Below are 72,089 nucleotides of genomic sequence, written 5' to 3'. Positions count from 1 at the left end.
AATCAAACTTCAAAATATTTTTTGTCAGAATCCAAGGAGCCAGTGGAATTGCTATTTGGTATGAATTGTCTATATTTTGCTAAACTTTTATGCTGATCTGATGATGGCAAGAACAGCAGAACTAATTATAACATAGTAGCCTATTGAAAAACATGTAAACTGCTACACTTTTTAAACCATTTCACAGACTGGAGTAAATATTATGCATGGATTACAAATTGACAATATCATATTACTAAATAAATTTATAATTTGATGCTGATCTGAAATCCAAGATGGACATCACTACTGAACATACATATAGTTTAGCATAGGACCCTATCTAAAAAAAGCATGTAAATTACTTCTCCAAAACTCTTTTCACTAACTGGAGTAATAATATGCAACTACAAGTATATTATACATATAGTCCTGCACTAAATTGATGCTGATCTGAAATCCACGATGCTGCCACTGCAGAACTTATATGTACATGTACGCGAACACAGGACCCTATGGGGAAAACATGTCAACAGGAACTTCACTGACTTCAGGGACCAATCTTGAGGGTACAATGTGTCATCTATACATAATATGTGTGTTTATGATGCCCAGGTGAATAATAAAGGATCCTTGTAGGTTCCAGTTAACTACCCCAATTGAAAATGCAGATAATAAAAAAGGTTGAATTATGACCGACAGTAACAGGCATCTGGGTGGTCTGCCTACAGTTACATACAATAATAACAGGATAACCTTTTTAGAGATCAATCATTTAGGCTCGCCAACTGAGAAGAATAGGAGTTAACTCAAAATTAAAAAAAAAATGGTTTCATTTATTTATTTACATTATTGTTATCACTTTGCCTCCATCTTCCATCAATACTCTGTATAGAAATCTTCTTTGAAACTGCTTGGCAAACTGGAACAAAACTTGGTCTATCAACCATAATTTGTGTAGTTTCAAAATGTTTTTATGGCTTTACATAATAATCTGATTTTTAGTATAGTTGAGTTATGAGGAGTTATAAATATTCCTTTTGACCTAGTTACAAATGTGCAACCTTTGGACTTTTTCAAAAGTATATCTGTGATGTTGATGATATCTGAACAAACATGGCTGCTTCTACAATATATAGAGCAAAGGGTTAAAACGGGCAGAATCATAATCTCTTATGGCTATACATGTGCATGTAAATATTAATTAGCCCCATGCAGGTCCGGGTGTTAAAAGAATAGGCCTGCAGCAGCGCTAAGCTTGTTGTAAAAGGTGACTAAATAGTGCTCAGAAACCTAGCCGAGGGCTAGGCGCTCTCCTTGTATCCCATCCTTTTTTTTTCATTTCATCATCATTTCATGTTCATTTTATCATCCATTTCATGCTCATCGTCTAAATATAGCTGAAATATTGCTGCTAAGACGTTAAACCCCAACAAACAAACATAAATATTAATTAAAGTAGTTACAACCTGTCTGTTTGTTTTATTATGTCTATGATTGATTGATTGGTGTTTCACGCCCAAGCAGCAATATTTTCCCGATAAGCTATACCCAGGCGATGATCATGAAATGGATGATAAAATGAAAATGAAATGATTATGAAATAAAACAAAAATGGGATGGGATACAATGATAATAGTATTGCCACTGGAGATTGATAGAAGTGGGTAGAGTGAGGCAATTTAGCCTCCTGAAGTAAAGCAGAGGCTCCTACTCCTACCAAATACCACAGCAGGGTTCTTTAACATGGTGCACAATGATGGTTTGTGGTCAGGATTCCTGTAAAATGGCCTGATGACCTCACCATTTAGGATGCCAGGGTACCCATTTGGCCACGTGGGGCACACAACCCAGTTGCTCTGTGGGATTTTTTAGTTCTGTATATAGTGGATGTGCATCCCCCATCTGCATTTCCGTCTATACCAGTAATTGTATTTTAGTAAAACTTTCACAGAATCTTTATTTATTATTGCAATTGTGCACCTCCTGTTTTACCTTTTGAGTAGAATGGTTACTGTGGTTTCCCAAAACTAAAACATGGAATTTACCATTCCATATCATAGTTAAAATATGAGGTTTACGTCCCCATCTGCAACTCCTCTTTAACCAGTAAATGGATTTCGATGAAACTTGCATATGATCTTCATGATATAATACCATTGGGTACCTCATATTTAATTTTTTATCTGAATTTTTTCTGGGAATTTATATACCACAACATAGAGTGATCATGTTTTGGTAGAAGGAGCAGGGGTATTGGTTTGTGAGCTCTGACCACCCCTTTACCTTATGTATCAATAAATTTTATATAATGTGTTTACATGAAAGAACTAACAGCAGATATTAGATAGTAGGATTTTGTTTTATTTTAGAATAAAGCATTGTCGTACAAGATTTGGATTCTTTGGACACCATTTTGCTCATTCTCTTGGAAGAAATCTTTTCCCCTGTATTCTGTTGAAACATTTTGATGGACGTTTTATTGCTCACCAAAAACTACCTTTAAAACCATTTGAGATATATGTTGCTCCTTGTCGATATGTCAAGTACCAACCCCAGGTGGATATTTGTTTGGATGATCCTAGTTATGATGGTAGCATATGTTTAAATGTCATTGAAGAGGTGAGTACCTCATTTTATTTCATAAGTATACCCCTGTTCATTCTTCCTTTCGTACATCTGTCTGTCTATCCAGGACAATTTCTCTTCTAACAGTGAAGTTGTTTCAACAAATGTATCAAATATTTTTTTTAGATAATGTTATTGTGAACCTGATGATTTACTTTTAGATTAGATTTATTTCTGGTGTTTCCAATACCAAAACATAGATTTTGCAGTTTAATTTTTTAAGTAGTGGGCATCCACCATCAGCATCTCTTCCTATACCAGTAAATGTATTTTAGTGAGACCTTCATCTAATCTTAATGACATAATGCCATTGTGACCTCATATTTTACTTTTCAGTTGGAAGATTTTTGAAGTTTCCCATGCTAAAATAAAGTAGCACTCATTTCACCAGTTCTCTTATGCTCTTTGTAGGGGAGTGTTCAGTAGTTTTTAAAAAAAGGGGTTTTCTGAGGGTTCTATCGATAGAAATTAGTGTTTCAGCCTAATTATTGTTGCTTTTCTGAATCTGAAATTTTGCTTACCAAAGCCAAAGGGATCTGCCATTAATTCAGATATGCATGACAGGTAAAGTGCCTTTCTTATTTCTTTTGTAGTGTTATAAACCTGACCTTGAAGATAGCATACACCAAACAATGTTTTATACACTGAGTGCTGGAAGATCAACAACTCATTGTTATGTTATTCAAGTCGATCCTAGAGGAATTTTCCAGGTAAGGAGTTATTATTGTCATTTAAAGGTAAGCCAAATTTCTTGTGTAATGTCTTTATTATACAGTAAACATATTAATTTTCGCTATTACCATGGTACAAATATGTACTTGTAAAACCCTATAAAAATACTATCAGTGAAACAGTTTTCATAATACATAGCTTCGATATAATAATACCCTTGAAACATATCCTATTGTTATCTATGGGCCTTTTATAGCTTACCATACGGTGTGGGTTTATCTCGTTGATGACTTTATATTGACCTGTAGTTGTTTACATTTTTGTTGGATAATTCATTGACAATCATAACACATTCACACAACATACTAATACACAAAAATTAGGATCTGCGAAAATGATCAGTAGTATGTTTGCAGTATCAGTTTGTCTGTGAAGTAAAATTAAAGTTTTTTTACTTGCAATGCATACAACATAATAGAAAGATTTCCCACATGTTGTAGTTATGCATGTGCTATAATACAATTATTTGAGGAATTTTCCCCCATTTTTCCAGACTAGGGAAATAGTCATTTTTTGAATTTTTTAAAGATGATGCTAATTTGGTTGTGTCCAACTCAAAATGCAGTTTTCAATTCAGTTTCTGGAAATTGTGTGGAAAGACTGCACATTTAATAATGATGTGTACGGTCCATGTAACACTTCACAATTCAATTTTTAATTAAAAATTAAGGAAGACCTTAAAATGTGAAAAACTTTATCATGATTGCGCTTGCTAGATTTTTAGCGGGCTCTTTATGCGACACATCAAATGGCTGCTCTGGAAAATCATGAAGATGCCATCTGGTTTATGGTCGAGCAGCAAGGATATACTTGCGCAGAAGTGTCTAGCACACTAAAGGAGCATTTCCAAATAAAAAAGGTTTGCATTCAATAGATGTTTTATTTGCAGGAAAGCTGTACTTGCGAAAAGAAATGACCTGTTTTGAATTACAATAAAAAATAACATGTAAGTGCTATTATATGTAAGAATCAGGTAGTATGTAAATCATGGTGAAAAAAAACCAAGTCTTTCCACGATATCTTTTTAAAAGTTATCTGAACTTTAGAAGTGGCATTCATTTCTCTTTTAAGTGTTGGTAATTCGAGTTGTAAAGTATTTGAAATACATTGCAATATCACACTTTTAAGACAAACGAACTGTCAATTCATCTTTCATGATCATTTAATTTTTTTAAATTTTGCCTGATTCTTACAGGTTCCAGCACTTAATAATTATACAATCAACAGATTGTAGATCTGAAAATTGTCATAAGCATGGACAACTGGCACAGACCATTTGATTTTCTCTGTAGGACTGTGATTTGTATGTTGGTCAGATAAGTTTACTATATGGATCAATAATGAAAATTTCTTAGAATGTTTTTTTTCAATGGGTAAAATGTTGGTCAAAACATCTTTTTCACTGAAAATGTTGGCCAGATTGTTTTTTTTTGTAGAGAGAGGACAAAAATCAGGGTCTTCATCGACAATCAAATGTCCACACCTTTTTTATAAAATCTTTTTAATTTGGACAGGATGCATACTATTGTTTCAGTGTCAGATGTCCATCTAAATTACCTCATTTTCATTGTTAAAATAATCTAATCTATGAATACATCGCAGGGCCGGATCCATGAATTTTGAAAAGGAGGAGTGTAAGAAAAAAAATGGGGCTCCATGCTACTATTTGCCTTTTTTTGCCAACATTTTGCATGAATTTAACAAACTTTTTTCCAACAAAAGGTGTGTATACCCGAAACTCCACCCCTGGATCCATCACTGCTTTGTAGACAGGTGTTACCTGTCCTTGACCCCATTCAGTTTCACAACAACTATTGAGGCAATTAGTCATCTTTTATCTGTATTATAGCAGGTTAGATAGGAAGGCAGATGAAACAGTGTGTCCAGTCTTGAATCATAAATTTTGAATTATATTATTAGTATTAGTAAAAATTTCAGCTGCCTATTCGCGTTGATTTAATATTCAGAATGTTTATTCAAATGATTTTGATTTTCTAATTTTTGATATACACATTTTTAGTGTCTCTTAAATCACATTGATTGTTTTGCTGCTGTACCGTATAGCTGGAAATTTTTGTGAGCTTTTAATTTTCGCTGTATTCAAGAGGTTTGGGGAATGGCGAAAATAAAGGCTTCCGAAATTTTAGTCCAGACATGTTACTTATAACTTTCATTTCACTAAATCTGTCAATGCCAAAAATAAAAACTGTGAAAATTTAAAACTTTTATTCATTGAGCAAAATCGCAAATTTGCACCCACGAAGATTGTCTGCCACATACGGTATATTTTATCTGTAAAATCAATAGGTGACACTTTAATAGATTATTATTATTTTATCATTACATTCCCTTTTAATAGGTTCAAGTCAGTCAAGCATATACAAATTCTGTCAGGGAAAAATATCCACAAATATGATTACGGGAGATTGTCAAAAAAAATTTGAATGTTTTAACGACTGGTTGGCCATCGATATGGGGTAAAATAGATAAAGAGCCGACCTTTGCACATTGACTGTTCTATCCTGAAAACCTTTGTGAAACATCCAGGCCAAAAATTCAAAGTGATAGAGATGCCGAAAAGGGTTTAGTTGCTCTGTCCAAACACCAGCTAACCCACTTATTCTAGGCCGAATCATAAGATTTCTGATACCCATGACCCCAGGAGTTAAGGAGAAATTTTTAACCTTATCTGATATTCCATTGTTAGACAGGATCTCCTGTTCTCAATCAGGGGATGCTGATTTCCCAGAGGAGACTGTAGAATTTCTGGGCAGTAAAATGGGGTCTTGAGAATTGTTGTTGATTTTTCTTCTTGAGACATAGTGCAGATAGGTAAAAGAGATAGTGCAGATAGGTAAAAGAGATAGTGCAGTTAGGTAAAATGGATGGAAAGTATACCCCTTGAGATTATTCCAATGCTACACATTAAATGCAACAGCCCCTGGGTCTGGTAACCAACTCATGTAAATCGAACATTGGTTCTGTCTGCAAGTATATCTATTTTTCTTTTTTTTGTCTGGTCTACCAATGACTTGAGAATCAGTGGGTGAAGTTTGTAATTGCTTGAGTCAGCATGACGCCGGAACTTCCAGACTGCGACCACGTTCTCCCGACCTGGGATGAAATCTGACTTGATCACTACATTTCTTTATAGACACCTTCCAGAAAGTTAGTGCAGTCTTGTTGCACACATTGGAAACAGTGTCACCTTTCCTGTTCAAGTAAGTGAAAGTCATTTTGTTGTCTGTTTGAACGTGAATATGTACATTGTTTTTGTCTTTCAGAAAGGATTTTACACCATGTTTTACTGCCATAGTTCTTTGGCATTTATATGGAGAGACTTCTCTGTTTCTAACCAAAGGCCCAATCTGTACTTTGTCTGATACTGCGTCCACCCTTGATTCCCAATTTTTGAGAATAGAATTCTTTTATTCCTCTATAGGTAGATACATAAATTGTCTGTCTGAATTGGAAGAAGTTCTTAATCTGTAACATGCACCTGTTTGTTTTCTAATTTTGGCACCATGTCTTTTGAAATTCTTTTGGTTTCTGCCTCTGTCTCTGTCTCTGCCCTTGACCCAAATTGGTCCATGTTTGGGGGCTCAGCCCCCAAAAAACTGGGTCTGGTCATGACTTTGGCTGCTGTGTCCAACACCTCGACCACCACTGAAATGATATTATTTATAGTTTTTGTTGTTGCGTTTGTTACCAGAACTGCCGGGCAATAGACTGTAAAGCTCTTCTCTGTCAGAAGTTTACGGGACTTAAAAGCTCCATAGAACTTTTAAATAGAGCTTTTTTATCATCTTATGGGGATTTCCAAGGTAAGGTAAAGCTCTTTGGACAATGTCTATAATGTCATTTTTTATTGAAACCTTGCTTGTGTTTTTTCCGCCTTGTTTGCCTCTGCCCATAAAATAACTAACGGACTCGTAGCGTCCAAAATTCGATTATGAGAATTATCATATTTCTTTCTTTTTTTAGCATTCATGAACTTACCAAACTTTTAAAAAAAAGAACTTTTTCATAAATCTGTCGGTTTCTCTAGAGGCCAACTTGTCAATAGCAGGAATGTTACAATATTTAGTCACTTCTTATCTGACCTTTTTACTGATGCCCAGATTGGCGTATTTTCCATATACCAAGTAATTTTACATGGAACCTTAGTTCCCTTTTTTCATTTTCTCAGACGGGACAAACAGCTTATTATCGTGACTGTCAGTATCAGAATTCAGTGAGGCTCTGACTTGGAAATTTCACCCTCTTCATGGTCAATTTTTCACCATGGTCATTTTTTCTCTTTTTACATGAAACCTTGGAATTACGAAATGGTTCTTATCTAACGTTCCTATCCAAAACCGAGTTTGGCGGACTTTGATCGGACTCGTCAGACTCATCCTCGTCGGAAATATGTCTTGTATTGACGCTGTCTTGAATTGCATTTCTCTGCCCTGGTTGGTATTTTTACCGTGATATTTATTACTTTCGCTCTGACTGGCATCTATATTACTCTTCTTGGTATGTGTTTCATCGGCCTAATTGGCGTCTTTGAACTGCCCTTTTTCCTGGCTAGACATTTCAGATATATAGTCTATATCATCAACTAAATTATGCGTAGGGGTATGTTTCCCATTAGAACTCGGAGCCAAAAGCAACCTTTGAGCCATAATACAACTTAAACATGCATTCTCGACGAGCTGAAATTGAAAGCAGTTGTAATATCATACCTTCGTGTTACATGTATATACCTGTGGTCACTCAGGTGTTCAGTTGTTTTTGTTCACACTCGAGTGATTCTTTAAACAGCAGATTTATTCTCGCAATTAAGTAATTTGAAGGCAATTAAAATGTTGTATCTTTTGAGTTTTTAGATATATAATTTTATCTATGTGTTTGTCAATGAGTTTATTCATACTTTCATTCTAATCAATTGTCTATTAAAAAAAAAAACAATTTATGCTATTATGTCAGTCTTTTCCAATTTTAAAAATCCTTACGAAGTTTTTTGGTACAATATAATTTAAGGATTCTGGCATACCCGTTTCAGATTAACAGTCTAAAAGAGTCTTAAATAGTGTGTTTACTGCTTTTAAGGTAAAGCATTTATTTTTAATCATATATACAATATAGGTGTGTAGTTGCACTTTTTAGTTCGTTTGGCCGAAAGGGCCAGTGTGAAGTTCGTCTATAATATTTTTTAAAAAAATCTCACAAGGCCAATTAAAACCAAATGTGACCACAATCACCCATAAGGTGGATTTTTTTAAAATAAAAAATTATATCAACATGGGCACTGTTACTATAAATAGAACGTTGGGATAAAACTGGCGAAACAGTGATCTTTTATGGCTTTACATGTGAATATTTAGCTGTGAATGTTTAGTATATAGTTGTTAAGTGAGTAATTACATCTTATGTATCAGTTTTATTCTAGTTGACATACTTTTGACCTAATTATGACCCTTGGACCTGAAAATCTCATGATATATACATAGTTTGTTCTTAAGTTTCAATCCCTCCTTGCATATATTGAGTTGATACTTGTTGTTTTTAAATAAAAGCAGAGGACGCTTACCCTATCGGTGCATCTGGTCCATGCTCCTGTTTTTAGTGTTGTCCGCGTTGTTTCTTTACTTTTTTTTTACTTCGGACGTATTAATATAGTTATTTTATGTTCTTTATTGTGTATGTCTGTTTTCCCTGTCTGGTCTTCGTCCCTGATTTACATTTCATAGATTTCCGCTAGAATCTTGGTTCTCTTGATTGTTGTTTTGTAATTGGAATATAAGGATTACATGATTAGTTACAAATGGTATATTAGATTTGTTAAAGTTGACCTTAATCTTACCCTTGGACAAAAAAAAAACGAAATTGTACATTGGTGCAAGGTGAACTTTACAGGTTCATTTGATCCTTTATTTCATTAATATTCCCGACATATTTGAGGTTTATTGGATGGTTTCTTCAAGTTTTTCCCCTTTGAATTCCTCATAAAAATTCCTATCGGTTTTTTAAATCAGGTTTGTTACTGGTGTTATGGTTCCTGACATAAAAAGGGCTCATTTTTTAATTTCGAAGAAATTCAATTTTGCCCCTCCGCATAGCGATAGCGGCAGTATATTCAAATGCAGTACGTCTGTACGTGTGTACACACGTACGGATGTATGTAATGTTTAATGTCCAGCTAAATCTAACAAAAAGTCAAAGATAGAAACCTTAAAGGAGAAGACCATGTTATTATGCAAGTCATAAATATCGAAAATAATCTGTTAAATATTCATGAAAATTAAATCGAAACAAAATAATTTGCTTTTTTGAATTAATTAATCGAGATTTATTATTAGGCAATTTGAATTTCCCGCTCCTATGGGTGTCACCATGATCGGTTGAACTGTGACGTCACGAAGTTGGTTTGTAGAGTAAAAGTAAATAGGTAATTGACTACGATGTCCGAAGAAATCGCAAATTTGGGACTTTCCCCTATAAATTCAGCCCAAAATAAATAGAAGAAGAGGTTCAGGCAAAACATGTAAGCAAATGTCAGACATCATTGACGAGCAACGGGATTTGCAGCCAGATGGCTGGTTTTTGTAAAGGAAATCTTATGGCTACTTCCATGACTTCCGAAGAATGTTCGTGTTGCTGGTACAAAAAAAAAAAAAAAAAAAAGAAAAAAAAAAAAACAAAAAAAAAAAAAAAAAAAACTTTTAGAACATTTCTCTTTTCTCATTCGTGCAATCGTAAGCTTGACAAGTCATGTTTTGGTGATTACATAGACAGGATCGTAGAAATATTTACGGAATATTCTTTGTTTACATATTATTTGCAGTACTTGTATCAGTACCAAACCGACTTACTGACGTCCCGAGTCAATCGTAAGCTATCGGTAAAAATCAATAAAGTCTGACTATGATCTTCCTTCAGATAAGAGTTCTGCAAGGTGGCTACCCACTTATATTTCAAAGACTTCGAACTTGGCATTGCCTTGAACATTTTATAAAAGCGCACTTTACATTAAAGGTTATTCATTTTTGTTTTCGTGGGTATGATTTATCATAAGAGCCTAACTTAATACAAAGGTGGTCTTTCCCTTTAAATTTGGCAGCAAATAAGAGTTTGTGCACCTCTTGGAAATTTCAGCTACACATCTAACGGCAAAACTTTTGACGAGATTCGAATTTTGAGATATTTAATAAATGATGAAATCTCCTAAACTATATTCGGTAGGGAGTTGAAACTTGAATCAGGAGTCACATTATATATGTCGAGTTCTCCAATGGTATCAGAATTTTGATATATCATATGGTCGTTGATGATCCAAATATCATAAAACTTAGTGCGTTGACCAAAAACCGAATTTACGCAATATGAAGAATATTTATTTTTAATCCAGTTTGGATGGATTATTTTTTCATTGAATTCCTCTGTACTCGCTTTCATGAAAAAACCCCATAATATAGGTAGTCTTCTGACTATTCTGAGATTAAAGTGGCCAAAACTGGTGAAAAATCGTATTGCAATTTCATATGGTTTGTAAAATTTATTTTTTATTCAACAAATAACTTTTTTAGGCTGAGTTCTTTGTCCACACTTGCTTTTAATGTTACTCCTTTTAATGATTTGCCATCAAAACTATCTTTGGCTCTATACTGAGTTGATTGCCAGTTTTAAGTAAATGTTTTGAATAGAACAAATATTGACAGTGTCTTCCTCTGATTTAGATTTAATAACTCGACAGAAATTAAGTTTTGTGTGTTATGACTTCATTTCTTCTGTGTTCTTCCCTTTGTACATAGCAATATATTATCCATTGTTACAGCTGTATGTTGGACAGATAGAGTGGCCAGTTGAAATGCATCAAGTGATGAGGATTTGTGGGAGCAAAGTTACGAAGGAACTAGGATTTAATCACCAGAAACACTCCAGACCTATAATGGCAAAGTATGCTCACCTTGGAGATACTTCTCTTGCTGATGATGATTGCCCTGTTGTACCGTTGTTTCTTAAAACAGTTGATATTCTCTCCAAATCCGACAGAAGCACCTTTCTTCATATTACTGATGACATGATGGAAATTATTGAAATGAGGAAGAATACCAGGAAGCATGTTTCAGGTTGTATATTCGATGAGTTAAATGTTTGTAATGAAAAATTTTATCAGTGTTCATCAAGAGAAGATAGCGCAGAAAGGTATTTAGCAGATTAGTTAAAAGAATGGTTAAAAATAGTCATTGGATGAATCCAATGATTACTAATAATTAAGCTATTTATACAATTTCTTTCTTGAAAACGGCCATTTACGGAAGAGATAGGATATCACGTCCAAAAAACGATGACAAACTATCTACGAAATCTTCACATAGAAGAAGGATTGAATTCTAACTATATACTCTGGAAAGCGAAGCGATTTATGGTTCACAAATATAGGTTATCCATAGGTGAACTCACGGTATAATTCGATTTATTTGAAGACCGAAAATGACCTATTCTGATGGCCGAAATTAAAACTGATTAAATATGAAGTTGTAGCGACCATAACTTTTCTGAAAAAAGACTATTTCTTCGTGTACTTGATGAAACGTCATAACGAGCAGCGACAATATGCCAAGCACATACCAGTAATGGCATCAACTGAGAAATACACTTATTGACAATATGCTGCTGCTGATGTAATGTTTTACAAGGGGAGGAAGTGGTGTTGTTGACACTCATTGCTCATTTCCAGAAACTTGTGTAGAAAAAAAACAACAAACAAACCCGACTTTGCTGTGTTAATAGTATGTTAACTTCAAGTTAAGTGAACATATATGATAAAAACAATGAGAAACCACTAACGCATTCATAAAATAATAAGAAAGTCATCTGTAACTAGCAGGGTCAATGGTTGAACGAAAAGAATAAAATGCCTAATAGGGTGAATGAATATGTACAGAATTTGTAAAATAAACTATTACAAAATATTAGCCACTCGACATAATATAAATCGTTATTCTACGATTTCACTGTGTGAAAAACCCGATTTTTTTTATAGAAATGGGGGTAAATGTACGAGACAATATGATGTCATGTCAATATCTAAAACGGATACATCTGAATCTTACGTTTAATGCTAACATGTTATCTATGCCAATTTTTAAGTTATTTTTCATACATAGATGAATACTATTTGTTTACTACTAGGTGAACTTAATTTAATTTTTACAGATCCTAGCCAAAAATAAATAATAAAATGTTTTACATTGTTATATGCGCTATTTACATTGAAATATGGAAAATGAACAATGTAGGAGTATGCGTTCTCCATGCAAGATCGTTTCAAGAACATAATTTGTCACTTCTCCCAATTTTGATTTAACAATAACTCATAACTATCATATAAACGTAAAGGATATTGAGTAAATGAACACGAGACAATGTCCCATGATAAATTACTCATGATCTTAAGGTCACTGTTTAGCTTGGCATTTAGTTTTGGCTTTAGACAGACACGAAGAAACGTGGCTTGGCTAAACTGTTTAGTTTACGAGAAATGTATAGATATCAACATGCTGTTATTATCTTTGATCGTTGACATAGAACAGAATATAGGATTTTCAGTTGAGTCAGGATAAGGAAATTGAATTAAGTGCAATCATCTTTTTATAACATGTTTGCCATTTGCTACAGTTTGGTTAAGTGGTAAAGTGTAGAGATTCGTACATCTCAATCACCACAGTTGGCAAGGTCGTTCTTCAATAAATCGGTTTTTGCATGGTTTGTCGAATGATTCTTGTTTTTCAACGATGGTTTATCAGCAGATACACTACAAGATATACTGAAATATTATGGATTTATTGTAAGCATGAACGTGATTTTATTCGTTGTATAAATGTTTAAAAGAGTAATCAAGGGAACCAAGGTTATAGTGGTAATCAAAAGAATGTAATCCAGGGACAAAGACCAGACATGGAAAACAGACGTACACAACAAAGAACATAAAGTAACTAAAATCATACATACAAAGTAACAAAAGTAAATGAGCAACTCGGACTCCACTACAAACTGGGAGCATGGACCAGGTGCACCGGTAGGGTAAGCGTCCTCTGCTTTTCTAGAAACACCCGCCGAGTTGCTCATAAATAGTCAACACCGGGGTAGTAAACGAGGGAATGAAAACTATGACCCGTTGAATAAATCAATTTTCATGGTGCTGATGGATACACCATAACGATCCACGAGTTCATGATAACGACCATAAAACTTCTGTAGTGATGACTTCAATCTTGTAGCAACATAACCCTGTTCCAGAAGCCTATTAGAGTTCTAGCGCATTACAAAAAGTCTGCGTAGTTTCGGCAAGCTCTGGCATAACGTGATATGAACATTCCATACGCAGGAGCCGAAGGGATGTTGCTAGAGATGAAAGGAAAGTTGACAATTCTGAATGAAAAGTCATAACTTTTGTCGTAAAGTTTGGTGAATAGTTTTCCTTTACCATCGATTTCTAAATGTAGGTCAAGATATGAGGCTGACTTCACAGTGTCTGTAGTATCCTTTATCTCAAGTTCTTTTGGGTTAATGCGATGTATCAAATCCCCGAAATTAGGATTGTTTAAAGATAATACGTCATCTATATAGCGGAAACTGAGATTGAAGGATCTAGCCAAACGATATTCTTTCTTTCTGATCAGATCAGCTATAAAGTCAGCCTCATAAGAGTGAAGGAATAGATCAGCAAGTAAAGGAGCACAATTTGTTCCCATTGGAATGCCGTCCGTTTGTTGAAAAACACGTCCACCACACTGGACAGATATGTTGTCAATTAAAAATTCCAGCATTTTGTAAACATCTTCCTCTGTATATTTTGAAGACGATTTGGAATTATTTCTTACAAAGTATGAGGGATCTCTACCAATAACTATATATTTGTATCTAGGTGTACTATCTTTTTTTTTGGAAAAACAACGATGTATAATGTTTTTAAGTCGGCTAAAAGGACTAAAACGCCACGAATTCACAAATTCATTTACTGACTAACCGTACTTAATTAAAGTATTTTGATTGGAAATATATCATTATAAAAAAGACGTGTTATTTAGATTTACATTGTTCCTTTATTATTGTTGTTTTAGAGAAAAATCAAATTTAACTTATTATTTTTATACGATGTGTTTATGTGTATATATACAATTCCAATGGACTGAATTTTGAATAGTTAAGTATTTGTTGAAGCGCAATACTTGACTTCTAGAGATTCAATTATAAACACAAGAATAATATTGCTTCATTTAAAATAATTATGATATATTTTAACTGAATATTGCTGGACGTGTTTTTAATGATGCTTGTGTTCGAGTGAACAAGTTGTCAGTTGCTTTTGGATTTTGAAGTAACAAAAACGAGTACTTTGTCGAGGTAGATACAGTTTCTTGTCTTTTGTCCTATTTGTTAAAGTATTTGTGTTCAGTATTGATCTCAAGAGGTAAATTCGAAGTCAACAGATTTTTATAGTTCATTTTGTTGTATTTTTCTACCATTGTCCAAGGTTAGGGAGGGTTGAGCGCTCACAAACACGTTTAACCCCGCCACATGCTTTATATACCTGTCTTTCATGAATAGTTGCACTACATTTATATGAGGCCTTCTACAATTTTATGGAATGGGTTTTCCCCATCTTTTAAGACAGTGTGGTGACCTGCAGAAGATAAAGTGTTCGTTGTTTGAATTTTGTTGGGTGACTGTGCCAATCATACCACATCTCCTATTTTTATACTTTTACTTGTTTAATTTAGTATTTCATGTATTTTCTCACTTTACAATTCCTTCAAACAAATCAAGTAGGAAAAGTATATGGCACTGTTGTTTCTACTTGACAGCCACAAGTTTAATCGTCTTTTGTGCTAGCTTTATGGCTAATGTTTTCAAAAGACCGAACATCTATTATCCAGATCCGTAATTATCAGTTTTGGCTTTATAAATTCTTCAGAAAGAATAATCAAGGGAACCAAGATTCAAGCAGAAATAAAAAAAAAATGTCCAAGGATAAAGACTAGACAGAAAGAAATATACACAACAATTAAACTGAAATAACTAAAATAACACCCACCAAGAAACAAAGAAAATGAGCAACTCGGACTCCACTAAAAACTGGGAGCAAGGACCAGGTGCATCGGTACGGTAAGCGTCCTTGGCTTTTCGACAAACATCCGCCGAATTGTCCATTAAATGTTAAGTCCAAAGTATACGAAAGAGGAAAGGAAACCTATGACATCATGGGAAAAAAGTTTAGCATGGTACAAAAGTTCGAACAGTTTCGGCAAGCTCTCTTATAACGTACGAGTTTTGGTATGAAAACTCTATACCCAGGTGCTGAAGGGATGTCAAAGTTGAAAGGAAAGATAAAATAAGGAAAAGAAAGTCAATTCGTATAGTTTGATCATGAGTTTTTCTTCTCTTGACCTCTAAGAGTACATAAGGATATGAGACTAATTTCATATTGTCTGTAGTATCCTGTATCACAAGTTCTCTGAATCAAGATGCGATGTATAAAATCACCGAATTTAGAAATGTTTTAAGACAATACGTCATCTATATAGCAGAAACTAAGATGAGAATACCTGGTTAAAAGATGTTTGTTTCTTTTGTATCAGATCAGCTATTAAGTTAGCCTCACGAGAGTGAAAGGAATAAGTGCGAGTAGCGGAACACAATTTGTTCTTATTTCCAATGTGATGCTGACCATGCCACCGTTACTGGACAAAGATATCGTAGGTAAAACATTACAGCATTTTGATATTTTCTTCAGAATATTTAGAATATTTGGAATCGTTTTTTTACAAAATATTCAGACAAGTACTATCTTTTTGTATCTGGGCGTTCAAAAAAGGATCAAGTCAGCCTCATAACTTGATCTTCTCTCTTAGAAATAAATGGAAATAGAAAACTCATGCATGACAAACGCGTTGATTTCTCGTATGGTATCGTCTTTTTACCTTTCACATGTGACAAAATTCTTTCAGAATTTGCGATGGAGTATTAGTATCACAACCCAGAGCCAGATCTTGCCGAATTTACATCCTTTCCTTTTTACCGTGTCAAACATTTAACACTTAGGTTCCTGGAACAAGGTCATACTGCTACACGATTTAAAAGAGCAATCAAAGGAACTACGATTCTAGCGGAAATCAAAAGAATGTAATACAGGGATAACGACTAGGCATTGGAAACAGACACAACAAAGAACATAAAAAAACAAATTAATAAATGCGAAACAACAAAAGTAAATAAGCAGCTCGGACTCCATTAAAACTGGCAGCAAAAACCACGTGCACCGATACTGTAAACGTCCTCTGCTTATCTTGAAACATCAGTCAAGTTGCTCATAAAAGGCCAAGTTCAGGGTAGACCGAAGAGGAAAGGAAACCTTTCACGTTGAGCATATCAGTTTTCATGGTGCAGATGGATATACCGTGGCGATCCACGAGGTCATGATAACGACCGAAAAACTCCTGTAGTTATAAATTCAATCCTGTAGCAACATAATAGATACAAAAAAAATAATAATAAATAAAAATCTGCGTTGTTGCGGCAAGCTATGGTTTAACATATGAGTTTTGATATGAAACTCCATAAGCATATCTGAAGGGATATTGCCATAGGTGAAAGAATAATTAACAAACGGAATGGAATGTCATCGCGTTTGAAGTATTATTCCTTCCAAAATTTTATCAAGGTTCATTATGGTATATCCATCTCAACCATGAGAGCTAATTCGTTCAGGGTGCCATAGTTTTCTCCATATACCCCGTACGTGACATTTTAATGAGCAACTTTACGGATGAGTCTAGAAAATCGAAGGAAGTTTTTAGTGGATGATGGGTTGCTCATAAATTTTTGTACATATTTTTATATTGCCGACTGAAATCAATCCTTATAGAACTAAATGATGTATAACTTTGAAATATCAATAACTTTAAATATGAATTTACATGGTTGTGAACTTGCTTATACTTTTTCACATTAAATATTTGAAAATAAATGATCTATATTGATTCATGTAATATTGATGATATTGAGTAAAATATTAAGTACCAACAAGTGAACGTTGCAATCTCCAAGTTATGACCTAGACTTTCATGTTCTTTCGATGATGTAAGTTTCTGTCGTGAATACAAAAATACCAATCATAGATGAAAGATGATTCCTACAGTTCACACAATTGATTAAACATCAGGGTTTTTTTTTTATATCAGAAACTTCATTTATTTATTTGTTATCAATGCACTCTGACATTGAAAAAAAAATTTGTGCTTGCCATGTAATTGTTTACATTTTTGCAAATGTTTTAATTTTTAGCATTCATTTCCTACGAAAAAAACATACAGAGAAAGGAGAAATCTGTATGCCTATGTAATGATGATTTATTATTTTATTGTTTTACTTTAACAGTATAAGCATGCATCGATTTTGTCTGCTATTCACAGAAATTCTGGCATATCCAAGGAGCCTTTCGGTCCTAAAATAATGAAAGAATCAATTTAAATGTCGATAAACAAAACCGTACAAATATCCTTACATTTTCAAAACACATGTGCAGCAAGTAACCATGTATACACCGCTTTCTTACGATAATGTTGACGCAATTTTTATGAGCAATATTCATTGTGGATTATCCACAAAGGACTACGCATCTACACATTTTCTTTAAATCAATACCGACACGCCAAGTACAATGTGGTCACATTCGCTCGACTGGAAAATTCGAAATCTGGCGGCAAAATCACATTAACAGGAGGCAAAGAAAGTAAATCGGGCAGTTCACACCTGGTATCATTACTGCCCGCAAGCATAAGCAGTTATATAGGCGAAAATGTTTCCCCAGCTGTGTTTCAATGATATTAATAGGTCACATTTTTTTTCAAAAGGAAAAAAAATATGGTTAGAGAAATGCTTATCGTAGAAAATTTCTTAGAATTAAGGAGCATGTTGTAAAATGAAGTAGGATCAAACGTGAATTGATCCTAGAGACTCCCGTGTGTATGATTTTCATGTCTTGTATTTGTCCTTGGATTACACTCTTTTGATTACCGCTATAACCTTGGTTCCCCTGATATTTTTTTGATACATTTTTTTGCATTATTTCTAAACCTGATGTAAATCAGAATTTATTTCTCTACACGCTTAAATGAGGATTCTCTACAGTTACAGCCATACGTGAGATGCATGAGCCACACAAACAGTATATCATTTGTAGAAGGTATTTAGGTCAACAACTACATCAAGCTTCAAATCATACACATCTGTGGTTTCAATAGAGGTAGTCCCTATTAAGCCTTTGGAGTCAATCTGCTTTAAAACTTGGGGGTCCACTTATCATGATTTAAAGCCAATTTTAGATGACGCAGCTGCCCTCAAAATAGATTAATTGTAGACGACCTTAGAATAATTACCTTATAAATTTCAAAATATTTGCATGTTTGGTTCTTTGAAAACTGGCTAGTTTTGTCTCAGGGGTTAATAGTTTTGTATGATCAAACAAAACCGCAAGTTTTCGATAGAATGATCCTGTCAAATTAAGTAATTTATATTGATCTAGGGTTGCTCATGTTTTGACTATCACGCAAGTGGTTTCGAAACCTACGTTGATGTTCGGTGAGCTAAAAAGAGAAACTAAAATGTGAAAAGGAACACATTATACTTAAACATATTTCCTTACCATTAACACAAATACTAGGTTCTTCGTCTCCATTATTGACACATTCTTGACGACCATTGCAAAACCAATTATTATAGTTACACTGTTGACTTTCACCACATCTTGTCATTCCTGACGGACATGTTCTATCTTAAAGCAGGGCAAATTATAAATATGCAGGAACAAAAACCAAATGGTCACAAAACAATTCAAACATGTACATGCACATAAGTTACGTTAAAAAATGAGTCAAAAAGTAAATAGATCTAGAGGCAGAACAAATGGTTAGGTGTAGGATGACAGTCACAGAACAAACCAAAATATGTACACGCGTATATAAGTGAAAAAATGATTCAGAAAGTAAATAAATCTAGACTTTTCTTCATTTGGATTCAAAAGGTTCCATTCTCCGGAAGGACCATGTCTGATCTTTAACAGAAGCTTTTTGATCATGATCATTTGTTAAAAATCATTTTTGGTTACAGGAAAATAATTTATAGCTAACAATGCATTTCATTATATCTTAATTGCATGAGATTTACTACATTAACATTTTTCGTTCCTCTAAAGACGTTTTGATGAGAGAACTAATTTTATTTTCTCAGAATAAAATGATCTGATCTTTCTAAAAAGGGAGAAAAATTAATCATGTGATTATTTGAATTAAATGTCATCTACTATGACACATGCAATGACATGTAGGATTTGTTTTTATGAAAGGTGTGGATACTAATGAATTTACAGAAATTATTACATCACTTTCAGCAACTTGAAAAAAGAGTAAATAACAAATATGTTACGTGACTTCACTACAATTATTAGTATTCATCATGGTTGTATGTATGAAATATTTTCTTAATTAGGAAATCGACGTTCTTATTTGAGAATCTCAAGTGTTGATTTTAGTAATGTAAGATAATTTACTTTTTGTGCATAATTCTGGGTCTTCATCGGATTCGTCAGTACACTCTGGGTATCCATTACAACGAAAAAGCTCGTACATACACTGTTTATTGTCGTTACACTTGGCCATACCGTGTGGGCAAACTCTCTCTAAATAGAAATATTGTATAATATGTACGATGGTGATATTATTTTATTCATCATAGATATTAATGTTTGCGTTTAACAAAACAAAATTGAAGTTCCTACGGGAAAACTCTGGCATATGAAAACAATTGAACTAATTGTGCCCAACAATTTACTTTGTGACGGTTTCTATTATTTCTACAGTAAAGGTGTATTTTTTATGAATATCTATTCTTGTGTACAATATAGCGTATAATCAGGTACAAATCCAGAGGCTTTAGAGCAGTAAATTTTGACGCATATATAATACAATTGCAATTTGCTTAATACATTTCTAAATGCGTATTTCTTTAAAAATGATATGAAATGAAATACTATTATCATCAAAATACTCGATTTTGTTATAGCATATAAGACCAATAAGACGATTTCACACATAATAATTAAGAATACTATCCCTTCTCTGGCTTACCACTTGAACAAAATTTTTCATTTTCGTCTGATCCGTCTAAGCAGTTCACTTGGGAATCACAAAACTGAGAATTCATAATACATTGTAATCCGTCTGCACACTTCTGGAATCCAAATTCACATTCTGTCGCTAAAAAATCAACACGGTTGTACTTACTGCCTTTGATTGTAATCGACAATTTTTTTCCGACGCAGTCGGTATAGTTTTTCTTTTTACCCTTTGAAAAAATTGTATCGAAATTTTGAAATTGCATGCCATGTGATATTTTCTTGAAAGAAATGTAGAAACTTAAAAAAGAACAAAATTTTACTGCGTCGGCTATCTTTTTTTAAAAGATAGTATTTGTTTGTCAATATGATGACTCTAAGTAAAGGTTTTTGAATGTGAAAGTTAAAGAAATCTCATTTAGTTGTAGAAGCAAGTATATTGCATGAACTTAAGAAATACACACATCATGTTTATAAAATTATTTGAAGTAGTACTTCTATATTTCATATTAACATGTAATTACGGTTTTTTTTTTCGTATATATTGGAGGGGTTACCATTATACACATACTGCCTGTAGTAGAGGGTGGTACGCTAGAGTATCACACGAGGTAAATATATCACCCGAGACGAAGTCAAGTGTGATATATTTACAGAGTGTGATACAAAGCGTAACACCATGTACTTCAGGCAGTATGTGTTATACTATACTGAATACGTGAGTGTGATATATCGAGGGGAGAGAGGGTGATATATCGTTTACATATCATTGACTGAAATAAAATATAAATTATGTTTCAACAATTTAATAAAGTAACAACAAAAAAGTTAACAAATTTGAAAATTAGAAAGTTTATCTCGAATGAAAATGAAAAATCACATTACATTGTTGTACGAGACATATGACATCCCATTCCTGTTTGTGGATTCCAGAAAATTTTTAACTGCATCGGATTTAATTGATTAGGGATAACTTGGCGGGGCATTTGATTCGAAGGTGTCGCCATAACCTGATTTGGTGTTTGGTTTTGAATCCTCTGATCCATAGCATTGTCAAAGAGACTATTTTGTAAATTTTCATCATAGGAAATCTACTGCTCATTTAGTTTGTTTTGAATCTTTGTCAGCTAGAAGTTGCTGTATATCATCCTCATCAACGTCGGCGAACGTCGCCATTATTAAAAAATACGACAGACTGAATTTGACTGACTGACTGGTGTTTATGGAAGTGCAAAAATAATTTTAAAATCCAGAACACTTTCGGGCCCGAAACACTATTTCCGATGGAGAGGGTGATGTATCGAGAGGAGAGAGGGTGATATATCGTTGACTTCCGGGTGATATATCAAGCAGCCAATCAGTGTTCGGTGGGGGAGGGGCAAGTAATGATGTGAAGGGGTTAGACTAAAATTTCACATCACCCATTACCCAATCAGAATTCAAGATTTTTGTATGAAGTATAATATATAGAAAATAATACTGTTAGTTTTACCATTACAGAAACCATGATCTTCGTCAGATCCATCTCCACAGTCTTCTCTACCATCACAGAGAGTAAATATATCCGTGCAACGTTCTCCACTACGACATTTTACCGTGTAATCAGGACAAGTAAAATCTAGAACATATATTCTAATACCTCTTTAATCAAAGTCAAATGGGAGATTTTATATGTAAATATAACATACGCTATATCTTTTACTTTTATTTTGTTTTCGTTTATACATGTTAAATCAACATGATTTATAAGACTTCATGAAAAGTTCATGCTCACAATAAAAGAAAAACATATAAATCATGAGTCTATATACTCAAGTACATAAGACAATATATTAATTTGCTGCAAAAGTAATGACCAGTTTTTATTTATTTGTTTTACGCAGAGAATACTAAGAGAAACAGGATTTTGAAATCTGTACGACCTTTATTTTTAGCGAAAAACGTAAGCAACTTAAAGCCATATCTAACCAAGTTGATGCAGTATACATTTCTTCAATGAACATCTGAATATCAGTAATTTAGGTACTAGCACGTACCAGTTAGTACTCAAGGCAATGCCGAATCATAACTCAACAATTACAAATATACGGCTGGTGAATAGTATACAATTATTGCACTTAAACGAATACCTTATTTTATTATACATCATGTCAATTTTTTGTATTTTGATTGGTTTAATACAATGGTAATATTGTACCCTTTTACAGGTCTCAGAGGTGGATAGCTTTTATTGTCAAATACCCTCACACGAAGACCATTCGTTAGTTGATTCTGCTAACATTTAGTTTAATAACAGTACAATATATATCGGTTTTGTGTTTGAAGAAACACATATAAACATTGCTCATGTAAAATTCATTCAATTTTGAAACGCAAATTGTCTCTCTGGTGTGGGTCGGCAGTTATCAGTCTTCATTTCAATACATTTTTGCCCCTGACGAAACCCGTAAGCTGTCAATTTTAGCCTATATCCTATCTATTTTTTAAATTTATTTGTATTTTATTTGTATGAAGTTCAATTTTACCTTTTTAATGAGTGATCAAGGGAACCAAGGTTATAGCGGTAATCAACAGAATGCAATCCAGGGACAAAGACCAGACATGGAAAACAGACATACACAACACAGAACATAAATTAACTAAAATCATACATACAAAGTAACAAAAGTAAATGAGCAACTCGGGCTCCACTAAAAACTGGGATCATGACCAGGTGCACCGGAAGGGTAAGCGTCCTCTGCTTTTCTAGAAACACCCGCCGAGTTGCTCATAACAAGTCAAGTCCGGGATAGACAAACGAGGAAAGGAAAACTATGATCCATTGAATAAATCAGTTTTCATGGTGCAGATGGATATACCATAACAATCCACGAGTTCATGACGACCATAAAACTTATGTAGTGATAATCCTGTTCCAGAAGCATATTTGTTAGAGTTCTAGCACGATACAAAAAGTCTGCGTAGTTTCGGTAAGCTCTGGCATAACGTATGATATGAACACTCCATACGCAGGTGCTGAAGGGATGTTGCAACAGATGAAAGGAAAGATGACAATTCTGAATGAAAAGTCATCACGTTTGTCGTAAAGTTCGGTCAATAGTCTTCCTTTACCATTGATTTCTAAGTGTATGTCAAGATATGAGGCTGACTTCACAGTGTCTGTAGTATCCATTATCTCAAGTTCTAGATGCGATGTATCAATTACCCGAAATTAGGATTGTTTAAAGATAATACGTCATCTACATTGTATATAGCAAAAAACTGAGATTAAAGGATAATCTTTCTTTCTGATCAGATCAGCTATAAAGTCAGCCTCATAAGAGTGACGGAATAGGTCAGCAAGTAAAGGAGCACAATTTGTTCCCATTGGAATGCCGACCGTTTGTTGAAAAACACGTCCACAACACTGGACAAATATGTTGTCGATTAAAAATTCCAGCATTTTGTAAACATCTTCCTCTGTATATTTGGAAGATGATTTGGAATTATTTCTTACAAAGTATGAGGGATCTCTACCAAGAACTATATATTTGAATCTAGGTGTATCATCTTTATTGGAAAAAAAACGATGTATAATATTTTTAAGTCGGAATTTTTACTGATTATGGGGAATCGAAGTATACAGTGTTGGAAAATCATAGGTTTTAATGCTATTATATTCACATTATAATCTTCAACTGATTGTCTCCAAAAGATCTTTAGAATTTTTCAGGATTCACATTGAATTAGTACCACTACGGGAGTAACAAGTGTTGTGGTAGGACTGCAGACCTCTTTGACAATTGTAAGTATAGAAGTTAAAAGTTGGGAAAGATGTTTGGTAGTACATTTTGCAGATCCAGCTATGAAACGTTGTTTATATGGATTCTTGTGGAGTTTAGGAATCCAGTACATAGACGGTAAATCACAATCATCGTCCTTGGTAGAGAGACCAAAAGAGGATAACAGGTTTTCCACAATCTCTTCCTTGGAGAAGAGGTAGCAGTTTAGGTCTTATCACTGCTATTATTTTCTACGTCTACCTCTGATAATAAATATTTAATATAAAACGTTTTGCAGACAAAAACAAAGTTGTTTTGGGCTTTTTTTGCTGGTACGACAACATACTTGTCATGTATATTAGACAATGTTTTTGCTACATCGGGGTCTTTGAAAACTGATGTAGCTTTGGCACTCATTGACCTACTTAAAATTTTCATTCGTTTCAAAATTAAAAACCCCACGGCCTTTTACCACTCTGACAGAGAATCACGTAGCTATTGTTCACTTATTCATTGTTTAAATAACTGAAATTACAGTCATCAAAACAGCAGACACATAATTTACAAAATGTTTGCCGATATTAGCGAGGACGATATGAATGATCTGTTATCTTCTAAAGATTTAAAGAACGGACAGTAACACGTAATATAGATAGTTTAAAGAATTCTTAATTAAAGATTCGAAGATGAAACTCTTATAGAAATATTTCGACTTTCCTTTAATTGTCTACTTTAAATTGATGGAATGCTGTAAAAATTATCGCTTGCAAATATTTGAAACCATATCAGTATCGATGTAGTAAATAAAACAAAAGACATGTTATTCAAAATAAAACAATACAAAACTTATTGTTAGGATTTATTGTGAAAAAAAAGAAAATGGAGCATTCAGTATAATAAAGTAAATATCATACACCCAAGTGGATGAAAGAGGGTTTGTTACCCCTTGAAAATACATTGATACTCACCGCATGGGGTGACAATGATTTTCCCGGGATTACATTGTCCTCTTAGCTATATGTTATTTATATAGTACTAACCTATTATAATGCCTTTATAGTTTCATTTTGATACGAAAATCGGGTAAAATAGATAAATCATCAGCATCAACTTAAAAAGAAGTTCATACTGTTCATTGTTCACTGTGTGTTTTTTTTTGTTCAATGCGTTCATTTTTGTTATGTGTGCGCATGGTTGTTCGTTTATTTGATATTATCATGATGTTCCCGGAGTATTCCTTTTGTTATCCAACGTAAGGGTTACTTAGTGATATAACAACATTATTCACCGGCCTCTGCTAACCTGTGTTTTCGATGATGGCTATATAAGAATAGAAAATTGAGGAAATGAATATTAAAATAATTCACCCCGATATGCAAAAAATATGTTAACGTTAATCGAATACATTAAGTGCATTATTTATAATTATTTTCATTTGTTTCGGAATTACCTTTTAGTAAAGACACACAAAAAAAAAACTGGTATTAAAACAATGAATATACTTTACATACCCTCACAGAATGTATCATTTTGGTCACTTTTGTCTTTACATCCATATCTATTTCTGGCAGTACACACAATGATTTGTTCGACGCATTGTAGACCGTCTTTGCATTTCACAGAACCGACTGGGCATGCTATATCTTTAATATGTAATTTGAGTAAAATAAAACATGAAAACACAATTATATTATTGTTTAATTTCATGAAACTCAAGTTTCGATTATCAGCAACATTGCAATAAAAGATAGAAATAAATGCATGTATTCGTATGTAGGTTTATAGGTTTGATTATATCTACTGTAATTAATATTGATATAATACATTTAAATTAAAAAATGAAGTCTACCCAATTCCATTCTTTTGTTGTGTTCAATGCAACTTTTAGTTATTGTTTTATATGTAGGTGAATAAAACCTTATATCATAGAATTTAATAAGCAAAAATAATACTATTTGTCTTTTGAAAATAAATCTGCAACATGATTACGAAATAGCATTTTACCTCAGTAGGATTAGATCATTTCGAAGTTCACTGACAATAACAGAAACATTTCTATAAGATTTTATCCACATCTAATTTGTGGTAAAGGAGTAGTTATAAGAGTTATTATCAACTAAACGGACAAGTGAAAAGACAGAAGAATATACCGACAGAATGACAAATTGACTGACAAACTAAACATTTGAATCCTATATACCTTTCTTTGCATAGGAACACTAATTGTATGTTTCTAAAGTTGTTCTCTTATTAACATATGAAGATGTTACTATTGCTTTTTGAATAGGCTAAAATGTTACTATGAAATAATATGTCAATAATATACATTGTATTACTGAAATAATTAATATCATTACAAAAGAGACCATTCATCAAATAATAGATAGAGAGTAAACTCTTCGACGTTCATTTGAGACCGATGGTTGATATTTGGCTGAAATTTTCATTTCAGTGGGGTTGTCTCTTCAGCATCATACTTATTCTCATTTTATGTGAAATTTACTAAGTTTATGATCGCATAATTATGTGGGTGTTTGTGTCAATGGGTAATAAAGGGAATCAAAATTCAAGTATTAATTGAAATAAAATTAAACGATAAAAATAATATATCAAATAGTCTTATACTTTAGTAATACTTGCTTGTTTGTATGTCTTAGTTATTTGTTAACAACACTTTTGCATACATGTATATGCCTTGTATTTTTAGCACACGAAAAATTCGGTAAAACCACTCATAATTATTCTAAAGTAGTCGAAATCTTTACTATATTAGGATATTGTAAAAGTAAATGAGAAACCTGAATACTTATTATTGCATGTTTACGTTGAATTGTTCTCAGGTGTTTGGTACATTTCAACTGACAGCATAGGGTCATACCATTCATCATTTTCTCTTTCTGACTTCGACTTTGAAATGTATTTCGTATAGAAATGTTACTATGAGCCGATTGACAGTCAATACATTTTTCAATTCATAACAAATATTTAATTTAAAGTTTGTGCCTCCATCGAATTTTCATGGAATCGGTAGAATGTGATATACAATGTTTAATTCAAAATCCTATTTTCTGACTTATTTGATTAGGTTTCCTGTATGATTTTGTTTATGCGATTAGTAAACGATGACCTTTTACTTCCTTTTTTTACAAGTTCTACTTACTCTTACATATATCTGGGTCTTCATCAGATCCATCTCTACAATCCTGATATCCATTGCACATCTCAAACACAGAGAAGCACTGAAGGCCATTGCTGCATTTTTTCTCATTTAAAGGACATGTCATGTCTGAAATGAGTTTTGGTCAGGAATTAATATGGTCGATGAAGAACATTTCTAAATTGTAAACTGAAATATAACGTCAAGCCGTGTTCCTATGGTTTTATGATATTATGGTACAAACAGTTTAACATTTCTATGTTTTATGAGTGTCTTTCATCTGTTCGCGTAAAATACGGAACAGAAGTCGTCATTTAAACTTAAAAACGACAAAAAAAAATCTCAAGTATTTTCACAGATAAGCAAATTAAAAAAAGTGTATGTTCGGATAATATTTAAGCCATTATAATAAACTCGGTCAAATTAATTATTTTATTGAGTAACTTGTGCGAAAATTTGATTTCATTACATTTTTTTTGGCCACTCGCGTCACTTATTTACATACAAAAATGTATTCCAACCATGCAATGCAAAAGTATTGTAAAAAGGCAATTTTAGCCATGCTTCCAGTTTTGTAGTGGAGTCCTGGCTGCTTAATTACCTTTGCTTCTTGTACGTTTTATTTTGGGATAGCAATATGTGAATATAACCAATAAATCAGAGTCAAAGTCTCTTTTCAACATTTGAATTCTTATTGTTGAATTTATAATAACATTATGTTTGAAAAGGCATTACTTGTTTTCAGTTCCAATACAAACTGTTTTACATGGAAAGGATGAACTAGTTCTTATTAATACATACCTAAACATTTCTGCTCATCTTCATCTGATTTATCTTCGCATTGTGTATGTCCATCACAAATATCGTCTTGCGAAATACACTGTAAACCATCATCGCATTTCAAATGTCGGTTAGGGCAAGCCATTTCTGAAAGATTCACACTGACATTTAGACAAATATTGCAACGGTTTTGTTGAATTTTATTATCGATCATGATTTAAAAAATGATATCTGTCAACTCATTTGATGAAATGATTTTAGATACCGTGTAAAAGATGTATGTTTTTTGCCTGTTTGTGTTTGGCTGTTGATCAGATGTTCGCATCACAAACAATGGACAATTACTAATGGGAACATTACAGAGAATACTCCAATTAATAAAATAGTATTTTACAGAGAAAAAAAAAAACAAAAAAACAAAAACAAAAACAAAAACAAAAAAAAAAATAAATAAAAAAACAAAAACAAAAACAAAAAAAAAAAAAAAAAAAAAAAAAAAACAAAAAACAAAAAATACAACGTATTGTTACTACTAAAACAAGAACCATCATTTGCTTTTATAACCGGTCGGTGAATACAAATTATAAATACAGAGAATGACAAGTAAGTTCATTCAACTGTATCAATACAATTTTTGCCTTGCTTCCTGTTTTGTAATGAGTCCGGGTTGCTTATTTTCTTTTATTTCTTTGTGCGTGTTATTTTGTTTTCTAAAATCTTTTTGTTGTGTGTCTGTTTTCCCTGTCTATTTTTTATCCTTGGAATATGTTCGATTGATTTACGCTCGAATCTTGGTTTCCTTGATTACTCTTTGATAAACTCTTTTGACTGTCAATATGTTATGGTCAATATGTCCGGAGGGCAAAACTATGTGCAAATATCCCATTTCGAAAAGAAATTATTGAAAGATGTGTTGCAGCTATACTTCGTAACTTCATATTTGTTAGTTTATTTTTTTTCACTTGGTTAAGGCAAAGTTTTAACAAACAAATATTTTCACTGAATAAGTCCTTACATTGATAAGAACGAATATATACGTTTTTGAATGCTCAACTGCAATTTTAACAAAATATAATTACCTCTACACGTTGTCTCATCTTCATCTGATTTATCATTACAATCTTTATATCTATTACAAAGCTGATATGTGTATATACACTGCTTGCCATCGGAACATTTTGTTCTGTGTTCGCTACATTTATAATCTAGAAAATATACTTGTCTTAATTGATAATAGACAGTGAAAAATCAACTGTTTAAAGACATTGAAAATTGACCGAAATATGTATCAACTACTCATTTTCTCGTATAATCTGACCTAAAATGTTTTGAGGGACATCAAAGAAACACATATAAATACTTTTTGTCTTGACTTTGGTGGAAAAGCCTATTACCATTGCTAACTACATATATCAGTGTTTAATTAGGTCTGCAACATTAGGTTATTTTAGGTTTGAACAAGTGACTTTGTTCCCGAGTAGTAGGTTATTATGAATATCAACTAACAAACAGATTATTGAGTTTTAACGTGTTTATATTAATTTCGTTTAGCTTGAATTGAAAAGTGGCCTTTACGCCACCGAATATGATGTTATAATGACAATTATTGTTACAATAAAGATGTTTTGTTTGATTAATATTCATGTTATCTTAGCTAAATTTATTCAGTATCAAGTACAATCATATTTTTTGGAAATCAAAACTTATTTAACAAAGAGTGGAATATCTGAGGAAAAATCGGACGATACTTTGGATTTGTGAAACTTTTAATAGGACGGATTTTGTATATTTTTGCTTGAAGACTTTTAAAAGTTTAAAGCACTAATGGAATAGTAGAGGGGACTAGAGAGGGCCTGTACATTCTGTAAAAATAGTCGGAATATTTGATAGGTAGAGTGAAGCCTTGCCTTTAAATACAGTGAAACATTTAACTGAACCCTTTTGACTATAGCTTTTATAATGTTAAGGGTTGCGTTTAAGTTTCAAACGCACGTCAGGTTTAGACAGAGTGGTATATTATATAGGGTTCGGTTGAGACAGGTTATACAATTAAACAAAATATGATCACTTTTATAATACCGAAAGGATGAAGTGTATTGTTCCAAGCGCCAAATAACCTTTTAGTTGAAAAATACCAAGTTGCGATAAGTTCATGATAAAAAGGCTTAAGTTCGGCAGTTGATATGAACTGTGCCATAAATCTATCACCTGCTGAGGTTGTTGCTTTATACAACTTCAACGGTGCTATAAAGTTGTGATCGACAAAGAATCGGCTCGCAACCACACCAAAAAAAAAATGCATGAGTAACATTACGAAGACTGGAAAGAAAGATATCAATCTGTGTTTATAACCATTCTATCAGAATCAAAGTCTCTCTTCAACACTTGAATTCTTATTGTTGGATTTTTAGTAACATTATATTTGAAAACGTATAACTTGTTTTAAATTCCAACTAAAAATTGATTTACATGTACTTGCTATTGAAATGACGAGCCATTACTTATTAATACATACCTAAACATTTCTGCTCATCTTCATCTGATTTATCTTCGCATTGTGTATATCCATCACAAATATTATCTTCCGAAATACACTGTAAACCATCAGCACATTTCAAATATCGGTTAGGGCAAGCCATTTCTAAAAGAAAAAAAAACCCACTGAAATATAGGCAAACACTGCAACGGTTTCTTTGAATGTTATTTTCATTTGTAATTTAAAAAGTAACATATGTCTACATGATTTATGAAATGATTTTAGATACATTGTAATAGATGTAATTCTTCTGAATAAATGTAAAACTTTCACGAAAGGTCACGTTTATAACGACATCATAGTGTGCCGTTATTTCCTTGTTTTTGCTTCTTTGTATTTTGGCTGTTGGTAAGATTTACGCATCATACACAATGGACAATTACTTATGGCAACGTTACGGATTACTCCAATAAAAAGTATACAGTTTTTTTTCACAAGACAATGAACTGCTGTCATCGGGCGGAGAATAAAAATTAGCCGAAAGTGCAAACAAGTGAATTACTGGGAAAAAATAACACGGATAATTATAACACAAAAGAAAAAAAATATGTACATGCCGAAAAAAACGAACAGTCACAAATAACAGGGAATTAATTCGGGTGCTTCGAAAATTTAACATTTCCTGCTTCTAGGAAGACCTCAGTATTTTTTTTCCACAGTTAAGTCAAGTGAAATGGGGCAAAACCATCCTTGACAACTGACAATCAAGGGCACCAAGATTCTACAGGAAATCAAAGAATGTAATCCAGGGACAAAGACTAGACATAGAAAACAGACAAACACAACAAAGAACATATAATAAACATACAAATTAACAAAAGTAACTCGGATTCCAATCACTAATCACAAATAACACCTGAACAGTCCTCTATCTGATTTTTTTATTTCATTTGAAATAAAACCTGCACTTCGTTTACTTTGAATGGCAGTAATTTAGTAGTGTACTTTAATTACAATTGAAACAAATATCATAAGTGAACCCATTTCAAATTTTATCTCTATACATAATAATAGATAATATATATTTTGCCACTTTTGAAAGACGAAATAAATAAACCACTTACCTGAAGTTCAATCTATGTATGAGTTTCATTGAATAACACGATGGAAATATTTTGTCTAGTTAACGTTAACTTGATGGTTCCAATTATATTTTGTACATTCTATCTAATCAAAGTTTTGTTTCATTTGAGTTGAAAAATGAGTGATATAAACATGTTTAAAACAGTTTTTGACAATTGAACAACAATTTCGTGTTTTGTTTTAACCTTGACATGTTTTTGGGTCTTCGTCTGAACCATCATTACACGTTTTATGACCATTGCAGATTTCTCTATCACTAATACACTGAAATCCATCTGCACATTTTCGAAATTCGTCACTACAAGAAAAATCTGAAAGAATAATTCAAAATCCTATATACATTATTGCAGTTCCAAAACCCCTCAGCGTTGTGATTCATTTATGAAGTAAATATGGACTGATCTCTGACAGCTATTAAGGACAAATTTGTTGATTTTCTTATAAATCATTAAAAAATTGCGACAAAATGAATATTTCATTTGCAAGTTCATGTGCTGAATACCATTTAAATTTCCACATATGACGATAATGTTAATGGTGTTAATGTGAAATAGACAACAACCACACAGGGACGAAAATGTCAGCTTAATGCCATCCAATCAACACATAATGTAATTCTATAAAATAGTACATGTGTCATTTCATGTGAAAATCTGAAAAAGTATTATTTGTAACATTGTCAGATTATAAGCTCTTTCAAGGAGAAATGCATTATACCTTGACACGTTTCTGCTCTTTCATCTGATCCATCGGAGCAATCTTCGTTGCCGTTGCATTGATTGTATTCATGAAAACACTCTTTACCATTTTTACATTTTTTATACCCCTCGTCACAAGGTATGGCTGTTAAGGTATGCAAATAAGAAAAACAAACGATCAAAACAGTGTGAACTTGTCGTTTTACATTCTTTTTGGTAATTACGTTTTATAGGGAATTATACATTTAGTTTTGATGTTTATATTTCAAGTAGTTGATTTTAAATGTAAAATGCTGACTCACAAAAGTTAAACATTTAATAACAGATTAAAGTAGGACATTTAAAAACATATTAACTATACAGATTGTTAATTACATAACGGATGAAAAGTATCATCGGTAATTTTCTTCAAACTTCTACTTACTAATTGAGCTTGGATCCGCAAACTGACTCAATACAAGAAATTATCGGGTCAGTTTGAAAAAGGCATGCGCCAATTATATTATCTGAGTATGGATCCCTCCTGTTTAAGCCAATGAAATTTCGTTGAACTAAGACTTTGCGACGACCGTAAAATTGTGACTTGTAACCCTAACTAAACAAATACAAATGAAATGCGGCACATGTACAGCAATATCGCAAATCTCTTACAATTTATTCTGAAATAATGAATATCAATCAAATGGATTTTTGCCACAATGACGTATAAAAAATATCAGAAAAATACAAAATTATTTCAGTGTATTTTTACGACAAAAATATTAGTAAATGGAGATAAAAGGGTACTTGAATATCATATTTTGTTTAAAGAGTGGGGGGTAGCACGGGTGTTATCTCAGCCCACGTACTAGTTGACACATTGCTTCATCAACTGCTGCACTGACTGGAATGTATCACAAAAATGATAAATAGTCAACCGATAGAATAGTCCGCATTTAATAAATACGTCAACGATAAATCAGATAACGAATATCGTTTTCCTTTATACTTCGGACATAACACAAAAAATCACCTTTACAAAAGTCTTCGTCCTCATCACTTCTATCATTGCAGTGATCATAACCATTACACAACATAAATTTAGGAAAACATTGCAAACCATCCCGACATTTCACCCAACCATCAGTGCAGGTATGTTCTGAAGTAAAAACTGGATATAATCCTCATTTTATTTTTGTTGTTAAATTGTTACCATTTTTTCTGTAATTTTTTAGACTTAGGTGTAACTACCTCTTAATACAATTTTTTAATGATCTAAAATAATTATTCGAAACCAATGAAAGTAATCGATCCAAATGAAAGCATTACAGTAATACATGTGTGTATTATTTTGAACAAATTTAAGATAAAGAACATCGTTTTCTTTTATACATCGCGATAAAAGAAATACATAGCGTATCAAGATTGGTGATTAGTTAAGAGATACATAACACAACAATAACCACCTTTACAAAAGTCTTCGTCCTCATCACTTTTATCATTGCAGTCATCATAACCATCACACAAATCGTTTTTAGGTATACATTGCAAGCCATCCCCACATTTCACACTACCATCAGTGCAAATATAGTCTGTAATAGGAAGCTATTCGGATAATTTGACATAATCCTTATTTCAAATTAGTTGTTAAATTGCTACCATTTATTTCTGTAATTTCATTTCTTGATAATACTTAGATGTAACTACTATTCAACTTTATATAATTTTTCATTTAACGATGTAAAATAAGTATTCCATACAAATGAAAGTAATCGATCCAAATTAAAGCATTACAGAATATTAAGACTTTTTGCGAAAATAATACAAATATTAAGATATATGTTACCTTTACAAAATTCAGGGTCCTCATCACTTTCATCCCTACAGTCTGGTGAATAACGCCATGTATCACCATTGCACATTTTGTTCATATTCACACATTGCAAACCATCTTTGCATTTCATTTTACCGTCCGGGCAAGTAAAATCTAAAGTCGACAAGTAAGACAATTTCATCTGATACGTATTTGTACTTATATTTTCCTGTATATTATATTAGTTTGAATAAGCCAAGATCATGTTAAAAAAGCAATGTTGTTATGTCATTGGTGTAACTTATAAAAAAAACAACATTGCTTTCTTTCTTATTTTCGTGGCATATTATTTACTATACTGTAACTTCTCAAGAAAACATTCTTTACACTCACTCAAGGATTCTTCCTAATTGGTAATGTTTTAATATTAGTTCATCAATAAATAACTTCACCTACCTTTGCAAAAGTCTGGATCTTCATCTGAGCCATCTTTACATGAAACTTGCCCGTCGCATCTATTTTCTGGGTATACACATCCCACCTGATTTTTACATTTGATCTTACCACCCGAGCATTCTCGATCTAAAATGAATTAAATAAGTTAAAAGGTACTAAAAGAACTGCATAACAACTCCTTAGTTCACAAAAATCAATTGAATTTAATACGAGAAAAAAAAATACAAACCATGTTTCTCTTGTTCTTCTTTTTTCCCATTAAATATTAAAATTAAAAAAAGCGAATGCAAACAGCGTCAAAAACACTATAAAAAGCCTGTCTCTAACAAATATTGATCGGTTTCGGTAAAATACTATGAAAAAAAATCAATTTCTAAGAGAAATGAATGGTATTGTGATATTGCAAAAATGCACAACTCACCTTTACACATTGTAATGCTGTCATCTGAACCGTCTTTACATTCTGTATATTTGTCACAAAGAGAATACTCAGAAAAGCATTGTATTCCATCAAGACATTTTATTTGCCAAGATTGACATGGTAACTCTGAAAAAAAAAACCAAAAAACAAAAAGATATCTAAAAAAAGAATTGCAAAGCCACAAAAATAATTTGAAGCAAGCACAGTCTTTACAAAAAAAGAAAATGTATAATTGTTTAGACAAAGCATTTTTTTTCATTTGCTCTTTACCTACCTTTACAAAGCTCTTCCGTTTCATCTTCGCCATCTGTACAATCTTTTATTCCATTACAAAATGCCCATCTATACAAACATCGAGAACCATCGGTGCAATTTCGACAACCTTTGAATACGGGATCAGATCCTATAAAATAACATTGTATAAGAAAACTCACATTACAAACCACGAAAAGTGACAAAAAATGTCTTCCTTTTTTAAGCGAACAGTACAAATCCTAATTTTTATATTACATAATAAAACCTATGTAAAATTAAAAACATAGACTATACTTACCTGTACAAATAGAGTATGGCAATATGAAATAGAATGCGAATAAAACGTTTCTGAGACAAATATCATCCATAGTGGTATAGTCATTCAATTACAGACCGACTTATATAGTAGTTTTTTATGTAAATATCAAATTTAATTCAAAGGTTTAAAATTGCTAAAATTGCAAAATTACTAATGGTTAATTTACTTCTGACCATTTACGTATTTGTAAAAACGATTCTAAATATCAAAACTAATTCATTGGACGACATCTATTTAAGAATCGCCTCTCTAATGCTGCGAACACACCTGAAAGACCGATGACTTATTTACATTTTTTGAATGTTTTTGTTTTGTCTAGTACCACGCAGAGTTTATGTGATATGAAAATATAATATTTTTTGTTCCTGAATAGCAATATTGTCATGATAACAAAAGATTCGTTTTTCTCTAAAAAATGAAAAGCTTTCGACTGTATCATTGTATCTATTGATTGGAATGGTGCTCAGAACATATAGATAAGTACATGCAACGCAAAACCTATTCTTTTTACTCAAACTGAATAAAAAAATAATAATATGAAGTATATTACTTATACTTAATTCGATATTCAAAATGGTAGAACCACCTACCCAAATGGCAGAACCTCTCGGTGATGGATTTGGCTTCCTCTTTCTATAGTTTTTGTTTTGAGTACTTCTTGTATACAACTAATATCCTGATTATGATCTTCCTATATATTTGATTTTACTGCTGCTGATGAGAGGCTTCTTCTTTAAACACGTGTACCCTACCGGTGCACCTGGTCCATGCTCCTAGTTTTTAGTGGAGTCCGAGTTGCTCATTTACTTTTGTTACTTTGTACGTATGATTTTAGTTACTTTATGTTCTTTGTTGTGTGTGTCTGTTTTCCATTGTCCCTGGATTACATTCTTTTGATTACCGCTATAACCTTGGTTCCCTTGATTACTCTTTCTACAACATATAAAACTGGTACTTTTCCGACGCAGTAGGTATATATCTTTTTTTACCTTTTGACGTTAAAGCCGCTCTTTCATGGAATCGCAAGTCACCTGATCAAAATCCTGATTGGCCAAATACTGATAACATAATGGCGTTCGAAAAAAAAAACTGCATCGGAAATTGAAATTGCGTGCCATGTGTTTTTTCCTGATGAAAATTATAAGTAAAAAGAAGAAATTTTGCTGCGTCGGCTATTTTTTTCGTTAATATAGTACTTGTTTGTTTTCAATGAGTTTACAATTAAGTATTTTTCAAATTAGGACATATCTAGAAGATTGTTGTTTGCATTATAGTGTCCATCTGCCACACGCGTCCTCGCAAACTCATTAAATTTTAAACAACTGACTGCATACAAAAGGAAAAAAGGATCTGTTTCCTATCTTCACTGGATGAAAAAAAAAGTCCCCATTGGTTCTATACATTGTAGGGACATCTTAATTGTTTTTTTTTCTGAAAAAAAAATCAACAAATTTTGAATCACTAAGTTTAAACGAGTAAAGTTATTTAATTGGAGGAAAAAGGCGAAACGCTATTTACAAAAAGTTCACAATAGTATGAATACGTACTTATAGTTTGTACAACTGTATATGAACTTACAATTAGGCTTCTAGAACAAGATATCAGTCATCATTACAGGAGTTTTATGGCTGAAATCATGAACTCGTGGATCTTTATAGTGTATCAATCTGTATTATGAATAAATGATTTGTGTCATAGTTTTTCTTTCCTCTTCCGTCTACCTCGGACTTCAATTTTTTATGAGCAACTCGGCTGGTGTTTCTAGAAACGCTTACCTTTCCAATGCACTTGGTCCTTGCTCTGATGTTTTAGTGGAGTCGGAGTTGCTCATTTACATTTGTTACTTTGTATGTATTGTTTTGGTTATTTTATGCTCTTTGTTGTGTGTGTTTGTTTTCCATGTCTGGTCTTTGTCCCTGGATTAAGTTCTTTTGATTTCTGCTGAAATCTTGGTTCCCTTGATTACTATTACATATATAGATGATCCTGGTAAATGTTTATTACATAAGGTATTGTAAATAACTAAAAGCACAAAATAAAATTTCAATGAAAATGGGTTATTCCTAAAAGGGAGAATTCATGGGTAAAACACGTCCTTGAACATAAACAAGGACAAGCTACAACAAAACAAACACGGGCCCAGAGAAAAGAGCAAAAGAGGTCCAACTACAGAACGGAAGTAAACTCAGGTGATCTGAATCACAACGTGAAACACAATGAGAAGCATTTCCTGTAAAGAGAGTTTGTTTGTTTGTTTGTTGGGGTTTAACGTCCGAGCAGCAATATTTCAGCTATATTCAGACGATGAACATGAAATTGATGATAAAATGAACATGAAATAATGATGAAATGAAAAAGGGATGGGACACAAGGACAATAGGGTCGAAAAATTTTGATTGCCACTGGAAATAGGGAGAGGTGGGTAGGGTCGGGCAATTTAGCATCCTGTGGCGGAGCCCTATGGTTCCTACTCCGGGAGAATACCACAGTAGGGTTCTTTCACGGGCGAGGAACGTGGCATCTTTCCCAACACGGTGCACCACTATGGTTTGCGGTCAGGTTTTCCGTATTATAGCCTGACAACCCCAGCATGTAACACGCCAGGGGTACCCCATTACACCACCTGGGACACACATCCCAGTTGCTCTGTGGGCAGAGCGCCCTAGCCCCCGGCTATGTTTCTGAGCACCATTTAGTCGCCTTTTACGACAAGCTTAGCGCTGCTGCAGGCCTATTCTTTTAACACCCGGACCTGCACGGGGCTGTAAAGAGAGAGACAATATATTACATTTAGTCATTCTGGAACCAGATAGGGCATTTTAAATATTGATTATTTGTTTCTTGCGACGATTGATTGATTATGGTTCAACGTTAAATGACAGTTATGTCGGACATTTCAGGGCAAACACAATTGACCAATCGAACAGAATCTACTAGTCCGACACGCTGAACCGAATCTTTTTTTTTTACTATCTCCCAGAAGCAACCAACCACAGGAAGGCATTTCACACGCATCGGAACAAATTATTCTGATTCCGAGCCGACAAGCCATCCTTATATCCCCTTTAATACCACTTTGTTTGGAGAAGCAGTGACTATTAATTTGAACATCTATGCTTTCACTCGGCCGGGGATTATCCCCATGGGCTCCTGCATATGCTTAATTTTAAATAAAATTTATACAATTTTGCCGAAATATCCTATGATTTTGGTGAAATATCTTTAATATATTCAACGAAATATGCTCGATTTTGAATAAAACTTTTGACAAAACACGTTACAAATGTGTTAAAATATGTATAGTTTTAGTGAAATATCTTAAACATATTTAACAAAATAATTGTTATATTTATTACTCAAATTAATTGTAACTGACTTCCGTGAAGAATTATTAAAGTGAATAACGATATATTATTCATCTTCTTTTTACAATTATATATTAAAATGAAATTACACAGTGAAAACAAAATATATACACAGAAACAGACAAATATGACACCTATATTTGGAACAGACTATACAGTCTTATGGTCAGTAAACCCTTTTTCTGTTTTATTTATTTAACTAATTGATAATTGGTGTAATCAAACCAGGACTGAACCATTAATTTTTACATTCAGTATAAATATCGTTTGGCTAGATCCTTCAATCTCAGTTTCCGCTATATAGATGACGTATTATCTTTAACCAATCCTAATTTCGGGGATTTGATACATCGCATCTACCCAAAAGAACTTGAGATAAAGGATACTACAGACACTGTGAAGTCAGCCTCATATCTTGACCTACACTTAGAAATCGATGGCAAAGGAAAACTATTGACCAAACTTTACGACAAAAGTTATGACTTTTCATTCAGAATTGTCAACTTTCCTTTCATCTGTGGCTACATCCCTTCGGCTCCTGCGTATGGAGTGTTCATAACTCATACGTTATGCCAGACCTTGCCGAAACTACGCAGACTTTTTGTATCGCACTAGATCTCTAACAAATAGGCTTCTGGAGCAGGGTTATGTTGCTACAAGATTGAAGTCATCACTACAGAAGTTTTATGGTCGTTATCATGAACTCGTGGATCGTTATGGTGTATTCATCAGCACCATGAAAACTGATTTATTCAACGGGTCATAGTTTTCCTTCCCTCGTTTGTCTACCCCGGACTTGACATTTTATGAGCAACTCGGCGGGTGTTTCTAAAAAAGCAGAGGACGCTTACCCTACCGGTGCACCTGATCCATGCTCCCAGTTTTTAGTGGAGTCCGAGTTGCTCATTTACTTTTGTAACTTTGTATGTATGATTTTAGTTACTTTATGTTCTTTGTTGTGTATGTCTGTTTTCCATGTCTGGTCTTTGTTCCTGGATTACATTCTTTTGATTACCGCTATAACCTTGGTTCCCTTGATTATTCTTCCATAGACTCGTAAACAAGGCTAAGGAATGTCCATGAAATGGAGAATACTTTCGCCGCCCAAACACTTTGTTCCTTTTTTATCATCATTTTCTAATATTTTTTTACCGAGTACATAGATATTATCAATATCTTTCAGAATCCGTTCAGATTTTGATTCAAGGTGAAGTACTTTTTAAGATATCGCATTTGAAAGTGTCAAAAACCCTTCCGTGTTTTCAACATTCCGCGTTTTAGACCTTCCTCGGGTACGGGTTACACATTTCGGGTTATATCTCTCCCCTATTTTATAATACCCTGAAATGGCAGCTGGTGTCGAAGTGGGCGGACAAAAAAAATGGTATTTAAATGAGTGTCATTCTGATTGCAGACACGCACTAGTTATATAATTCTTGGGTCAGTGGGATGCCTTAAATATACATTGTTCAGAAAGGTGTCCATGTAGATTATTAAAGGTAATTGAAATGATCCAATCAGGACAAATCATACCAAACCCGGAACAGTATATCAAAGAACTGAGCTATGTTTACTGTTGGAATAGACCGTTATTTTTATTCATAAAATCTTGATGTTAGATAATTTTAGACTACGTCTTTAGTGGACCACCATTTTATATTTAAGGGGGGAGCTTGGAAGAATAATATGGGTTGATATATAAATTTACACTCTATGAAACGTTTGATTCCCATTTTAACTTACGTGCTTCATTTATTGTGCATTTGATGTTCATTTTTCATGCATTTTATTGCAGAATAAGTGCATAATAGAAGTGTTTGTTAAAACGCACGATAGAAGCACTCGTTGAAACAACATTTGATACAAGTTTCGTTTAAACGTTAGAAGCTTTTGTTTATTTTTGTAAACATTTATATTTTAACTATCACTTTTTAGTATTATTTATATAAAAATATTTGTCTTATATTCTTCTATACGCATTAACTGTTGAGACCTAGAACATGATTTATTAAACTACTTTTTCCCCTTTTGATGAAATGATCTGAAATAATTGAAGCAGACGCCCAGAAAACTATTGACCAAACTTTTACGACAAACGTGATGACTTTTCATTCAAAATTGTCAACTTTCCTTTCATCTGTGGCAACATCCCTTAAGCACCTGCGTATGGAGTGTTCATATCACAACTCATACGTTATGCCAGACCTTGCCGAAATTTATATATCAACCCATATTATTCTTCCAAGCTCCCCCCTTAAATATAAAATGGTGGTCCACTAAAGACGTAGTCTAAAATTATCTAACATCAAGATTTTATGAATAAAAATAACGGTCTATTCCAACAGTAAACATAGCTCAGTTCTTTGATATACTGTTCCGAGTTTGGTATGATTTGTCCTGATTGGATCATTTCAATTACCTTTAATAATCTACATGGACACCTTTCTGAACAATGTATATTTAAGGCATCCCACTGACCCAAGAATTATATAACTAGTGCGTGTCTGCAATCAGAATGACACTCATTTAAATACCATTTTTTTTGTCCGCCCACTTCGACACCAGCTGCCATTTCAGGGTATTATAAAATAGGGGAGAGATATAACCCGAAATGTGTAACCCGTACCCGAGGAAGGTCTAAAACGCGGAATGTTGAAAACACGGAAGGGTTTTTGACACTTTCAAATGCGATATCTTAAAAAGTACTTCACCTTGAATCAAAATCTGAACGGATTCTGAAAGATATTGATAATATCTATGTACTCGGTAAAAAAATATTAGAAAATGATGATAAAAAAGGAACAAAGTGTTTGGGCGGCGAAAGTATTCTCCATTTCATGGACATTCCTTAGCCTTGTTTACGAGTCTATGGAAGAATAATCAAGGGAACCAAGGTTATAGCGGTAATCAAAAGAATGTAATCCAGGAACAAAGACCAGACATGGAAAACAGACATACACAACAAAGAACATAAAGTAACTAAAATCATACATACAAAGTTACAAAAGTAAATGAGCAACTCGGACTCCACTAAAAACTGGGAGCATGGATCAGGTGCACCGGTAGGGTAAGCGTCCTCTGCTTTTTTAGAAACACCCGCCGAGTTGCTCATAAAATGTCAAGTCCGGGGTAGACAAACGAGGGAAGGAAAACTATGACCCGTTGAATAAATCAGTTTTCATGGTGCTGATGAATACACCATAACGATCCACGAGTTCATGATAACGACCATAAAACTTCTGTAGTGATGACTTCAATCTTGTAGCAACATAACCCTGTTCCAGAAGCCTATTTGTTAGAGTTCTGTCGCGATACAAAAAGTCTGCGTAATTTCGGCAAGGTCTGGCATAACGTATGAGTTGTGATATGAACACTCCATACGCAGGTGCTTAAGGGATGTTGCCACAGATGAAAGGAAAGTTGACAATTTTGAATGAAAAGTCATCACGTTTGTCGTAAAAGTTTGGTCAATAGTTTTCCTTTACCGTCGATTTCTAAGTGTAGGTCAAGATATGAGGCTGACTTCACAATGTCTGTAGTATCCTTTATTTCAAGTTCTTTGAGGTAGATGCGATGTATCAAATCCCCGAAATATATTTAGTTCTGCTGTTCTTGCCATCTTCTGATCAGCAATAAATAGTATAGAACCATATGAAGACAATTCATACCAAATAGCAATTTCATTGGCTCCTTGGATTCTGACAAAAATATTTTGAAGTTTAAGTCAATCAAAACACAGTATTGGCCATGATAGCGATGTTAAATTTCTAATCAGAATCAATATCACAAACTCTGATGTGGATCACTTGAGAAAAATTCATGCAGTTTGGTTCAGAAAAGCTCTGTGGTTTCATTGGAGATGAAAATGTGAAAATGTTTACATACGACAGGCGCTTCGGGCCAGGTGAACTCGTAACCATGTATGGGTAACTTTCATAAACTAATGTCTAATCCTATTTACAAAGTACTCACTGAATTGAATTCTAAGTTTCAATGCAATCTCTTGTTTCATTATGCTGTTCAACTTTTTCCCAAGTTTCCTTCCGAAAAACCTCTTCACATGAATTTACTTGCTTTATATCACAAAATCTATATGGCAGCTGATATTTCTGAAAGAGAACCATTGGACCTACAGAGAAAAGAACATCTATTTTGTATTTACATCATGTACAAAAACGAACATGTTTATAATCGTAGTTATTAACCAACTACCCAAAATATGTTAAACTATGTCAAAAACTTACCAATTAATATAAATTCAAACCGGGCATCTACACGGGGCCAATTTGAAAAAAGAGGGACAACATGGATCAAACCAGTGCCAATACGGTACCATATGATTTTAGTTACATTACGTTCTTTGTTGTGTATGTCTGTTTTCCATGTCTGGTCTTTGTCCCTGGATTACATTCTTTTGATTACCGCTATAACCTTGGTTCCCTTGATTACTCTTCCGGTCGTTTGACACCGCTATTTTGAGTTAGAATTGGATTTCATGAACTTTGATCACCAGGACTAAAAGCTACAGAAATACAAAAAAATCTTCCATTTTATACAAAAAGGTTATTTAAAACTGATTAATGCAAATAAACCTACGTTTTCTTGGGAAAACACGAAAACAACTGTTCTACAAATCATCTAGTCGAGTTGGTTAATAAAATTGTCAATAAATATGTAATTTCATATTGACCCTCTTATAAGTTACGGTAAATAATACTGGCATCAACAGCCGTATTGGACCTCGGCGACGCCTCGATCAATATGACAGCCCACAAACCTATAACAGAGCCAATATGAAATAACATAATTATTAACATATATTCACATGCAAGTAATATTTAACTGTAAAAATACTTTCATTTGTGGGTACCAATTTTTGTGGATGTGGGAAGACACAAAAGCTCATGGATTCTTGAATTCGAGGTTTTGATGTTTTCAGTATACACATCAAATCTCCTTTTTGTTGGAAACAATATTTCGTGACCTGGCCTATCCACAAAAACCACAAAATATGGTACGAACATTATTACTTTCACAGTATGCTCATTGAATACTTCCTGATTTTTCATAATGTATACTTTTGAAGATCAAGAATACCATTGTCATTTAGATGTATGTACATCTACTACATATCAAGTTAATGAATTCGTATGAAAGAAAAATTAAAATCATCATAGTTTGGGCAACTATTAAGTACAATGAAGATATGTACACCCGAACTGAGAAAAAGATTTTTTTCTTGATCGATAAAAATGACAGTTTTACAATATATATCACTCTGGCCCCTTTTATCACAAACATTGTGTCGGGAATATAAAATTTAAGCAACACAATACCCGATTTTTCAAAATTATAGCATTGCAGTACAGTGGTTGTTTAATGGTCTGGGGAGAAAGCTGAACATATAAAAAAAGAATTCGTAGATTTGTTTTTCATTTCTTTCCTACCATCTTCAATAAGCCATAAAATGCAGCTATAAAAATATGCTAAGATTGTCAATAAAATGAATAGTTCAAAATAGTTTGCATGCATATACAATGTGGGTTAACAGTCATTAGATTTTAAAAATGTTAATATGAAGCACAGGCCACATCATATATACAGGTGAATGTACAATCTAGAAGGCCCCAAAGCAGCCCCAGTCTTACTTCAAATCAATGTCAAACTTGGAAAATTACTTCCCTATCAGAAAAGGATGAATCCAATTGAATTTCCAAGGAGCCTGAATCAGTTATCTGGAAATAAGCATAATTTGCCAACATTGCTACCAGGTTTGCTATTCAATTACAATGTAATGAGGTACTTATAAAGGGTCTTCCAAATACCGTTACTATAAAGTTTGAAAACATTTGGTTTGTGGTTTCATAGAACAAATGTTTGATTTGACGATATGGACTGAAGAAAATAAGTGAAACATCATGGAGCAAAAAGGAAACGAAATGAATAAAGTCTTATTGACCCATATTTTGATTTACCACTGATCCTAAAACATTTTATCTGTCGTGAAGAGCAGATGTTGACATTGTTATTGGCCTTTTGATTCAAATCATTTCAAGCAAGCGTCAAATCTACTTTGTTTCTTTCAATTTTATTTGAGTTATATTCACTTTATATGATAAAAATCAATTAAAATTTAAAATTGTACATTTTGTAGTTGTATTATAATAGAGGTTTTTGCTAAGATGACAATAAACTTGCGAATCTCTGCGTGTCTACTTCAAAATGTAATTTTTACATATCAGAGCTGTCAAGGGTCTTTAGGCCTTGGATTAGATGTTTAGATTAGATTAGATTATATTAGATTAGAGACATTTGTTTGTGACCTCCACTTCAATTGTCCCTCTCCATGATAATTTTGGAGCTAGTTTTGATATAAAATAGCAAGTAACAGTTGTGAAATAACATTCAAATCAAGCTACGAGCACCAATTCTAGTTTCAAACAAGGAGGATAATTTTTTTTATTTTTGGCAGAAAACAAATCTTGAAAATTGAACTAGAATGAAGGCAAAGATAGTGAGCATAATAGCGTGAGGCTTGACAGAATTAACATGTATTTATAGATTAGCTTTCTTGCGTTTAATGTATGATCTCACAGGACTACTAGATAAAAAAGAGTTCTAATTGAACGATTACATTTATAGCAGAAATTAAATATAATTTTATAAATCACAACCTTGGTTGTCTTGTAGTAGCATGCTGGCCTAAAGTGCTAGAAGTGATGAGTTTGAACATCCTGGCAAGGTCAAACCAAAGATTTTAAAATTGGTTTTTGCTGCTTATCTCCCATGCAAACTACATTTAGGAGTTTTAGGAAGCAGAAAAATGTGTTCGGATAAGGTAATAATTGGGCTATGTCAGTGAAAAAAAAAATGATTGTTGGGGACATGTACACTCCTTGAGATATTTAAATTTCCAGCAAGTACAATACTTAAACGCAGGCAAAACACTCTCTAAACGGATAAACAGACGGTTCTAATGTGCGTATACCAGGACGCTTCTATTGTGTACTTAAATGCACAATAAACAACTCAAGCATGTGCTTAAATTCATAAAAATGTTTCCATTTGAATTCACGATAAGGTGTAATACCACTTTTTTGGGAACCAGTCACATGAACATACAAGAAAGTAGTATATGACACATATAAGTCCCCCTTTTTTAATGTATCTCTTGTTTGACTTAAACTACAGAAAATACTTTTGTATCAACTTAAAGCTGATCATATCAGCTACAATTTAAGAAATGAATTGATTTGATAATATTACATGAAAAATAAAAAATAAAAGATGGGGTCCTGATCTAGAACCCATAATTTTGGCAAATTACTCCCAGAAAGCGACGTTTTGATCCCTTTCCTACTTTCACTTTACCGTGTTTTTTTTCTTTGAAGTGCATAAGGTATGTTCATTTTTTATGATATGCACACAAATGGTTGACTTCCCATTGAGACCACTGTCACCGAACTTGTACAAAAGATAAAAAGATATAAAGCCTGAAATTAGATAAATTTTGAATAGAAAGCAATGGTATGACACCATAAACGAAAGGTATTAGCATGTATTTAAATGCATGATGACTGAACTCTTACTGTGTGCGTATAAACGCATGATAGACAAGACGATGAAATATAGTAATACTTACAATTAACATAGACCTGTAATTAAACAGATTTGCACTTAACTGAAGTCCTGCATTCACATTACGCGAGAAACGAGATCCCTTACTTACTTAATCGACAATGACAACTTGATTTTAAATTATCATAACTAAAAAACTAATGTGAATATTACAATAAATAGACATCGACAAGCTTTATTTAAAGTCGCCAAGACATGAAAACAATAAACATAAGCTCTTATGAGCTTTTGAACCGACAAACATAATATTTACAGTCCCCATATTTACAAAAGGGGAATAAAACATTTAATTTTCCATTTTATGATATCTTGGCTTTATTGTCATACCCCATTTTTCTTTCTACCAAGAAGAAGTATTGACAGAAAGTTACAAACCGTTCAATTTTTACGAAAAAAAAACTTTTCAAAATCAAATTAATCATTTTCACGTATTACCTACATGTGTCGCATTTTTTTTTAAAGATAATTGAATAAAATCTTCATTTTTTTTTTATTTCTATGTCTTCTTGGCGTTTGTTTCAATTATTTTAGATTATTTCATCAAAAGGGTTAAAAGTATATTTTACAAAATCGTTTAGTGGTCAGTAGAACCAACTGGTGTTGGTTGCGGAGTCCAGCCTTTGGGATACCTGACCAAAGAAATGTGTCGGAGCATATCCAAACAGTGCCTGGGCTGCTGTGTCGACGCTCTGGTCCACTCCTAGACATCGCGTGGGTCTGAGAGCGAATTCCACTCTATTTGGGAGTACATATGTAAGTCAACGTGTAGAGTGGTTTACTTTGATCTCGATATTCACAAATAATTTATGCAGTGCGGATCCAATGGGGTGCAGGGGGTTGGCATCCCCTTTTTTATTTGAAAAAAAAATGTCATTTTTAGTAAAAATATTGACAAAATAGCATCCTCCTTTTCTTCTTTTCTTAGGCGGTTTCGGTGGGAACTTGTATTCTATAATAAAGGTTCCGCTTCACCATAATATCTGGTCCTCGTATAAGTCAGGTTCCACCCTAGGAGAGGTTCCGCCCCCTAATATTTGTTTGTTATAAAAATATGAGTAATGTTGGGGCAAAGAAATATTGATGGTATATCATTTTTAAGTGAATGTGACATGTATTTGCATTTTACATTTGTTTATGTAAGATATAATACATTTCAAAATGTTAAATAGAATTAAAAAAATAACAAAAGTTAAATTTTGTTTTTCCCCCTCTTCATGACCTCTTGGGTAGACAAAAGTATTGTATCTCAAAAATATGTTCAGTGTATTTTATGCTCATGTAGATGATTTGCATATCTCAGGTAAGGGTGTCATAAACTAGTGCAGCCTTTTACCTGAGAAAATTATTACGCATATCAAGTAGTTCACATCCAGGATGCTGAAGGACTAATCAGTGTCCACCCATTCGATTTTTGTTTACGACTCTTTCGATAATTGACACTGAATGTAAATATTATCGGTTCATTCCTGGTTTGATTACACCAATTATCAATTAAATAAATAAATAAACAGACAATAAGACTGTATAGTCTGTTCCAAATGTACAGGTGTCATATTTGTATGTTTCTGTGTATGTATTTTGTTATTACTGTGCAGTTTCATTTTAATATATAAAACATAGATGAATAATATGTCTTAATTTACTTTTATAATACTTCACTGAAGTCAATTACAATTAATTTGAACAATACGTTTTTACCCATGAATTTTTCCCTTTTAGGAATAACCCATTTTCATTGAAATTTTATTTTGTCCTTTTAATTATTTACAATACCTTATGTAATAAACATTTACAAGATCATCTATATATGTAAGAGTAATCAAGAGAACCAAGATTTTAGCGGAAATCAAAAGAACTTAATCCAGGGACAAGGAAAACAGACACACACAACAAATAACATAAAATAACCAAAATAATACATATAAAGTAACAAATGTAAATGTGCAACTCGGACTCCACTAAAACATCGGAGCATGAACCAAGTGCATCGGAAAGGTAAGCGTTTTTTTCTGCTTTTCGAGAAACACCAACGGAGTTGCTCATTAAAAAAATGAAGACCGGGGTAGACGGAAGAAGAAATAAAACTATGACACATTGAACAAATCATTTATTCATGGTGAAGATTGATACACTGTAAAGATCCACGCATTCATGATTTCGGCATAAAACTACTGTAATGATGACTTCTATCTAGTACCAACATAACCCTGCCCCATAAGCCTTATTGTAAGTTCATATACAGTTGTATAAACTATAAGTACTAATTCATACTATTGTAATTTTTAAACTTAGTCATTCAATATTTTTTTTCAGCCAATTAAACAGTCAATTGTTTAAAATTTAATGAGTCTCCGAAGATGCGAGTGGCATATGGACAGTTGATAATGCAAATACTTAGGTGTAAACTCATTGCATACAAACAAGTACTATCGTTACAAAAAATAGCCAGCCGACGCAGCAAAATTTGTTCTTTTTACTCATAATTTTCATCAGGAAAAAACACATGGCACGCAATTTCAATTTCCGATGCAGTTTTTTCGAACGCTATTAAGTTATCAGTATTTGGCCAATCAGGACATAGAATTTTGATCAGGTTACTTGCGTTTCCATGGAACAGCGTCTTTAACGTCAAAGGGTAAAAAACGATGTATACCGACTGCGGCGGAAAAGTGCCAGTTTTATATGTTGTAAAATTTTGATATGCTAAAGAAGAAACCTCTCATTAGCAGCAGTCAAATCAAATATATAGGAAGATCATAATCTGAATATTAGTGTATACAAAAGTACTCAAAACCAAAACTATCGAAAGAGGAAGCCAAATCCATCACCGAGAGGTTCTACCATTTGGGTAGGTGGCTCTACCATTTTGAATATCGAAATAAGAATAATTGATGTACTTCATATTATTATTTTTTTATCATTCAGTTTAGTTAAAAAGAATAGGTTTTGCGTTGCATATACTTATCTATATGCTCTGACCACCACAGACGAACGCTTTTCATTTTTACAGTAAAATGAACCTTTGTTTTACCATGACAGTATTGCTATTCAGGACACAAAATACTATCTTTTCAGATGACGTAAAATCTGCTACGGTACTACACCAAAAAAATAAACATTTAAAAATGTCAATAAGCCATCGGCAGCAGCAGTCAAATCAAATATTTAGGAAGATCATTATCTGAATATTAGTGTATACAAAAGTACTCAAAACCAAAACTATCGAAAGAGGAAGCCAAATCCATCACCGAGAGGTTCTGCCATTTGGGTAGGTGGTTCTACCATTTTGAATATCGAATTAAGTATAAGTAATATACTTCATATTATTATTTTTTTTATTCAGTTTGAGTAAAAAGAATAGGTTTTGCGTTGCATGTACTTATCTATATGTTCTGAGCACCATTCCAATCAATAGATACAATGATACAGTCGAAAGCTTTTCATTTTTTAGAGAAAAACGAATCTTTTGTTATCATGACAATATTGCTATTCAGGAACAAAAAATATTATATTTTCATATCACATAAACTCTGCATGGTACTAGACAAAACAAAAACATTTAAAAAATGTTAATAAGTCATCGGTCTTTTAGGTTTGTTCGCAGCATTAGAGAGGCGTTTCTTAAATAAATGTTGGCCAATGATTTATTTTTGACATTTGGAATCGTTTTACAAATACGTAAATGATCAGCAGCAAATTAACCATTAGTAATTTTGTTGCACAATTTCAAACCATCGTATTAAATTTGACATTTAAAAAAAAACTATATCAAGCGGTCGTTGCTATTTTCATAATTGAATGACTATACCACTATGGATTATATTTGTCTCAGAAACGTTTTATTCGCTTTCTATTTTATATTGCCATACTCTATTTGTACAGGTAAGTATAGTTTATATTTTCAATTTTACATAGGTTTTTAATATGTAATATAAAAATTAGGAGTTGTACTGTTCGCTTTAAAAAAAGGAAGACATTTTTTGTCACTTTGCTTGGTTTGAGTTTTCTTATATCAATGTTACTTCACAGGTTCGACTTCTGATCCCGTATTCAAAGGTTGTCGTAATTGCACCGATGGTTCTCGATGTTTGTATAGATGGGCCTTTTGTAATGGGATAAAAGATTGTACAAATGGTGAAGATGAAACGGAAGAGCTTTGGAAAGGTAGGTAAAAAAGCAAATGAAAAAAAGCTTTGTCTACACAATAATACATTTTCTTTTTTTAAAGAATGTGCTTGCTTCAAATAATGTTTCTGGCTTTGTAGGTCTTTTTTAGACATCTTTTTGTTTTTTTCCAGAGTTACCATGTCAATCTTGGCAAATAAAATGTCTTGATGGAATACAATGCATTTCTGAGTATTCTCTTTGTGACAAAAACACAGAATGTAAAGACGGTTCAGATGATAGCATTAAAATGTGTAAAGGTGAGTTGTGCATTTTTGCAGTATCATAATATCATTCATGTCTGAATAAGGAAAACATGGTTTGTATTTTTTTTTTGTATTAAATTCAATAAATTTCCGTGAATGTAAGGAGTTTTATGCATTTCTTTTAGTACCTTTTAACTTATTTAATTCATTTTAGATCGAGAATGCTCAGATGGTAAAGTCAAATGTAAAAATCGGGTGGGATGTGTATACCCAAAAGATAGATGCGACGGGCAAGTTACATGTAAAGATGGCTCCGATGAAGATCCAAACTTTTGCAAAGATATGTGAAGTTATTAACTGATGAACTAAAATTAAAACATTACCAATTACGAAGAATCCTTGAAATTGATCATTTGTTTGGAATAATTATTTTACATCGTTAAATAAAAAAATATATTAAGTGGTAAAGTAGTTACATCTAATTATTATCCAGAAATAAAATTACAAAAATAAATGGTAGCAATTTAACCAGGAATATATAATGAGGGTTATGTTCAATTATCCAAATAGCTTCCTATTACAGACTATATTTGCACTGGTGGTAGTGTGAAATGTCGAGATGGCTTGCAATGTATAAGTAAATACTATTTGTGTGATGGTTATGATGACTGCAATGATAAAAGTGATGAGGACGAAGACTTTTGTAAAGGTTGTTATTGTTGTGTTATGTATCTGTTAAGTAATCACCAATCTTGATAGCCTATGTATTTCTTTTATCGGTAATTTGCGATGTATAAAAGAAAACGATGTTCTTTATCTTAATTTATTCAAAGTGATGTATTGCTATAATGCTTTAATTTGGACCGATGACTTTCAATTGTTTCGAATAATTTTTACATCATTAAAAATTGTATCAAGTGGCAAAGTAGTTATATCTGTGTCTAAAAAAATAAAGAAAAAATGGTAACAATTTAACAACGAAAATAAAATGAGGATTATATCCAGTTTCTACTTCAGACTATACCTGCACTGATGGTAGGATGAAATGTCGGGATGGTTTGCAATGTTTTCCTAAATTTATGCTGTGTAAAGGTTATGATTACTGCAATGATAGAAGTAATGAGGACGAAGACTTTTGTAAAGGTGATTTTATTGTGATATGTAACAGTTAAGCAATCACTTAATATGTTATGTATTTCTTTTTATCGGTTATTTGCGAAGTATAAAGGAAACGATGTTCGTTAGCTGATTTTCGTTGAGGCAAAAATCCACTGTATTTTGATTCTACAAATTTCTTCTTTTTTCAAGATGTAGTAAACTAACATATATATCTATCAACGTGCAGTTCAATGTCTCAGCTTTACAAAGGTACCAATAAAATTGAAGTAACACTTAGAATTCTGGGGTAAAATGAAAAAAAATATACCCCTACACGCAAAAATGTACTTTAATTGACATGTTTTTCAATGTCAAAAACCGTAGAGTATTTATGCTTCAGTACAAAAATGACTCATTTGGTATTTTCCGTTTAGTATTATCACAATTTATACTTCTTGTGTTCCCTTGATGGATTTTGACGAATTTCGTAGTCAAAATTTATCAAAAAATGCAGAAATCGACTCTTTAAGTTATTTCTACACTAAAACAATTCAGAATCGGATAAATGAGAATTTTCAGAATTTCAGAATTTTCTTTAATATCACCCGTTATTGTCTTTTTTTCAGAATACCGTAGCTTAAACAAGCTTACGTGTGATATAGTACATAAATATAACGTCTTAGATTGAAGTCATCACTACAGAAGTTTTATGGTCGTCATCATGAACTCGTGGATCGTTATGGTGTATCCATCTGCAACATGAAAACTGATTTATTCAACGATTCATAGTTTTCCTTTCCTCGTTTGTCTACCCCGGACTCGACGTTTATGAGCCACTCGGCGGGTGTTTCTAGAAAAGCAGAGGACGCTTACCCTACCGGTGCCCCTGGTCCATGCTCGCAGTTTTTAATGGAGTCCGAGTTGCTCATTTGCTTTTGTTACTTTGTATGTATGATTTTAGTCACTTTACGTTCTTTGTTGTGTATGTCTGGTCTTTGTCCCTGGATTGAATTTTTTTTATTACCGCTATAACCTTGGTTCCCTTGATTACTCTTAGCTTTAAATGAACCCAAATAATAAATAATAGAGCTTTCCCATGTCAAAAACACTTTCCATACCTATCATTGAAAAACCTCAACATGAACTGAAAAGTTCATTTATGGTATATAAACAGTGTACAATAGATATGTTGGGTAATGTAAGAAGGGTAAGATGCCACATAAATGTGTTCGAATATGCAAAAGCTTGTTTGAAACAGGGTACTTGAAAAATATTTCCAATTACAGGTAAAAATGAAGTAAATTTGAAATTCCTAAAATTCCTAATTGTATGAAAAACTCGTTATTGTTACATTGAAACTGACAAATACGCGCCTTACATGCAAAAATATGTTGGATTCATCGATAATTCAAACAATAATACCTTACATGTGTATTGTACACCGTTTAAATGTAACAATTCAACATTTAGTTCTCGTTGAGGTGTTTTTTTTCATGGGAAGGGGTTTCCACCTAAATAAAATCTGAAAAATATGCAAAAATATTTATTACTAGGATTCATTAATGTAAGACCATAATTTTTATATAAATGTACTGTATCAAAAACATTTTCAATCCACGTTATTCTAAAAAAAATAAGAGGACAATAACGGGTGATGTAGAGGAAATTCTAAAATTCTGAAAATTCCTCTTTTTATGATTTTTCAGTTATCGATACCCAAAAGGAAAATCTAAGCACCTGTACTGATTAGATCTGTTGGGCACATCACTATCATAATTACGAATGCCTTAAATATGAGTTCTACACTGCCAGTACGCTGTGAATGAGACCAGTTTTCTAGGGGTATGGGTAATTTTAACATTTATTGTAAATTCTTTCTTGAAAATGAGTTTTTCGTGGTTTTTTTATGTGGAAAATTACATACTCTTTCGAACGATACCAAATTTGAGACGTTTTAAGTGAGCAATAACTTGAAGAGTTGAATTTATGTGACTTTTTACGGAAAAATCGAAAATTCCATTTTTTGCATTTTGTTTTACATCCTGATTACGAAAAACGCCAAATTCACCAAAGGAACACCAGCAGTACAAATTTTGATAATACTAAACGCAAAATACCAAATAAATCATTTTTTTACGTATTTGTACTGGTAGGGTACAAATATAGGCTTCTACTGAAAAATAATCCGAGAATATTCTTTAGCGACAAATTGTTTCGATATTGGGAGGAATTAAATGTACCTACAAATCATCATCAAGTTGATGAGTTGGGGGTGCACGGTGGACCCTCTCAGCCCGTTGACTAAAGGGGTGTTTGACATATCACCAGATTAATTTGTTGACATATTTTGTCCTTAAAAACCAGGGATTTTTCAATTTCTTCAATGGTGATCTATTTATGATTTTGCCAGTTCTACTGCAGATAAAGTCACTCATGTGTAGTGAAAATGTAAGAAATAATACCACATTTGCTTGAACTTGAAGTCCAAAGGATTATTAAAATTGTCAGTAATCTGGTGCTAAGTTTTTAATAGTATTTCAAAGTAATTAGTTTTCAAGACATTTTTTAACATTCGCATATTTCCCTGGCATAACTCATAAGATGAATATTTTTTTTCTTCAGCACGCCAGCAGACGATACTACTTGCATAATCCTCTATGTAAGAATGCAGCAAATCTTACTCGTGGTTTTAGAAAAAGAACATAATTGATATTTATTATTTCAGAATAAATTTTAAGAGATTTGCGATATTGCTGAACATGTACCGAATTTCATTTGTATTTGTTTAGTAAGGGTTACAAGTTGCCAGTCGTTGCAAAGTCTTAGTTAAAAGTAATTTCATTGGCTTAAAAAGAGGGATCCATACTCAAATAATGGGCGCATACCTTTTTCAAACTGATCCGATAATTTCTTGTATTGAGTCAGTTTGCGGGTCCAAGCTTAATTAGTAAGTAAATATCGAAGGAATTTTGAAAAAAAACCGATGCTGTTTATCTGTTATGAAATTAACAATTTGTATAGTTAATATATTTTTAAATGTCGTAGTTATTATCTTTTTTTATCTGTTTACATTTGGAAGTCAGCATTTTACATTTAAAAAAATCAACTACTTGAAATATAAACATCAAAACTAAATGTATAATTCCCTATAAAACTCAATTACCAAAAAGAATGTAAAACGACAAGTTCATACTGTTTTGATCGTTTTTTTATTTGCATACCTTAACAGCCATACCTTGTGACAAGGGGTATAAAAAATGTAAAAATGGTAAAGAGTGTTTTCATGAATACAATCAATGCAACGGCAACGAAGATTGCTCCGATTGATCAGATGAAAGTGCAGAAACGTGTCAAGGTATAATGCATTTCTCCTTGAAAGAGCTTATAATCTGACAATGTTACAAATAAGACTGAGTAACTTCAGACTTTCACATGAAATGATACATGTACTATTTTATAGAATTACATTATGTTTCGATTGGATGGCATTAAGCTGACATTTTCGTCCCTGTGTGGTTGTTGTCTATTTCACATTAACACCATTAACATTATCGTCATACGTGGAAATTTGAGAAAAGTGTATTGAGAACATGAACTTGGTTAATTTTGCAAATGAAGTATTTATTTTGACACCATTTTTGAATGATTTATAAGAAAGTCAATAAATTTGTCTTCGTTTAATAGCTGTCAGAGATCAGTCCATATGTACTATATAAATGAATCATAAGGCTGAGTGGTTTTGGAACTGCAACAATATATATAGGATTTTGAATTATTCTTTCAGATTTTTTTTGTAGAGACGAATTTCGAAAATTAGTGATGGAGAAATCTGCAATGGTCATAAAACCATCATGTAATGATGGTTCAGACGAAGACCAAAAAAATGACAAGGTTAAAAAAATGCGAAACTGTTGTTCAATTGTCAAAGTGTTTTAAACATGTTTATATCACTCATTTTTCAACTCAAACGAAACAAAACTTTGATTAGATAGAATGTAAAACATATAATTGGATCCATCATGTGATTGTTTGTCAATCATAACTTTTTAGCACTGTTAAAGTTGTATAAAACATCAACCACAGCAGGTAATAAATTTACGGCACAATTCATATCAACTTACAAACTTAAGTCTTTTATCATGATCGTATCGCAACTTGGCATCTTTTAACAAAAATGTTATTGGGAGCTTGGAACAATACACGTCATCCTATCGGTATTATAAGAGTAATTATGTTTTGTTTAATTTTATAACCTGTCTCAACCGAACCATATATAATATACCACTCTGTCTAAACCTGACGTGCGTTTGAAACTTGTCTAAACACAAGCCTTAACATCATAAAAGCTATAGACAAAAGGGTTCAGTTTTAATGTCTCACTGTATAGAAAGGCAAGGGGTCACTCTACCCATCAAATATTCCGACTATTTTACAGCATGTAACATGTTCGGTTGAGACAGTATTGTTCCAAGCTCCCAACAACATTTTTGTTAAAAGATGCCAAGTTGCGATACGATCATGATAAAAGACTTAAGTTTGTAAGTTGATATGAATTGTGCCGTAAATTTATCACCTGCTGTGGTTGATGTTTTATACAACTTTAACAGTGCTAAAAAGTTATGATTGACAAACAATCACATGATGGATCCAATTATATGTTTTACATTCTATCTAATCAAAGTTTTGTTTCGTTTGAGTTGAAAAATGAGTGATATAAACATGTTTAAAACACTTTGACAATTGAACAACAGTTTCGCATTTTTTTAACCTTGTCATTTTTTTGGTCTTCGTCTGAACCATCATTACATGATGGTTTTATGACCATTGCAGATTTCTCCATCACTAATTTTCGAAATTCGTCTCTACAAAAAAAATCTGAAAGAATAATTCAAAATCCTATATATATTGTTGCAGTTCAAAAGCCACTCAGCCTTATGATTTATTTATATAGTACATATGGACTGATCTCTGACAGCTATTAAAAGAAGACAAATTTATTGACTTTCTTATAAATCATTCAAAAATGGTGACAAAATAAATACTTCATTTGCAAAATTAACCAAGTTCATGTTCTCAATACACTTTTCTCAAATTTCCACGTATGACGATAATGTTAATGGTGTTAATGTGAAATAGACAACAACCACACAGGGACGAAAATGTCAGCTTAATGCCATCCAATCGAAACATAATGTAATTCTATAAAATAGTACATGTATCATTTCATGTGAAAATCTGAAATTACTCAGTCTTATTTGTAACATTGTCAGATTATAAGCTCTTTCAAGGAGAAATGCATTATACCTTGACACGTTTCTGCACTTTCATCTGATCAATCGGAGCAATCTTCGTTGCCGTTGCATTGATTGTATTCATGAAAACACTCTTTACCATTTTTACATTTTTTATACCCCTTGTCACAAGGTATGGCTGTTAAGGTATGCAAATAAAAAAACGATCAAAACAGTATGAACTTGTCGTTTTACATTCTTTTTGGTAATTGAGTTTTATAGGGAATTATACATTTAGTTTTGATGTTTATATTTCAAGTAGTTGATTTTTTTAAATGTAAAATGCTGACTTCCAAATGTAAACAGATAAAAAAAGATAATAACTACGACATTTAAAAATATATTAACTATACAAATTGTTAATTTCATAACAGATAAACAGCATCGGTTTTTTTTCAAAATTCCTTCGATATTTACTTACTAATTAAGCTTGGACCCGCAAACTGACTCAATACAAGAAATTATCGGAACAGTTTGAAAAAGGCATGCGCCCATTATTTGAGTATGGATCCCTCTTTTTAAGCCAATGAAATTACTTTTAACTAAGACTTTGCAACGACTGGCAACTTGTAACCCTTACTAAACAAATACAAATGAAATTCGGTACATGTTCAGCAATATCGCAAATCTCTTAAAATTTATTCTGAAATAATAAATATCAATTATGTTCTTTTTCTAAAACCACGAGTAAGATTTGCTGCATTCTTACATAGAGGATTATGCAAGTAGTATCGTCTGCTGGCGTGCTGAAGAAAAAAAAATATTCATCTTATGAGTTATGCCAGGGAAATATGCGAATGTTAAAAAATGTCTTGAAAACTAATTACTTTGAAATACTATTAAAAACTTAGCACCAGATTACTGACAATTTTAATAATCCTTTGGACTTCAAGTTCAAGCAAATGTGGTATTATTTCTTACATTTTCACTACACATGAGTGACTTTATCTGCAGTAGAACTGCCAAATCATAAATAGATCACCATTGAAGAAATTGAAAAATCCCTGGTTTTTAAGGACAAAATATGTCAACAAATTAATCTGGTGATATGTCAAACACCCCTTTAGTCAACGGGCTGAGAGGGTCCACCGTGCACCCCCAACTCATCAACTTGATGATGATTTGTAGGTACATTTAATTCCTCCCAATACCGGAACAATTTGTCGCTAAAGAATATTCTCGGATTATTTTTCAGTAGAAGCCTATATTTGTACGCTACCGGTACAAATACGTAAAAAATGATTTATTTGGTATTTTATGTTTAGTATTATTAAAATTTATACTTCTGGTTTTTCATTTGGTGAATTTGGCGTTTTTCGTAATCAGGATGTAAAACAAAATGCAAAAAATGGAATTTTCGATTTTTTCGCAAAAAGTCACATAAATTCAACTCTTCAAGTTATTGCTCAACTAAAACGTCTCAAATTTGGTATCATTCGAAAGATTATGTAATTTTCCACATAAATAAACCACGAAAAACTCATTTTCAAGAAAGAATTTACGATAAATTTTAAAATTACCCATACCCCTAGCAAACTGGTCTCATTCACAGCGTACTGGCAGTGTAGAACTCATATTTTAGGCATTCATAATTATGATAGTGATGTGCCCAACAGATCTAATCAGTACAGGTGCTTAGATTTTCCTTTTGGGTATCAATAACTGTAAAATCATAAAAAGGGGAATTTTAGAATTTCCTCTACATCACCCGTTATTGTCCCCTTTTTTTTTAGAATGACGTGGATTGAAAATGTTTTTGATACAGTACATTTATATAAAAAATTATGGTCTTACATTAATGAATCCTAGTAATAAATATTTTTGCATATTTTTCTGATTTTATTTAGGTGGAAACCCCTTCCCATGAAAAAAAAAACACCTCAACGAGAACTAAAATGTTGAATTGTTACATTTAAACGGTGTACAATACACATGTAAGGTATTATTGTTTGAATTATCGATGAATCCAACATATTTTTGCATGTAAGGCGCGTATTTGTCAGTTTCAATGTAACAATAACGAGTTTTTCATACAATTAGGAATTTTAGGAAGTTCAAGTTTACTTCATTTTTACCTGTAATTGGAAATATTTTTCAAGTACCCAGTTTCAAACAAGCTTTTGCATATTCGAACACATTTATGTGGCACGTTACCTTTCTTACATTACCCAACATATCTATTGTACACTGTTTATATACCATAAATGAACATTTCAGTTCATGTTGAGGTTTTTCAATGGTAGGTATGGAAAGTGTTTTTGACATGGGAAAGCTCTAATATTTATTATTTGGGTTCATTTAAAGCTAAGAGTAATCAAGGGAACCAAGGTTATAGCGGTAATAAAAAAAATTCAATCCAGGGACAAAGACCAGACATACACAACAAAGAACGTAAAGTGACTAAAATCATACATACAAAGTAACAAAAGCAAATGAGTAACTCGGACTCCATTAAAAACTGCGAGCATGGACCAGGGGCACCGGTAGGGTAAGCGTCCTCTGCTTTTCTAGAAACACCCGCCGAGTGGCTCATAAACGTCGAGTCCGGGGTAGACAAACGAGGAAAGGAAAACTATGAATCGTTGAATAAATCAGTTTTCATGTTGCAGATGGATACACCATAACGATCCACGAGTTCATGATGACGACCATAAAACTTCTGTAGTGATGACTTCAATCTAAGACGTTATATTTATGTACTATATCACACGTAAGCTTGTTTAAGCTACGGTATTCTGAAAAAAAAAGACAATAACGGGTGATATAAAAGAAAATTCTGAAATTCTGAAAATTCTCATTTATCCGATTCTGAATTGTTTTAGTGTAGAAATAACTTAAAGAGTCGATTTCTGCATTTTTTGATAAATTTTGACTACGAAATTCGTCAAAATCCATCAAGGGAACACAAGAAGTATAAATTGTGATAATACTAAACGGAAAATACCAAATGAGTCATTTTTGTACTGAAGCATAAATACTCTACGGTTTTTGACATTGAAAAAACATGTCAATTTAAGTACATTTTTGCGTGTAGGGGTATATTTTTTCATTTTACCCCAGAATTCTCAGTTTTACTTCAATTTTATTGGTACCTCTGTAAAGCTGAGACATTGAACTGCATGTTGATAGATACATATGTTAGTTTACTACATCTTGAAAAAAGAAGAAATTTGTAGAATCAAAATACAGTGGATTTTTGCCTCAACGAAAATCAGCTAACGAACATCGTTTCCTTTATACTTCGCAAATAACCGATAAAAAGAAATATATAACATATTAAGATTGGTGATTGCTTAACTGTTACATATCACAATAAAATCACCTTTACAAAAGTCTTCGTCCTCATTACTTCTATCATTGCAGTAATCATAACCTTTACACAGCATAAATTTAGGAAAACATTGCAAACCATCCCGACATTTCATCCTACCATCAGTGCAGGTATAGTCTGAAGTAGAAACTGGATATAATCCTCATTTTATTTTCGTTGTTAAATTGTTACCATTTTTTCTTTATTTTTTTAGACACAGATATAACTATTTTGCCAATTGATACAATTTTTAATGATGTAAAAATTATTCGAAACAAATGAAAGTAATCGGTCCAAATTAAAGCATTATAGCAATACATCACTTTGAATAAATTAAGATAAAGAACATCGTTTTCTTTTATACATCGCAAATTACCGATAAAAGAAATACATAGGCTATCAAGATTGGTGATTACTTAACAGATACATAACACAACAATAACAACCTTTACAAAAGTCTTCGTCCTCATCACTTTTATCATTGCAGTCATCATAACCATCACACAAATAGTATTTACTTATACATTGCAAGCCATCTCGACATTTCACACTACCACCAGTGCAAATATAGTCTGTAATAGGAAGCTATTTGGATAATTGAACATAACCCTCATTATATATTCCTGTTAAATTGCTACCATTTATTTTTGTAATTTTATTTCTGGATAATAATTAGATGTAACTACTTTACCACTTAATATATTTTTTTATTTAACGATATAAAATAATTATTCCAAACAAATGATCAATTTCAAGGATTATTCGTAATTGGTAATGTTTTAATTTTAGTTCATCAGTTAATAACTTCACATACCTTTACAAAAGTCTGGATCTTCATCGGAGCCATCTTTACATGTAACTTGCCCGTCGCATCTATCTTTTGGGTGTACACATCCCACCCGATTTTTACATTTGACTTTACCATCTGAGCATTCTCGATCTAAAATGAATTAAATAAGTTAAAAGGTACTAAAAGAAATGCATAAAACTCCCTACATTCACGGAAATTTATTGAATTTAATACAAAAAAAAAATACAAACCACGTTTCCCTTATGATATGAATGATATTATGATACTGCAAAAATGCACAACTCACATTACACATTTTAATGCTATCATCTGAACCGTCTTTACATTCTGTGTTTTTGTCACAAAGAGAATACTCAGAAATGCATTGTATTCCATCAAGACATTTTATTTGCCAAGATTGACATGGTAACTCTGGGAAAAAACAAAAAGATGTCTAAAAAAGACCTACAAAGCCAGAACCATTATTTGAAGCAAGCACATTCTTTAAAAAAAGAAAATGTATTATTGTGTAGACAAAGCTTTTTTTCATTTGCTTTTTTACCTACCTTCCCAAAGCTCTTCCGTTTCATCTTCACCATTTGTACAATCTTTTATCCCATTACAAAAGGTCCATCTATACAAACATCGAGAACCATCGGTGCAATTACGACAACCTTTGAATACGGGATCAGAAGTCGAACCTGTGAAGTAACATTGATATAAGAAAACTCACATTACAAACCAAGCAAAGTGACAAAAAATGTCTTCCTTTTTTTAAAGCGAACAGTACAACTCCTAATTTTTATATTACATATTAAAAACCTATGTAAAATTGAAAATATAAACTATACTTACCTGTACAAATAGAGTATGGCAATATAAAATAGAATGCGAATAAAACGTTTCTGATACAAATATAATCCATAGTGGTATAGTCATTCAATTATGAAAATGTCAAATTTAATACGATGGTTTGAAATTGTGCAGCAAAATTACTAATGGTTAATTTGCTGCTGATCATTTACGTATTTGTAAAACGATTCAAAAATAAATCATTGGCCAACATCTATTTAAGAAACGCCTCTCTAATGCTGCGAACAAACATAAACGACCGATGGCTTATTGACATTTTTAAATGTTTTTTTTGGTGTAGTACCGTAGCAGATTTTACGTCATATGAAAAAATAGTATTTTGTGTCCTGAATAGCAATACTGTCATGGTAAAACAAAGGTTCATTTTACTGTAAAAATGAAAAGCGTTCGTCTGTGGTGGTCAGAGCATATAGATAAGTATATGCAACGCAAAGCCTATTCTTTTTAACTAAACTGAATGATAAAAAAATAATAATATGAAGTACATCAATTATTCTTATTTCGATATTCAAAATGGTAGAGCCCCCTACCCAAATGGTAGAACCTCTCGATGATGGATTTGGCTTCCTCTTTCGATAGTTTTGGTTTTGAGTACTCTTGTATATACACTAATATTCTGATTATGATCTTCCTATATATTTGATTTGACTGCTGCTAATGAGAGGTTTCTTCTTTAGCATATCAAAATTTACAACATATAAAACTGGTACTTTTCCGACGCAGTCGGTATACATCGTTTTTTACCCTTTGACGTTAAAGACGCTGTTCCATGGAAACGCAAGTAACCTGATCAAAATTCTATGTCCTGATTCGCCAACTACATATAACTTAATAGCGTTCGAAAAAACTGCATCGGAAATTGAAATTGCGTGCCATGTGTTTTTTCCTGATGAAAATTATGAGTAAAAAGAACAAATTTTGCTGCGTCGGCTGGCTATTTTTTGTAACGATAGTACTTGTTTGTATTCAATGAGTTTACACCTAAGTATTTGCATTATCAAGTGTCCACATGCCACACGCATCTTCGGAGACTCATTAAATTTTAAACAATTGACTGTTTAATTGGCTGAAAAAAAATATTGAATGACTAAGTTTAAAAATTACAATAGTATGAATTAGTACTTATAGTTTATACAACTGTATATGAACTTACAATAAGGCTTATGGGGCAGGGTTATGTTGGTACTAGATAGAAGTCATCATTACAGTAGTTTTATGCCGAAATCATGAATGCGTGGATCTTTACAGTGTATCAATCTTCACCATGAATAAATGATTTGTTCAATGTGTCATAGTTTTATTTCCTCTTCCGTCTACCCCGGACTTCATTTTTTAATGAGCAACTCCGTTGGTGTTTCTCGAAAAGCAGAAAACGCTTACCTTTCCGATGCACTTGGTTCATGCTCCGATGTTTTAGTGGAGTCCGAGTTGCACATTTACATTTGTTACTTTGTATGTATTATTTTGGTTATTTTATGTTATTTGTTGTGTGTGTCTGTTTTCCATGTCCCTGGATTAAGTCCTTTTGATTTCCGCTAAAATCTTGGTTCTCTTGATTACTCTTACATATATAGATGATCTTGTAAATGTTTATTACATAAGGTATTGTAAATAATTAAAAGGACAAATTAAAATTTCAATGAAAATGGGTTATTCCTAAAAGGGAAAAATGCATGGGTAAAAACGTATTGTTCAAATTAATTGTAATTGACTTCAGTGAAGTATTATAAAAGTAAATTAAGACATATTATTCATCTATGTTTTATATATTAAAATGAAACTGCACAGTAATAACAAAATATATACACAGAAACATACAAATATGACACCTGTACATTTGGAACAGACTATACAGTCTTATTGTCTGTTTATTTATTTATTTAATTGATAATTGGTGTAATCAAACCAGGAATGAACCGATAATATTTACATTCAGTGTCAATTATCGAAAGAGTCGTAAACAAAAATCGAATGGGTGGACACTGATTAATTTTCTCAGGTAAAAGGCTGCACTAGTTTATGACACCCTTACCTGAGATATGCAAATCATCTACATGAGCATAAAATACACTGAACATATTTTTGAGATACAATACTTTTGTCTACCCAAGAGGTCATGAAGAGGGGGAAAAACAAAATTTAACTTTTGTTATTTTTTTAATTCTATTTAACATTTTGAAATGTATTATATCTTACATAAACAAATGTAAAATGCAAATACATGTCACATTCACTTAAAAATGATATACCATCAATATTTCTTTGCCCCAACATTACTCATATTTTTATAACAAACAAATATTAGGGGGCGGAACCTCTCCTAGGGTGGAACCTGACTTATACGAGGACCAGATATTATGGTGAAGCGGAACCTTTATTATAGAATACAGGTTCCCACCGAAACCGCCTAAGAAAAGAAGAAAAGGAGGATGCTATTTTGTCAATATTTTTACTAAAAATGACATTTTTTTTTCAAATAAAAAAGGGGATGCCAACCCCCTGCACCCCATTGGATCCGCACTGCATAAATTATTTGTGAATATCGAGATCAAAGTAAACCACTCTACACGTTGACTTACATATGTACTCCCAAATAGAGTGGAATTCGCTCTCAGACCCACGCGATGTCTAGGAGTGAACCAGAGCGTCGACACAGTAGCCCAGGCGCTGTTTGGATATGCTCTGACACATTTCTTTGGTCAGGTATCCCAAAGGCTGGACTCCGCAACCAACACCAGTTGGTTCTACTGACCACTAAACGATTTTGTAAAATATACTTTTAACCATTTTGATGAAATAATCTGAAATAATTGAAACAGACGCCAAGAAGACATAGAAATAAAAAAAAATGAAGATTTTATTCATTTATCTTTAAAAAAATGCGGTACATGTAGGTAATACGTGAAAATGATTAATTTGATTTTGAAAAGTTTTTTTTTCGTAAAAATTGAACGGTTTGTAACTTTCTGTCAATACTTCTTCTTGGTAGAAAGAAAAGTGGGGTATGACAATAAAACAAAGATATCATAAAATGGAAAATTAAATGTTTTATTCCCCTTTTGTAAATATGGGGACTGTAAATATTATGTTTGTCGGTTCAAAAGCTCATAAGAGCTTATGTTTATTGTTTTCATGTCTTGGCGACTTTAAATAAAGCTTGTCGATGTCTATTTATTTTAATATTCACATTAGTTTTTTTAGTTATGATAATTTAAAATCAAGTTGTCATTGTCGATTAAGTAAGTAAGGGATCTCGTTTCTCGCGTAATGTGAATGCAGGACTTCAGTTAAGTGCAAATCTGTTTAATTACAGGTCTATGTTGATTGTAAGTATTACTATATTTCATCGTCTTGTCTATCATGCGCTTATACGCACACAGTAAGAGTTCAGTCATCATGCATTTAAATACATGCTAATACCTTTCGTTTATGGTGTCATACCATTGCTTTCTATACAAAATTTATCTAATTTCAGGCTTTATATTTTTTTTATCTTTTGTACAAGTTCGGTGACAGTGGTCTCAATGGGAAGTCAACCATTTGTGTGCATATCATAAAAAATGAACATACCTTATGTACCTTCCAAGAAAAAAAACACGGTAAAGTGAAAGTAGGAAAGGGATCAAAACGTCGCTTTCTGGGAGTAATTTGCCAAAATTATGGGCCTCTAAATCAGGACCCCATCTTTTCTTTTTTATTTTTCATGTAAAATTATCAAATCAATTCATTTCATAAATTGTAGCTGATATGATCAGCTTTAAGATGATACAAAAGTGTTTTCTGTAGTTTAAGTCAAACAAGAGATACATTAAAAAAGGGGGACTTATATATGCCATACACTACTTTCTTGTATGTTCAGGTGACTGGTTCCCAAACAAGTGGTATTACACCTTATCGTGAATTCAAATGCAAGCATTTTTGTGAGTTTAAGCACATGCTTGAGTTGTTTATCGTGCATTTAAGTACACAATAGAAGCGTCCTGGTATACGCACATTAGAACCGTCTGTTTATCCGTTTAGAGAGTGTTTTGCCTGCGTTTAAATATTGTACTTGCTGGAAACTTAAATATCTCAAGGAGTGTACATGTCCCCAACAATCTTTTTTTTTCACTGACATAGCCCAATTATTACCTTATGCGAACACATTTTCTGCTTCCTAAAACTCCCAAATGTAGTTAGCATGGGAGATAAGCAGCAAAAACCAATTTTAAAATCTTTGGTTTGACCTTGCCAGGATGTTCAAACTCATCACTTCTAGCACTTTAGGCCAGCATGCTACTACAAGACAACCAAGGTTGTGATTTATAAAATTATATTTAATTTCTGCTATAAATGTAATCGTTCAATTAGAACTCTTTTTTATCTAGTAGTCCTGTGAGATCATACATTAAACGCAAGAAAGCTAATCTATAAATACATGTTAATTCTGTCAAGTCTCACGCTATCATGCTCACTATCTTTGCCTTCATTCTAGTTCAATTTTCAAGATTTGTTTTCTGCCAAAAATAAAAAAATATCCTCCTTGTTTGAAACTAGAATTGGTGCTCGTAGCTTGATTTGAATGTTATTTCACAACTGTTACTTGCTATTTTATATCAAAACTAGCTCCAAAATTATCATGGAGAGGGACAATTGAAGTGGAGGTCACAAAAAATGTATCTAATCTAATCTAATCTTAACATCTAATCCAAGGCCTAAAGACCCTTGACAGCTCTGATATGTAAAAATTACATTTTGAAGTAGACATGCAGAGATTCGCAAGTTTATTGTTATCTTAGCAAAAACCTCTATTATAATACAACTACAAAATATACAATTTTAAATTTTAATTGATTTTTATCATATAAAGTGAATATAACTCAAATAAAATTGAAAGAAACAAAGTACATTTAACGCTTGCTTTTAATGATTTGAATCAAAAGGCCAATAACAATGTCAACATCTGCTCTTTACGACAGATAAAATGTTTTAGGATCAGTGGTAAATCAAAATATGGGTCAATAAGACTTTATTCATTTCGTTTCCTTTTTGCTCCATGATGTTTCACTTATTTTCTTCAGTCCATATCGTCAAATCAAACATTTGTTCTATGAAACCACAAACCAATAATTTTCAAACTTTATAGTAACGATATTTGGAAGACCCTTATAAGTACCTCATTACATTGTAATTGAATAGCAAACCTGGTAGCAATGTTGGCAAAGTATGCTTATTTCCAGATAACTGATTCAGGCTCCTTGGAAATTCAATTGGATTTATCCTTTTCTGATAGGGAAGTAATTTTCCAAGTTTGACATTGATTTGAAGTAAGACTGGGGCTGCTTTGGGGCCTTCTAGATTGTACATTCACCTGTATATATGTTGTGGCCTGTGCTTCATATTAACATTTTTAAAATCTAATGACTGTTAACCCACATTGTATATGCATGCAAACTATTTTGAACTATTCATTTTATTGACAATCTTAGCATCTTTTTATAGCTGCATTTTATGGCTTATTGAAGATGGTAGGAAAGAAATGAAAAACAAATCTACGAATTCTTTTTTTTTTATATGTTCAGCTTTCTCCCCAGACCACTGTACTGCAATGCTATAATTTTGAAAAATCGGGTATTGTGTTGCTTAAATTTTATATTCCCGACACAATGTTTGTGATAAAAGGGGCCAGAGTGATATATATTGTAAAACTGTCATTTTTATCGATCAAGAAAAAACTCTTTGTCTCAGTTGGGGTGTACATATCTTCATTGTACTTAATAGTTGCCCATACTATGATGAGTTTAATTTTTCTTTCATACGAATTCATTAACTTGATATGTAGTAGATGTACATACATCTAAATGACAATGGTAACCTTGATCTTCAAAAGTATACATTATGAAAAATCAGGAAGTATTCAATGAGCATACTGTGAAAATAATAATGTTCGTACCATATTTTGTGGTTTTTGTGGATAGGCCAGGTCACGAAATATTGTTTCCAACAAAAAGGATATTTGATGTGTATACTGAAAACATCAAAACCTCAAGAATCCATGAGCTTTTGTGTCTTCCCACATCCACGAAAATTGGTACCCACAAATGAAAGTATTTTTACAGTTAAATATAACTTGCATGTGAATATATGTTAATAATTATGTTATTTCATATTGGCTCTGTTATAGGTTTGAGGGCTGTCATATTGGTCGAGGCGTCGCCGAGTGCCAATATGGCTGTTGATGCCAGTATTATTTACCGAAACTTATAAGAGGGTCAATATGAAATTACATATTTATTGACAGTTTTATTAACCAACTCGACTAGATGATTTGTAGAACAGTTGTTTTCGTGTTTTCCCAAGAAAATGTACGTTAATTTGCATTAATCAGTTTTAAATAACCTTTTTGTATAAAATGGAAGATTTTTTTGTGTTTCTGCAGCTTTTAGTCCTGGTGATCAAAGTTCATGAAATCCAATTCTAACTCAAAATAGCGGTGTCAAACGACCGGAAGAGTAATCAAGGGAACCAAGGTTATAGCGGTAATCAAAAGAATGTAATCCAGGGACAAAGACCAGACATGGAAAACAGACATACACAACAAAGAACATAAAGTAACTAAAATCATATGGTATCTTATTGGCACTGGTTTGATCCATGTTGTCCATCTTTTTTCATAATGGCCCCGTATAGATGCCCGGTTTGAATTCATATTAATTGGTCAGTTTTGACATAGTTTAACATATTTTGGGTAGTTGGTTAATAACTACGATTATAAACATGTTCGTTTTTGTACATGATGTAAATACAAAGTAGATGTTCCAAATTTTTCTTTTCTCTGTAGGTCCAACGGTTCTCTTTCAGAAATATCAGCTGCCATTTAGGTTTTGTGATATAAAGCAAGTAAATTCATGTGAAGAGGTTTTTGGGAAGGAAACTTGGGAAAAAGTTGAACAGCATAGTGAAACAAGAGATTGCATTGAAACTTGGAATTCAATACAGTGAGTACTTTGTAAATAGGATTAGACATTAGTTTATGAAAGTTGCCCATACATGGTTACGAGTTCACCTGGCCCGAAGCGCCTGTCGTATGTAAAAATTTTCACATTTTCATCTCCAATGAAACCACAGAGCTTTTCTGAACCAAACTGCATGAATTTTTCTCAAGTGATCCACATCAGAGTTTGTGATATTGATTCTGATTAGAAATTTAACATCGCTGTCATGGCCAATACTGTGTTTTGATTGACTCAAACTTCAAAATATTTTTGTCAGAATCCAAGGAGCCAATGAAATTGCTATTTGGTATGAATTGTCTTCATATGGTTCTATACTATTTATTGCTGATCAGAAGATGGCAAGAACAGCAGAACTAAATATATTTCGGGGATTTGATACATCGCATCTACCTCAAAGAACTTGAGATAAAGGACACTACAGACATTGTGAAGTCAGCCTCATATCTTTACCTACACTTAGAAATCGATGGTAAAGGAAAACTATTGACAAAACTTTGACGACAAACGTGATGACTTTTCATTCAAAATTGTCAACTTTCCCTTCATCTGTGGCAACATCCCTTCAGCACCTGCGTATGGAGTGTTCATATCACAACTCATACGTTATGCCAGACCTTGCCGAAACTACGCAGACTTTTTGTATCGCGCCAGAACTCTAACAAATAGGCTTCTGGAACAGGGTTATGTTGCTACAAGATTGAAGTCATCACTACAGAAGTTTTATGGTCGTCATCATGAGCTCGTGGATCGTTACGGTGTATCCATCTGCACCATTAAAACTGATTTATTCAACGGGTCATAGTTTTCCTTTCCTCGTTTGTCTACCCCGGAGTTGACTTTTTATTAGCAACTCGGTGGGTGTTTTTAAGAAAGCAGAGGACGCTTACCCTACCGGTGCACCTGGTCCATGCTCCTAGTGTTTTAAGTGGAGTCCGAGTTGTTCATCTGCTTTTGTTACTGTGTATGTATGAGTTTAGTTTCTTTGTGTTTTTTGTTGTGTATGTCTGTGTTCCATGTCTGGTCTTTGCCCCTGGACCACATTCTTTTGATTACCGCTATAACCTTGGTTCCCTTGATTACTCTTTCAATGTCTATGGTACCTAGTTTCTCATCATACATTTTATTTCACCTGGCCCAAGAAGTCAATGTAAACTATTTATTGTTACTTTGCATTTAATGTTTGTCTGACGTCCGCTGTGACTTTTTTATACCCTGACTATAGGCATACGAGACATTAAGGTTTAACCTTGCGTGTCTACATGTATATATGCATTGATATGTATGTAGTCCTAACTTTAGTTTCCATTTTCTAACCAAAGTTCGCCTTGTCTAAATGTGGTGAAGCTTATTTACAGTGCTTATGTGGTCATGAGGATTTTAGCATTCTAGAATATTAATGAAATATACTGGATTTTGTTGTTTCCACACTCTTACTTTAATTTGCCTCCACCAAGTAACACAATTATAATATAAATATATAAAATACATTTAGTAGCTCTCATTTCAGCAGTTCTCTGGAGCTGTTTTCTTGGGGAGTGTTCAGTAGTTTTTAAAAAGGGTTTTTTGAGGGTTCTATCCATAGAAATTATTCTTTCAGCCTAAATTATTGTTGCTTTTCACATGAATCTTTGAAAGTTTGCTTAAAGAAGCGAAAGAATCTGCCACTAATTCTGATATGCATGGCAGATAAATTGCCTTTCTTATTTCTTTTGAAGTGTTCTAAACCTGACCTTGAAGATAGCATACACCAAACAATGTTTTATACACTGAGAGCTGGAAGATCAACAACTCATTGTTATGTTATTAAAGTCGACCCTAGAGGAATTTTTCAGGTAACGAGTTATTATTATCAATTAAAGGTAAGCCTAATGTTTTGTGTAGTTTCTTTAATATGTTGTAAACATATTAATTTTCGCTATTACCATGGTACAAAATATGTACTTGTAACACCCTATAAAATACTATCAGTGAAACAGTTTTCATAACACATAGCTTCAATATAATAATACCCTTGAAACATATCCTATTATTATCTATGGGCCTTTCATAGTTTACCATACGGTGTGGGTTTATCTCGTTGATGACTTTATATTGACCAGTAGTTGTTTACATTTTTGTTGGATAATTCATTGACAATCATACCACATTCATTTTCTTTCACATCACACCACATACTAATACACAAAAATTAGGATCTACGAAAATTATCAGTAGTATGATTGCAGTTTCAGTTTTTGTGTAAAATAAAATTAAAATTTTTTTCATGCATTGCATTGAACTTAACAGAAAGATTTCCCACAAGTTGTAGTTATGCATGTGCTATAATACAATTATTTGAGGGAATTTTTCTTCATTTTCCAGACTATGGAAATATATTTTTTTAATTACCACTCAAAATGCAGTTTTCAATTCAGATTCTGGAAACTGTATGGACAGACTGCACATTTATTAAAGATGTGTACCTGTTTTTATGGAATTGTTTGAGAAGTTTTCCCCATTTTTCAGTCCCTAAAAAAATTAAAAGATGGTACCAATTTTGTGAAATGAACTCATTTGATCATTGAAACTTAAAATTTAATTATAAGTGCCTAAATTTACATC

General features: G+C 32.8%; 4 protein-coding genes across 4 annotated transcripts in view; 2 read left to right on the top strand and 2 right to left on the bottom strand.

Annotated features, from left to right (window-relative positions):
- LOC148629858 (uncharacterized) overlaps positions 1–11,657 on the top strand; it is an 18,538-nt gene extending 6,881 nt beyond the window's left edge. Inside the window, exons 5-7 of the mRNA XM_088577588.1 lie at positions 2,352–2,601; positions 3,201–3,317; positions 11,159–11,657. Coding sequence (XP_088433714.1) covers positions 2,352–2,601; positions 3,201–3,317; positions 11,159–11,545 — 754 coding nt within the window. The 3' untranslated portion in view covers positions 11,546–11,657. The remainder of the gene's footprint in view (positions 1–2,351; positions 2,602–3,200; positions 3,318–11,158) is intronic.
- A 6,071-nt stretch (positions 11,658–17,728) lies between these two features.
- Positions 17,729–35,821, bottom strand: LOC148629857 (uncharacterized). The gene is made up of 19 exons (XM_088558526.1): positions 35,738–35,821; positions 35,459–35,587; positions 35,185–35,310; positions 34,764–34,889; positions 34,341–34,481; positions 33,961–34,086; positions 33,528–33,653; positions 32,535–32,660; positions 32,003–32,128; positions 30,714–30,839; positions 29,278–29,403; positions 28,220–28,345; positions 27,422–27,547; positions 25,773–25,904; positions 21,993–22,118; positions 20,514–20,642; positions 19,937–20,065; positions 19,034–19,162; positions 17,729–17,833 (listed from the first exon to the last, which is right to left on the bottom strand). Exons 1-19 carry the CDS (start codon positions 35,805–35,807, stop codon positions 17,796–17,798), a joined length of 2,283 nt encoding a protein of 760 aa, XP_088414652.1. The 5' UTR covers positions 35,808–35,821; the 3' UTR covers positions 17,729–17,795.
- Positions 35,822–50,569: 14,748 nt separating this feature from the next.
- Positions 50,570–55,154, top strand: LOC148629856 (uncharacterized). The gene is made up of 7 exons (XM_088558537.1): positions 50,570–50,643; positions 50,791–50,925; positions 51,060–51,185; positions 51,346–51,473; positions 51,717–51,840; positions 52,149–52,274; positions 54,852–55,154. Exons 1-7 carry the CDS (start codon positions 50,574–50,576, stop codon positions 54,878–54,880), a joined length of 738 nt encoding a protein of 245 aa, XP_088414663.1. The 5' UTR covers positions 50,570–50,573; the 3' UTR covers positions 54,881–55,154.
- Positions 55,155–57,963: 2,809 nt separating this feature from the next.
- Positions 57,964–63,895, bottom strand: LOC148629855 (uncharacterized). The gene is made up of 6 exons (XM_088577456.1): positions 63,874–63,895; positions 62,187–62,321; positions 61,645–61,770; positions 61,277–61,402; positions 60,843–60,968; positions 57,964–58,266 (listed from the first exon to the last, which is right to left on the bottom strand). The coding sequence occupies exons 1-6, from the start codon at positions 63,893–63,895 to the stop codon at positions 58,238–58,240; spliced, it is 564 nt and encodes a 187-aa protein (XP_088433582.1). The 3' UTR covers positions 57,964–58,237.
- Positions 63,896–72,089: the final 8,194 nt, after the last annotated feature.

The sequence above is a fragment of the Perna viridis genome, chromosome 1 (assembly GCF_037379345.1).
Source record: "Perna viridis isolate PV_CMFRI_1.1 ecotype Kerala chromosome 1, ASM3737934v1, whole genome shotgun sequence".
NCBI lineage: Eukaryota > Metazoa > Mollusca > Bivalvia > Mytilida > Mytilidae > Perna > Perna viridis.
This window is presented reverse-complemented; position numbering and strand designations above follow the sequence as displayed.

Coding starts and splice junctions, on each gene's coding strand:
- LOC148629857 (XM_088558526.1), bottom strand. CDS start 35,807: ATGGATGATATTTGTCTCAGAAACGTTTTATTCGCATTCTATTTCATA. Junction 20,066..20,513: donor TGAAAAATTTTGTTCAAGTG/GTAAGCCAGAGA, acceptor ATTTCTATTTAG/AGAGAGTTTGCCCACACGGT. Junction 17,834..19,033: donor ACCTAGTATTTGTGTTAATG/GTAAGGAAATAT, acceptor TCATTATTTTAG/GACCGAAAGGCTCCTTGGAT.
- LOC148629856 (XM_088558537.1), top strand. CDS start 50,574: ATGGATTATATTTGTCTCAGAAACGTTTTATTCGCTTTCTATTTTATA. Junction 51,186..51,345: donor TAGCATTAAAATGTGTAAAG/GTGAGTTGTGCA, acceptor AATTCATTTTAG/ATCGAGAATGCTCAGATGGT. Junction 51,474..51,716: donor ATCCAAACTTTTGCAAAGAT/ATGTGAAGTTAT, acceptor CCTATTACAGAC/TATATTTGCACTGGTGGTAG.
- LOC148629855 (XM_088577456.1), bottom strand. CDS start 63,895: ATGAACCAAGTGCATCGGAAAG. Junction 62,322..63,873: donor GAACCAAGTGCATCGGAAAG/GTAAGCGTTTTC, acceptor GTTACTTCACAG/GTTCGACTTCTGATCCCGTA. Junction 60,969..61,276: donor GGACGAAGACTTTTGTAAAG/GTTGTTATTGTT, acceptor TTTCTACTTCAG/ACTATACCTGCACTGATGGT.